The sequence below is a fragment of the Diadema setosum genome, chromosome 9 (genome assembly GCF_964275005.1).
Source record: "Diadema setosum chromosome 9, eeDiaSeto1, whole genome shotgun sequence".
Lineage (NCBI taxonomy): Eukaryota > Metazoa > Echinodermata > Echinoidea > Diadematoida > Diadematidae > Diadema > Diadema setosum.
The window spans coordinates 9,503,326-9,566,855 of NC_092693.1; the positions used below are offsets into that span (position 1 = coordinate 9,503,326).

The 63,530-nt window shown below is 37.2% G+C and overlaps 2 protein-coding genes across 3 annotated transcripts; both read left to right on the forward strand.

Annotated features, from left to right (window-relative positions):
• Positions 1-37,665: 37,665 nt before the first annotated feature.
• LOC140233149 (uncharacterized) lies at positions 37,666-58,848 on the forward strand. 2 transcript variants are annotated; one of them, XM_072313266.1, is made up of 12 exons: positions 37,666-37,880; positions 49,742-49,780; positions 50,367-50,853; positions 51,076-51,274; positions 51,700-51,893; positions 52,039-52,208; positions 52,465-52,661; positions 52,945-53,083; positions 57,072-57,122; positions 57,372-57,650; positions 57,853-58,086; positions 58,692-58,828. In XM_072313266.1, exons 1-12 carry the CDS (start codon positions 37,775-37,777, stop codon positions 58,715-58,717), a joined length of 2,121 nt encoding a protein of 706 aa, XP_072169367.1. In that variant the 5' UTR covers positions 37,666-37,774; the 3' UTR covers positions 58,718-58,828. The 2 variants fall into 2 exon arrangements, with proteins under 2 accessions (XP_072169367.1, XP_072169366.1); XM_072313265.1 differs by lacking the exon at positions 57,853-58,086 and having other exon boundaries at positions 58,692-58,848.
• LOC140232708 (uncharacterized) lies at positions 40,743-44,375 on the forward strand. The gene is made up of 6 exons (XM_072312826.1): positions 40,743-40,906; positions 41,827-42,036; positions 42,481-42,726; positions 43,097-43,173; positions 43,484-43,677; positions 44,025-44,375. The coding sequence occupies exons 1-6, from the start codon at positions 40,743-40,745 to the stop codon at positions 44,373-44,375; spliced, it is 1,242 nt and encodes a 413-aa protein (XP_072168927.1).
• Positions 58,849-63,530: the final 4,682 nt, after the last annotated feature.

A 63,530-nucleotide genomic window follows, 5' to 3' on the forward strand; every position in this document is an offset into this window, starting at 1 on the left:
CTGTACCACTGTAAAGCCCCTGTACACCATGACAGGGAGTCATGGTCAGGCACACAGTTGAAATCACTTCAGATTACATAATTTTTAGTCTCTTCATGATGCTGACAGGAACCTTTAAATCTTTCAGCATAAACTTGCTTGTTGTGCATGAAGATTCCGCACGATCTATATTTCGGAAGTTAATGGTCTGATTTGTGTGTTTACTCTGTAAGAGATATGGTTTTATCATCCACATCTACACGACTCTTCACGTCGTTAGAAAAAAAAAAAAATCGCGTGACTTTACGACACGAGAGGCTATAGAAAGTTGTGCCCGATTTATGAGTTGTTGGTATTTGAATACAACATCGACAAGAAAATTTTCAATTTAACATTCTTTGTGAAAGCAAAGTATGCATTCCTTCAAAGAAATCTTTCGGGCGTGTCCTACATATTAATTGTTGGTATGTAGAAATAAACAGTGAAAGGTAACTGTAAGGCTTAAACTCAGGTCACCTGCCAGCAGTGTATATTCAACTAGGCCGATATGAACCTAGAAAAGGACATTCAAACACTATAACGATGATCTATAGATATATATGGCAGACCCGCATTTCTAGCACTTGTAGGGCACTTGGTATTTGCAGCCATCTGATTCTTAAAAAAAAAAGAAGGAAGGGCAAACAAAAATTCCTTTGCAAATCTCTCCAGCTATCCATTAATCTTATATGACACTTTGTCCAGGTTAACCATAACAACAATATCAATATCAGCAAAGTATCAAGTCAGCAAAGTATTTGCAATTCTGTAAAAGTGAAACTTTTCACACGTTTCGCGCCACCAGAAACCAGCGCGAAAACAAAACAGGCCGTTTTTGTTTGGTTTTTTTTTTTTTGTTTTTTGCACGTCATAATAATGTTTCACTGATAAATGCCTTAAATGTCCTGTTTACCTTTGGGAGCAGTGATTTTAAATGTGCTCAAGATATCACTTTTGATGCATATGCTTAACATCCTATAGTACCCTATAAAGTTTTTGCAATAAAGCCTAAAATATATGGAGATATCACTATTCTTCTCATTAAACCGTAACTGTAGACGGTTTAGTCCGGAAACATTTTTATCAAAACTATTGTTCACATATTTTTGTTTATTTATCTATACTTAGCATCGACTTTACTGGTTCAAATTTTCACATTGGTTGTTTCCATCCCTAATTCACATTCTAGAACTATTTTGAAGCACTAAAGCTGGGTTTTTGTTACATCTGCAAATGGTAAATTATGCCTTTAATTGAATTAAAAGCACGCGAAATTCATCTCATCCAGCCGAGCGCGAAAAATATACTCTCGCGAAAATGTACATCATTACGGAATTTATGAAGGAGACGATGTCTTAGGTTAGGCTCCTGTGGAGGTTCTTCATGACAGGATGGAAGCCTGACTATAAAGATAAAGCTGACTATACACAGAAGAATAGAAGAGACTGCCTCTGGAAATGGCTTCTTGGTTTGTTGTTGCTGATGTTGTTATTATTATTATTATTATTATTATTATTATTATTATTATTATTATTATTATTATTATTATTATTGTTATTGTTGTTGTTGTTGTTGTTGTTGTTGTTGTTTCGAGATTCTTAATAAGAATAATTATGTCGTTTTCTTCAGACGAATGCCCTATCCGGTAAGACCTATGATAAGCTCTGTATAGATACACTTATCAGAGACAGACACTTGACACCCGTTATAGCAAGCAGATGCCTTTATTCTTCTTCATAGACGTATATATACGTTTTCGATCTCCTATTATATAAAATAGCACCGTGCTTATCAAATCTGTTATTATCTCTTAGCTGTGATATAAAGGGGTCATGCATTCAGATTGCATAGACGTGATTGCACGTTGTAATTCCAGAGTTAAATGTGCTATGCCGTTGAAGAAGAAACAGGCAAACAAATATCGGATGACTGCAATTCTATACACACTGTGTAAGATGCGGGCATGCACACTAAACAAGAGTTCAGTACACGAAACTAATGTCGACGTCACACACAACTAATATACAGATACGGTTCTTTCTGTCATATTATATAGTTTGTCAAGTTAACCTCGACTACTAACATTATAAGGCCCAGTCAGCAAAGGGGAGGCAAAGTTTGAGAAAAGGAGGAGGCGGTGGAGGAGATGCCAAATGCAATCTGAGTCATTACAAATGCAATCTGAGTCATTATCAATCTGTCATTTTGAACAGAATATTGCAGAAAAAGAAAATCCACTGACATGATTATGAAAGGTCACTTTAAATTTGTGGCTGTTCCCATTTTGATAAGTGTCGTCCTCATTAGAGCAGCACAGCGATTCCGAGTCACATCGGGCCACTTTAATCTTGTATGTGTACACGTTCTAAGAAAAAAGAAACGGTTCAACTTTGCACCTTTACCAGTGTGTCACACTGGGAGCGTGCACCTTTACGGGTGCAACTTTGTACCTTTCAGACCAGTGTCACAATGGGATAAGAAGTTTCACTGTTAGGAAAAGCTATGATGCTGTAGAATAACTTTGTTGTCAATAATGTTGTTGAAGACTATATTAGATAGTTGTTAGATATTTTTGACTCTTGATTAGCTTTTAACCAAGTTCGGGACCAGTTTCGTGAAAATTTGAAAATTCCATATTCTTACGGCCATCTCGAGTTAATTCCAGGACAGTGTGATGCCACTTTGAAATAACACCGTGCGATATGTATCCCCCATTCAGTGCTTCGTTTCACTATACGCGGGATGTTTGTCCGACACAAAAGGCCCACAGCAATCACATGCCCGGATGCTTTTTCTTATTGTATTGATAAAGGGTTTCCCTTAAACAATATGTTTTGTTAGGCAACGCAATACACTATTAGCATTTAGAGGCTTTGTAAAAATCAAATCAATAACAGAACCGTTAAACTCTGTAGATCAGATTGGAGCGTTGTCCCAAACTAATAAACTGTGTCAGTGGTTTCCTGACACCAGGTCAGTCTCTGATGTGAATAACAGGGTTTTTTTTTTTTTTTCCTCCAAGGCTACTGTTATTTCTGTCCTAGTTTTGTTCTGATTAAAAATTCATGATAATGCATGGGGCATAACATGTGTGTGAAGTTGTAACTTCTCTCTGTATTAGTGCCTTTCTCTTTATGGCATGCGCCTCTGCATCACCAACTCGGAGAACATGGGTTCGTTGAACTCGGAAAAAATGTTTATTACTATTAATTGTCATTCAATACGATCATTGATGAGGTGATGCATTCGAATACACGGAGTCTCGCGGCATTCTTCTTTGAGTACGCAACGCCTTCGCGACAATGTAGATTTGAATGGCCTCAAGTTTCTCAATGTTCAGCGCTGAATAGTTAACAAAAGAGCCATCAACTTTATCCAGGGCAGTGGTAGTTTGGTGGAATTAAGCAGCTCGCGTGTAACTGTGACAATGATCCCTGATAGGTCGATCAACCTGGTTCGCTGCATCTTTAAGTAAAAAACAAAAAACAAAACAGGTATATAGAGAAAAGCCCACAACGCACATCAGTAAATAGTCCACAAAATTCTGAAAAGGATTTTTACGATAAAGGTGGGTTACAAAAGTTCGTTAGGAATTGTCGTCGTATAACTTGGATAAAAAAAAAGAAATAGAGACGAGTAGATAAGCTCCACTCCAAATCGAAGAGACATGAGACCCTTTATTAGTATGCTTATTTTTCCCCCTTAAAAAGTACTGGTAACGGAATTCGTCCACTTTGCTGTTGTGCGTATAGGTTTGAAGTGTGCAGAAATTAAAGAAAATCGTTAGAATTACCAAAAACCGACAAGTGAGAATGTTGTTGCATGCTTCCGTTAAGCAGTGATAACGGTCGCAACCACAACTATTATGCAAATCGGATGAGGTAAGATTATAGGACTGTTTTGATGCTGTTACCTCATTATCAATATGTTCCCATTTCCCGACGACATAATTATTTGACATTTTGTATACAAACCATAGTCATAACAGGCATCATTGCGTCATCATGTGCATTATGTCCTCGAAATGAAAATATATAAGATTATTTCTGTCTGCTTCGATATGACCATAATACGCGTGTATGCGATTGTTACATTGTATTCATCCGCTCAGTTTTCCAATCATGACATAGAGCTATAGCTGACTATCAAAATGATAGTTATATACAAAATGTGGCGCTTGATTCATATTTCATTCTCTAGTATGGATGTTGTTTTTTCTTCAAAATATATTTTCCTTTTTTTTTTCTTTTTTAGTTCAATGGGATGTTTATAGGACAAGGGTGCAGTCAATGAAAGTGACTCATCAACAAAATTTGAAAATAATTAATACTGTACATGGGAGAATACGTAATGACGGTGCGTTTTGATGTATAGAGGAGAAAGGTAGTCATGTGAACGCAGTTGACGGGGGGGGGGGGGAGCTGATTGTCTGCCGTACAAAAGTGTCATGTGATTACACTGTACATCAGGTGACCATGATATTGTGATAATGATGACATCGTTAGGGTTTCGTTTTGATGATAATATCGTGAGTCATGTGGCAATGACCCAGATTCATGTGCTTGTTTTTTCACGTGTGGTCGGAACAACTGATGCGTCCCCCCTTCCCTCTCTCTCTCTTTCTTTCTCTCTATCCCCCCCCCCCCCCCCATTGCATGAATATAAGAGATTACGTATGAACATGGAAGTAATTGCATGCACTGTGTGTAGATGACCAGGGCCCCATTTTATCAAAAGATAAAATCGATTTTAAATGTCCTTACCACACAGGCTCAGGGCCCTGTTTTATGAAGAGTTAAAATTGATTATATAGTTGATTTCAACTGTAAGTCTATGGCAGCCTGTGTGGTAAGGGAATTTAACATTGATTTTATCTTTTGATAAAACGGGGCCCTGGTATATATTTTGTTGTGCATGCACTTCGCGTTAAGTCATAATGATAATAGTATTGTATTTACCTAATCTACTGTATATTTCTAGCCCCCTGAAACCTGCAATTGAGAGTTACAGCTCTTATCGACAACGTACACCAGAACCCGTCAGAAAGTTCAACAAGGTCACACAGGTACAAACCTAGGTTTTATTTTGTCAGAGATGTCACGTAGTATAGCCTATTTCTATACACTCGTCATGCTGTTATAATAATTGGTGTGAACAGAATACACACAATATACACGTATGACTCAGAAAGTCTTAATCTCAGCACGAATTGGTGGTAGCCCAACCTTGAATAAAGCTGATGGAAGTTTCCTCACAAATAAGAATTATATGCAGTGAACATTACATCTCTCTCTCTCTCTTTCTCTCTTCAATCTCCATGCTGTAACCCTATCTGTCTGTCTGTCTGTCTGTCTGTCCGTCTATCTGTCTGTCTATCTGCTCCTCTTCCCCCTTCTCCCTCTCCACCGTTTGTTTTTCTTAATTTGAGAGAATTCATTAAAGTAGTTACGTGTGTGGTTTATTTACGCTATAGTCTGAGCCCTTGCCTTCCTACGATGTGTAAGAGCATTAATGGTCGAATGGTAAATATCTCATCCCATGAATCCTGAAGCTTCAATATGTTTGTTTTTTTTTTGGTAATAATTCCCCCTATACCAATAGAGCATGTAAAAAAAAAAACCTTGGGGAAGGAAGGAATCACATGCATTATTTTGTGTACTTGCATCTATTCCGACCAGGAAAACAACAACGACAATGAAAGGGAGAGATATGGAAATTATTTCGACCATCTAAACAGCCGTACTAATGCGGAAAACATCAGGAAGGTGAATCATTTATAATAGCTGACAAATAGATAAACAAATCTATAAGTAAATTTATGTAATTAAGACAAATGTGTTTTGGGTGCATTTCCTTTGCTCTGTTATTTAGTGGAATATACATCACTGTATCGTAGTGATTATATTGTTAATTTGACTCGATCACTGATGTACATAGTTTATCCATCATATTAATACAATGACAATCGTGGTCAAAACGTGTAGGCCTCTTCGAGGCTGTTTTGAACAGAAAATATTGGTAGGCCCTGCAATAGCAGAAATCAGTATTTGATTAGAAATTGGTATGAGACCTTTACATAATACTCTTTTATCTATATAATGCTCGTTAAACTCCGCTGACAAAAGTCAAACATTTTCCTCATTCTAAATACATTGCAAACTGCTCTTGTGAAATGCTTAACCATGTGTTTATACTCTACAACGGATCAGTGGAAAGACACAAAAGAAAGAACGATTAAGGAGGATGGGGGCATCTCATGAAGCGTCTTGTCAATTTCAATTCAAATTTATTTCTGTTTTCGGACAATAGAAAATAACATAGCATACAGTCATCACATCACACTTTCTTCAGTGATAGAAATCGTATCAACAAAAACAATGTGAATTTAACAGAGTACACAATACTTGCATACTTAAACAGTAAAGATACATTACAATGCCTGAAGTAAAATGAAATATCAAAGTGAAATATCAATGTAAACTATAGGCGAAAAACGGAGGGATCCACTGAGAAGACAAAGCTTGTAAAGTGGTGGGCCCCTCGTGAAGGAAAGAATCAGTGAAAACATTGGTGAAAATCGGCATCAGAACAGGAACAAAAAGGTTTGGAACAACAACAAAAAAAAATAGCTAAAACATAAAAAAAATATGTTTAAAAGAATTGGCAAATTAAAAAATTTCGACTAATTTGTCGGACAATTTGCTCTTAGCCAATCAGATGCAAGGATTTCAGTATCTTATAACAGTTTGTCAGAAGAAAAAATAAAATCTCACAAAACGCTTCATGAAATGCTCCCCGATATCAAGGATTGTGTGTGCGCTGTGTGTATGTATGTGTGTTTGTTTTTCAGTCACTATGGTTACATAGATTTTATACGAAACACATTACCTGTTACAATAAATCTGTGAAATATGAAATATGAATATAAATGCATATATTTTACGATATACAAACAGCGATAAAGACCATCGTGTTTCATGTCTCCATTTTGTTTTCTCCGTGTTGTTAAATCATGCAACATATCGTCCGTTCAACTTCGTATATACCGCAGGGATAACATCACCTCTTCAGGCGTGCATGTAAGCATTTTTTTTTCTTTTACAAGTCTATCTACCATCTGGGCACAACGTTGCTGCATTGTCATAAATCATATAAGCCATCAGAATACTTTTCCCCATTGATATGTTCTCTAATCCAATATTCCTTGCGTTACGTGGGTAATTTTGTGAATTGATAGAATAATGAATAGATTGAATGATAGAGGAAGGAAAGTCATTGACGGAAATATTTTTGTTGAAAGCTTATGTCGGTGCAGGAACGCGAAAGGGAGAAAATGCACATCCCGTCTGTCCTTCCCCCCCCCCCCCCCCCGCCCCCAACTCCCCCACCTCCTCTCTCTTTCTGTCCCTCATTCCTTTTCTATTGCAGCATGATATGTATCAAGCATCTCTCGACAGAGTGCGGTTTATTATCTTTTATCTGATATAGTTTGATGGGAGGCAGTTTTGCTGGAGTGTGTTTACAGCGCAGCAGCAGCAGCAGCAGCAGCGATCGGAAAAGCTTTGACGTGAACTACCTATGACGTATGCACATTCACCACATAAATGGAATTCTTGCCAATGGACTTTTTTTAAATCGTCGCTGACTGACCCGACAGATTTTAACCAGCGTCATCGCTCCCCTCCGTGCCTGAATCGCACCTGTACCAGGTTAACTTATATTGAGTCAAGGGGGTGTTCCCTATAAACTCCTTATACTCTTAATTACATACAAACCATAATTCTGAGTAAATGGCACTTGCAGGCGCACATCCCATGATCATGGGACGTCTTGAACCCGTTTCGCGCAGAGGGTTACGGCCATTTTTATTGGTAAGCATGATGACAGTTACCATTGTATGGAAACAAGTCTAAAGGTCACGGCTGATTGATTCTTGACAAACTATTATAGGTGCTGCCATTCTGAAAGGTTAAGTTGTGGCCCGATTTGTACTTGCTGAACGGCGATGTTTTTAGAAACGCGGCCCATTACGATTAGTTCTTGCGATTGCTTTACTTCAGCAGTAGACGTGAGACAATTACGTCTCCACGTGCATGACAAGAAACTGTCTTTTGTGCTGTTCCTCACATTTCGTTTTTATCCTGCACGTATGCCGACCTAGATGTCATCAGCTATACCCTCCAGCGCGCAGTAATACTTCTCAGACCCTGGTTGATGTCGATATAATTACACAGAAGGGAGCTTGTCACGAACTGGTATTCGTGCCACACGAAAGCCGTCCCATTTAATTTGGCATTCGCACGGTAGGGCCCAACTATAAAAAGAATTAATATACATGTACACTGTACCTACATGTACACTGTACCGGTAAATATTGTACTAGTAGGCGCGGGTATACCCGAACAAAAAGTAGTTATTAGAAGTGACATTTTGACGTGTTGTGAAACAAGAGAATATGCGCACGCACAAAACCAATTCGATATGACATTTCGTCGAAGAGTGCAAGATGAGAGAGGCGCACGCAGGCGACCTATTTTGCCAGGTGCCAGGTATAAGATGACCACTACAATCAAAACGTGTACTTAGTGTGTTAGGACGGAGATGTCTCTTGTTCGCCTTGTTCACTCGTCATACTGTCCTGCAGCGAGAATAGGTCTCAGTTCTGTTTTACAGCAGCTCTATGCCAGATACACCTATTAAATGGTGATGATGCCAGTGATGACAAAGCATTAGATTACTCACAGTAAATGATAACGATGATGATAACAATACAAATAATAATAATAATAATAATAATAATAATAATAATAATAATAATAATAATAATAATAATAATAACAGTAATAATAATAAAAATAATAAAAATAAAAAACAATAATGATAATAATAATAATAATAATAATAATGACATCAGTAATACAAGAATATGACTTCGAAGCCCATGACCGTGAACAGAAAGTGAGAGATTGAAATGAGCAAGCAAACATGAAAATAATACGTGTCATAATACCCGGATACAATGTTAGTCTGAAATGCAGATTAACAATGCCACTCACGAAGGAGAGCCCTCCTGTACACAACGCTGATAAAATTTCGAGATACTGCATGGCTCGGACAAAGTTAAATCAGTGTCTGTCAAACAAAATTAAAGTTAAGATCACACCTTTACAAACTGATGTTTTCACAATGTATGGTCATTTTCCCTCGGGAAACAAGAAACGAGCCGTCCTCTCTCCTAAAATCATTGAGAATAATGGAAATCCAGTTTGGATGGATGAACGCTCACTGGAAATAAAGATTATCATACGATGAGCTAGGGCGTGGACACTTAATGTAGTGAAGCGATACTTTCCTGGACTAAACGTATTATGTAACCCGTCAAATGGTAACCTTTTTTTTCACACCTTTCGTGTTACTTTCAGTGGCAGAAAGCATTTCGTAATTTTCGTCCATTCCGACGAAGGACGCAGACAACGATGAACGTAGTGGATACATTTTGGCCGAGACAAATCTTCGCACACCTGCATTTTCGTAGAGACTATACAGTGTATAATTCAAAACGTCCCATGCTATTCTCTCCCTACTGGAATCTGGCACACATTGTGTATGTTAGAACATGGGGGTGTCGAGACGTCACAAGAAATAGCGTTGATTCCTGTTTCTTTTTTCTTTTTTTGTTTGTTTTCTTGCAAATATATTACCCTGAATAGCAGTAGCCACCGAGTTTGCCGAAATCACATTGCTGCAGATTAACCTAAGTAAATGTGTAACAAAATATCAGCTATAGTTACGGTATAGCTTTCTTCTTTGTTTTTACTTCGTGTATCGCAGCGTTGAAATAGATATTTGTGTGTGTGTGTGTGTGTGTGTGTGTGTGTGTGTGTGATGTTTGCTCTATGAACACACCCAAAGTCTATATTTATTTCTAAATATGTTCACAACAAACCCATTTTCAAGTCGCCGTACAAAATAACAAAACATGGAACGTCAAACATTGTTAACCTTTTTATCCCTCTCTAGTCACGTGACAATCCATTGTTTAATATTCATGATGGATTTGACATTCCGTAGTTAATGGAAGTTCAGCCGGTATAGACAAAAATAGAGCAGATGTTACCTTTTCGTTTATAGGCATCAGAATTCTAAAACTGAGTGATTCTTTTCAGACACAAAATCAGACAGTGCGAAGAGCTTTTGAAAGTGCAGATGTGCATCACCGAAGCACGTTTTATGGCTTCCTTTGTCTGCCCACCAATTCTATTACACATTCAGTAATATGTTTTATAACCAAGCAACTCCTGAACTATGCTGCCCTACTTTGGCAAAAGGAAGCAAGTGTCATACCATCCGAATTTGAGTTATTGATGGTTTCATAATTCACATAATGAGCTCTTCTTCCAGGCCAAATTTCACGCAGAAACACTCATCCTACTAAGAGATATGTTAGATAAGACATCATGATAGTCGATTGACCATGTTGACGTCAGTGTAAATGACAGACACATTTAGCTCTTTTACGAGAAATGTCACTTTTGTCACTTGCTTCCTTTTGCCAAAGTAGGGCAGTATGGTTTGTGCAGGGAGATGGAAATCCTTCCTGGTCTGAGCTTTCGTGAAAGATTATTTTTGTTTGGTTGATTGATTTGCTTGTCTCATGTGGCTATTTATACATGCTCGTACGAATGTAGATGATTTCATGATGTGAGCATGCACGCATAATTATTATACATGTGTGTTTGTGTGTGTGTGTGTGTGTGTGTGTGTGTGAGTGTGTGTGCGTGTGTGCGTGTCTGTGTTTTATTTCTTACGTGAGTGCTTTGTGTATGCATCTGCGCTGATGTCTATTGAGACTCATATTACGATTTTATATTGCTTAATTCCATCATGAAGTGTAAATACACATACCATTGTGCAAACAAACAAAGCAGAATTTACCTAACCTATAGTGTCATCTGGACTCTGAGATTTTTTTTGTTTTTTTTTTGTTTGTTTGTTGTTGTTTTTTTTTTTGGGGGGGGGGTTTCACAGCGGATGTGACTTTAAGGGGAAAATCCAGTCCAAACATAAGTTAGTATGATAAGTAAGAGTAAAATATTACGAGTTCAACAGTAAAATTTTGATCGAAATCGGGTGAAAAATAAGGAAGTTATGACATTTTGAAGTTTGGCTAATTTTTCAGGAAATAGTTCTTGAACGGTCAATATGAATATGCAAATGGAAAGCCGAACATGTCATTCCCTCACAATTTGCCATATAGTTTGTACATAAAATTGTGAAATTTTCATTTTTTCAATCAAACACAATTATGTCCGAGGCTCAAATCCTGGTAAGTGAACACTATTCTGAAGCTATTCAACTCGGCATAACATCGTGTTTCAGACTTCAAAGACAAAAACATCGAATTTTTGTCATTTTTTGTACACGATAAATGGAAAATTGTGAGGTTATGACATGGTTAGCTCACTCATTTTCATACGCATATCCATTGTACAAGAACTGTTTTGCAGAAATTAGCAAAACTTCAAAATGTCATAACTTCCTTATTTTTCATCCTATTTCAGTCAAATTTTTACTGTTGAAATCGTAAGATTTTACTTTTTTTTTTTAATCAGACTAACTTATACTTGAACTGGATTTCCCTTTTAATGTCATTCTTCGCTTGTCTGTGGCGGTAAAAACGTCAGTGCGAGAGACTATAATGCAGTCCAACACCTGTGCGTGATTGGTTTGATGTTTTCCCCGTCCACTGCGTGTTGGGTCGACCCCATTTCATCACATTCACTTCGTTAAATTTAGCAAACGAGATCTTGGTGACGATGCGTTCAAGAGATGGGTGTATAATGCCAGACTTCTGAGGAAGTATATTCATAGGTTAACAGCTAGAGAGCGTGCAAGAACGACGGGAATGTCCGCGCAGCTGAGCCAATAATAGTCTTGCGTCAAGGCGACTATTTCCTTTATTTAAAAGAAGGCTGATGAAAGACTATACCTAAAGAAAAATACATGTAGTTGTTGTTGTTGTTGTTGTTGTGTTTTAGGCGCGAATGACGCGCCTAAAACACAACGACAACAACAACAACATCTGTATAGTTTGATTATCTTTTCCAAGAGGTTAATGGCATGGTCGCATGGAAATCTATATCAATATCATTTTGTAAGGCATCTAACTATATTGGTTTGTCATCATTGTACGTTACATTCAGTTATGTATCCAACGTAATAACTATGTCCAATTATTTTAGTATACTGGTATAATTTGTTTGTGTTTGAAAAACGCACAAACAATAAACCCTATATACCAAACCAATCATGGAGCGGCAGTCAGACGTTTTATACGAATAGATAATCCCTTTGTTCAGTGCTTTCTGAAATCAGAGGCTGAGCTATTTACTCCTTTCAGCTTGTTCCTTAGGTTTATACCAATATACTTAACGGGTTTATACCGATATACTTAACGTGCTGGGCAGAGAATTTTATACATTATCATGCACATTATACATTACGAATATGGTAATTATCACTTAATGAACAACTTAAAACGTTATACCTGCACGCCTTTTTACACACATTCCATCTTCTGCATTCCAGAGGTCGCCGAGAGATACACTGTCTACTACAATGCCGTACATTTATGGTGACATTAATGTGTGGTGCTTCGCTGGTCTGCTTAGATTACTCAAACGCTGGAGAACAGAGAAACTAATTAATTTTGTCACAGGTTGTCACTTCCATATACTGCTCGATCAACATGATCAAATAAGACTTTAAAGGTTGTGGTCCCCTCTCGGAAAGCATCGAAAAATTAATGGGACTATCACGGCTTAAGATATAGTAACCGGTAAATATCTGACAAACACTGAGTTTTGATGGACTTCATCATCAACATGACTATAGAATATTGAACTCAATACTGTGAGGTGACTTGATTACGCGTCCGAATCTAAAAGCGAGGGCAGGGAAGTTCTGGGCACGAATAATGTACCTGGAAAAAAAATACATGTATTTACCTTTGATAACGAGGAAGAAATTGAGCCAAGCTTTAGTTCATGACAAAATGAGCCAAGCAATTGACATAATATGATTTACTTTGGTAAGTAGCCTACAAAGTGATCTGAAACGAATTCAAACATTAATCATCAAGTATAGGGGTGGCGGTTTCTGCCAAGAGAGATGAAGTTTAAATAAATCAAGCTGACTTTGAGCTGGGCTGGTGTATTCCTCTTTCAACTTTCAAGACTCACCCACTGCAAAACTACAAAACGTAACATTGTTTCCTAAGTACTTTCCTATTGAGAAGCCTGCCACTTTTTGTTGAACAAAAAATAATGTTAGAAACCAGTAAGTAAGTCCAGGCGAACTAAAATGATATTTATATTGAGTCTTCTATTATCAAAGTCGAATAAATTTAAAGCGGCATTGTGGCTCGAAATAAAATTAGTCTGTGAAAACTGCACGGATTATGCACTTGCATGTTATTCTATATTGACAAAAAAAAAAATAATTATTCTCTGCATAGGCATGCAAAGTGTCTCTGTGTAATCACACAATAAAGAAAATTCCATGGTCGATGATGCGTGATCTTCTTGTTGTAAACAACGTTTTGTGTGTGTGAGTGTGTGTGTGTGTGTGTGTGTGTGTGTGTGTGTGTGTGTGTTTGTGTTGTGTGTGTACGTTTTTTTCTGTGACATAACTGTTATACGACTACGATTTCTTTGTTCTCTTTACAGTGAAGTTGATGGCGAAATATAATAACTATTTTTCATAACGATTTCTATACTCACAATAATTTTGAGGGGAAGTTTCTCACGTTAATCACAATCATGTCATGGCGCCTTGCCAAACTTAAGTTCAGTTTTTCGTTCGTGGAATTCTTCAAAACAATGCTGGGCAGGTGCAATTTCAAAACTTACAAAGGGAATTTCCCTCTATATCAGCAAGTGCCAGATATTGGTGTCACATGCAGATAAAGTTAAGTTGTATTTTCCCACCCATCCCGCTCAAGTTTATATTCAACTTTGATTCTGCGTTATTTTTAATTACGGTATCATATCTAGGGAAAACACTTACTCATTGTATCTTGATTGACTGTTACATCTCCAGAAAAAAGAAAAAAAAAAACAAAAATGAACGAATCTCTTTAAATCTGCAAAGTATCTTGGAGATAATATAAACACTGACGTTTTATTTTTCGAAAGTAAGATTCCAAAGGTAGCCGATGTTTATTATTATCATCTTGGTCAATTCATGCACAAATTCAGTCATAATTTAATACCTCCCACTTCCACTGGCTTGTTTATGAAAAACAACTCCTTCCGCTGATACCCAACTCGTCACTTATAATGAATTTCATTTTTCTTTGACCAGGACTATTTTTACTTAATCCATACCCATTTCCTTATGTTGGACCAAATGTTGGAATAGATGGTGATAGCTTAAAAGCGGGCCTAGGTATGAATTCTTTCAGAATTTATTTAAAGAATTTCTATTTCGATATTACAAAAATTCATCTGAATCTTATCGAATATGATGTTTTATATAAGCAAATAAAAAAAAATGCTGTTTTTATTTCTCAATGGTTGCAAAAGTGCCGGGACATCTAACTTTAATTTTCCTTTAACAATTATGCGTACATGTATATGTAGCTCTGCGGCTCCATTCATCCATTACGTTTTGTCTTCACCTTCGACATTTTGTTTTTCAAACGATGTTTTCAGCTACTCTTCTCTCTCTCTCTCTCTCTCTCTCTCTTTCCTATTTTTTTCTGCATGATAGCGACGTAGTGTTGGGATTTGTCTGTTTAGGACTTACTTGGTTTGTATCAATCTGTGACTATGGTAAATTGGCACCTCGTCTACAACCACCCTGTCCACTGTCCACCTAGTCTAATGCCATCTCGTCTAAACTCACTTCGTCTACTACCAACTCGTCTACCAACCATTTTGTCTATATGCCAATTAGTCTAATTGTCATTTCGTCTACTAGCCATTTTATCTAATGTCCAATTTGTCTAAGTCACATTTCGTCTAACACCCATTATGTCTATTGACCATTTCGTCTATTAATCATAAGGTCTATGAATAAAATAGTCTACAGCTCACTTTGTCTAATAGCCAATTGGTCTACAACTCATTGCCTAATAGTCAATTAGTCTAATGACCAGTCAGTCTACTGCCAACTGGTCTACTGCCAACTGGTCTACTCCCAATTGATCTAATCCCAACTGGTCTACACCCAATTGGTCTACTCCCAACTCGTCTACTCCCAACTAGTCTACACCCAACCGGTCTACACCCAACTCGTCTACTGCCAACTCATCTACTGCCAACTCGTCTACTGCCAACTCGTCTACTGCCAACTAGTCTACTGCCAATTGGTCTACTACTAGTTATAGTTTGTTTGTTTGGTTTTTTTTTTTTTGTTATTTAAGTCTACTTCATCCAGTTTCTTTTTTCCCAGTGAAATAGGTTGAACACTCTTGGTGCCCCATTTGGTTTAAATTTTTATGTTCTAATTATGACAATTTTTTAGGAAAAAAAGATAATGTCACAGTGTGAAAAACTTGCTGTGTTATTTTTGTAGTGGATGTGTAATTTATATCAGAAGCAATCATGCAGCATTTATATGTCCAAACTTCAACACTCCATCCATTCAACTTTGATACACAATCATAAGTATGGTAAAAATGAAAAGGAACACATTAGAAGTACATTATCAGTATTCTTTATTCTGTCTGCCACGTACTGATGTATGTAAACGGTTAAATGCACAAAAAAAGGTTGAAACATATACACAAAAATATGATTTGCGATGATGGAAAGAAATTAAATCTTGATCTAAAATATGGTAACGTATAAGTTTCACTATATACAATTGGTGACACATTTCATTTCATCCCTTTTTGAAAACAAAACATTTATATAAAAAACTTTGACTATTATATAATGAAGGGATCATGTATGTTTACATTAATTAAGTTTTGGGGCAGTGGCTCTTCTCTAAATTTTGGCAAGATACTGAAATTTAGAAAATATTTGACCGGCGACACGTGGTATTTCATTACTACATCGGATGCCTTTCCTGATTTCTCATTTTTTGGCAGAAGAAGGTCATTGATATGGATTTTATCTTCAAGAGTGAACCTTGTATAATAAATAAAACATCCTAGTGTGATCATTCAATGTCCATAAAGCAAAAACACGGGCGACACATATTTCACGCAATTGCGCCGAGATAGTGGGTTTGACCCAAGTGTGACTGAGGTATAAGGGATCACTTTGGGGTCGTTCTGTCCGAGACTCTGTCCGTCTGTCCGTCTGTCTGTTACGCTTTAAAATCTCGAATTTCTAGGTGCCATTAAGTGCTCCAATTTCAATCAAACTTGGATGGAAGATTGGTAATAGAGACTTAAAATTTTTGAGGTATGCAATGGTCAACACAAGGTCCAAGGTCACCGGCAGGGGTCCATATCCTTTTTGAGGTCAACGTTAAGTTTTTTGAGCAAGTTTCTATTATGGCCCATAACTTTGCATCCATTTACCCAATAATTGGGACTTTTCATGTTTACGTTTAAAGTCGTTATTTATTAAAAAATGAATCAAATGTTACATCACACAACAGTTCAGTTTCTCTCCATTTTGTGTCAATCCTCTTCCTTACAAAGCAGATTTCCAAAACTCCATTCAAACCATACACACTTCATACTTCATGTATAACTCAGCACAAACACACACACACACAAAAAAAAGACCTGTTATTTCAAATTTATAGTCAACATTCACGAGAACAACAACTAAAAACAATACGAAATTCCCATGACATTAATTTATTCATGTCAAATTCTAAAAGTACATTTAATATCGGTTATTATATGCACAACTATACCACCATACGTCTACGAGTATGTCTGCTAGTAATTACAATCAAGCAATTACAACTCAGCATTCAAATACCGCACCTTGCCATCGTGTGATAACAGTCTTTCGCTGAAGGATATTAGTACATTGCTAATTTTGTGAATCAGTAGAATGATCTGAACATTGCGTCTTTTGGGCCACACTCTCTCGAAGGTTACCGAAACGAAGAGGTCACCCCGGCCACTGGACAACAACCTACTGCATCTCTCTTACAGTTACTGTAACAAGTTGGGAGTAGACCAATTGGGAGTAGACCAATTGGGAGTAGACCAACTGGGAGTAGACCAATTGGGAGTAGACCAGTTGGGAGTAGACCAATTGGGAGTAGACCAGTTGGGAGTAGACCAGTTGGTAGTAGACCAGTTGGGAGTAGACCAATTGGGAGTAGACGAGTTGGGAGTAGACCAGATGGGTATAGACCACATTGGGTATGTACAAACTAAGGGTTGGACGATATGATAACTAGACAAAGTGAATGTAGACTAAATGACTTGTAGACGAGGTGGGAGTAGACTAACTAGTAGTAGACAAAATAGATATTAGACGACATGGCAAATAGACATTGTGAGTGTAGACGATTTGGCTATTAGATCAATTGTTTTGTAGACGAAATGCTCCTTAGACGAGTTGGGTATTAGACAGTACGGGTAGTGGGCAAAGTGACTATTAGACAATATGGGTACTGGACAAAACGAGTTGTAGACCAAATGGGTATTAGACGAATCGGTAATAGACGATATGCCAGTAGACCAATTGGAAAATAGACATAGTGGCTGTAGACGATAAACCGTGACTATTGGGGTCTACTCCATACCTAGTTCGTGTAATTCGGTTTTATAATTCCACTTTTCATGTACAAAATAGAAGGGAAATGATAACATATATAATCATTTTACCTCGCTTGGGGGAAAAGCACCCTGTGCAATGTTTTTTAGAATCCCCCATCTCCAGCATTTTCAATATTTCTGAAGGTTTTAGTGGTTTTTCCTTCTACCTTATCAATAGTGTATCCATAAATTCCACTTATTATTTTTCTCATGTCGATGTAAAAATACGCACTTCTTCTGTAAACAAACAAAAAGAAAATCGCATTTACATATTTTTTTTGGCGATAGAAAATGAATGAATGAATGAATGAATGAATAAATGAATGAATGAACTCAAGAGTGCTATGAGATTATCATGAAATACAACTTCATTTGCATGTGTGCGTGTGTACGACATGACTGTTACTTTGTTTGAATGCTTGCATGTAATCACGCTGTTCCTCTAGTTACCTTTGATTCAAGATATTTGCCTTTCTCACTTTGAACAATATTAAGTAATTCAACGAAAGGTGGGTAAGATGGTAATGTTCATGATGGGACATATTGACATTCACCGCTACATTATGGACTCCAAGCTTCAGTTAATGACTTAATCATATGCTCTGTTATTGATTTCATGATTTAGGATTTAACTTGTTTCTGTAATACAAACAGAATGGTTCCAAATCCAATAGCATTCTGTTTGTAATAATTCGTTGTATTCTTATATCAAACCGACGAAAAACTAGGCCGACTACAATTTTTCTCACCTCATCTCTAGACTGTTATCTTACAGAGTTCATTTGCTAGAATCCACCGGCGGCTATAGATAGGGCCAATTATCCTACATTTACTATATTTGGGGGTTTTCTCTCCCTGGGATCATGCGAATGATATCTTCGACGGTCGACGTCATTAATTGCTCGTGTTTTATCGTTTCGGGCGGAAACAGGCGACCAGAGAATGTTTCCACACGTCGTTTCGACTCAAGTCAGTCATGGCAGGTCATATTATTTGCCTGTCATTATCCGTTCGTGTGGACGTGAGACGGGAAGTACTTGGCCCCGGGGATCCGGGGAAGCAGACCCGATATCACCGCTGTGAGCTGCTTACTTGACCCTTTTTCGAACCTATCTATAAAACCAGTCTCATGCAGCTTGATCTTCTTCACAGACTGTCATGACTTCTCCAGTTGTCAGACTGCTTCGAGTATTATAAAAAAGACAAAAAAAAATCTGGAATGTTCCGATTTTATACCCTGTGTAGAGTGTCATGCTATATTCTGACAGCCGTGGATACACTGGTGCTACACGAAATAGACCAATTTACGAATATACATTCAAATTCTCATTATAAGATCGTAACACATAGGCCTATATTGAAAGGGGCTGCTCCTTTACCCCCAACCCCACCCCCCCCCCCCCCAAAAAAAAATAGCTTGATTTCAGGTCGTCCGACTCTGTTATATCGGTGCACTCAAATTGGATTCTTAAAAGTACTAAAGTTCTTTTGATAAGAACTTGGAATAAGCAAGTTTCGAATCGCATTGCAGATGTTCTACTCTGAAAAACTCGTCTTCAAGACAATATTTTTTCACGTGTCATATCCTATGAAATAGACCGGTATTACAGCAGATTCCAAATGAATTTTTTTGCAAATCCTTACATTAACAGTGATCCCGACAACCTGAAAGCTTGTTCGTGACTTACCCAACATAGCAGCAATTCATGCAAACAAGATTCCTATTATTCAATTACATTGAGTGTATGTACAGATGGACAAGATATTGCGCGTTTTCGCGTCTTCAGAGGGGAAAGAATATTTAATCATTCAGAAAATTGGCCTTTATGGACTTTCTGTTTGTCTTAACAATTTGAACGCACGTTAAATATTCTGATCATGTCGCGTAACATCCTACAAGCAAGGCTTTGGCTTCAGGCGGGATACTTTGTTTGTATGCTATCTAATGAAAAGGAAGAACAAAGAAAGAGGAATTACATTATTTGCATGAAATCATTCAAGCTTTGTGATAACTTGGCAATGATTATTTCACTGGAAAAAGAATAATTATCTTATTCAGATTATGATGTCATCGATTTTCATGACTGTACCTTGATTGAGATTTTCGACATTATGAATTCTTTATTTACGGACAAATATAAACTGTATTATGCATCATCATTTATGGCTCTTCAGACATGCCAATAATTGTAGCAGTTAGTGGCTTTATCAAGTGAGATTGTCATGATGATAAGCCAAAATGACAGAAAAAGACTATAAAAAAAAGGATCAGACAAGTTTAATACGAAAAAAAAAAAGGTCAGACTTGTATAGAATGTGTAAATGGCCAGCGGAAAAAAAAAGAAAAAAGAAAAACTGAACGGTCAAATGGATCGAATGTCATCATGGACATATTGTGACCGTAAAGCAAATACAATATAACTATGATAAAGTACATGCGAACTTCTAAACATTTTCCTTTCAAAACTCGGTTCAGAAAATGAGTAATTCACATCTTTGATTCCGAAAAACGTCAACAAGCGACTAAAAATGTAAGTTGCGTGAGAATGCTATACTCACCACTGAGAGATGACCTCTTTTTTTTTTCTCAGAACGATACCTATTTTGAAATACACTCCAACAGTGTTTGTTTTCATAAGGAAAGGGAACTAGGATATCAGTGGTTGATGCAATAAGGAACTTTACTTTGCATGCTTGATGGGTACATCCAAATTTGCAGAGATACATATCTATTTTGAGACTGAAAGCCAGAAAATGAGTGTTTTATAACGTGGCTATATCCAGTAGGTTGTTGCCTTATTCACTGAATGTGAAGTGGCAAAAGTGGCAAAATATCATTTTCAGTCATTTCAGATATTTATATCGGAAGTTTTGTTATCATACTCCACAGAGACCTCAGACAAGTATAGAGACTTTGCATGCGAGTTTCCCTGTTATAATTATCAGGCTTTCCAACTATTGTTAAATAACTGGAAGTTTAAAAAAAATGAATAAAAAAATCACCTCGATCATATGGGCACTTTCCCCTGTTATAATATAATGATCTTAATTTTATACGTGTTAGTAAACCAGTATATATGTCAACCCCTCAAAAAAATTTCATAAGACGAAATCTATTATTTCTTTATTGTTACATTTCCATTCTCTTCGTAATGCGCCATCGAAATGAAATAAAAAAATTTTCAATTTAAAAAGCGTAAAATGCTTTTCCATGATGCGCACAAAATGTGCATTTCATAGTTTCCTATCATTCAATCTGACAAATTTGATCTTTCAAATAAAGTATACTCTAACGGAGAGTGTTTCAGAATGTTTTCTCAACGTTTTGCAGTTAAAAGTGTAGTTTATGAACTGCACTTAATTCGCTGCTCCGAGTCAAACCACACAGATAACAAGACATTTGCATCTGCGACAATATTGCTCTGGTCTTATTTTCTTCAAGGACTTACTATGTCATGTTCGAGCTTGGGTTAAGGGTTGTGTTAGGGTCTTAAGTTTTTGAGGATTAAGATTAGGGTTATGTTTATGCAATTAGGGTTATGTTTGTGCAATATGTTTGGCTTGACATGCATTCTTTAGCCTCCTCTCAGTCAATAGGAATTCTGAAACTGTGTTACAAGTAATAACCAATTTAGATGTTCAAATACAAATGTCTGAAAGAAATCATAATCAGTTTCGAACATCGACATTAAAGAATTAAAAGCAATGGTGTCTACTCCATCTACAACACCTTCCTTGTTATTAAAGAACCTTTAAAAAGAATGAAACCCAAAATACACATGTGGATTGTGTGAATGCAGCAATATCAGTAAAACACATCAGCGAAGTTTGAATAAAATCGGACATTCTGTTGAAAAGTTTAATATGAATTCTATAAGTTTCGGTGCCGCCATCGCTGCTATAACGGATGAGAAGACTATTGCAGTTCGTGACGTCACGTGTGGACAACGAAAAGAAAATATACAAAGAACAATTTCCTAAATTACAGTTTTCGTAAAAAGTATACATCACCTCCACTTGTTACTGCATGACAGTTATAATGTTAAGAGTAATAATTATCATTTTCCCTGCACATGCTTTCTGAAAGATAATGAGTTATCAAGTACTCTTTCAGAAATATACGCATGTTGAATTTCTTCATTCTTTACATCGTTGTCCATATCACCAGAAGTGACTTCGCAAAATGTTGTAGTATAAATCCTCATCCAGCTATAGCTGCACCGAAACTTTAACAAATCCATAACTTTACAACGGATTGTCCGATTTTCCTCAAACTGAAGTGATCGACTAATATTGCTGTATTTCCTCAGTTATACTTTGATTTGATTTGATTTGATTTGATTTGATTTATTGGTTCCTGTATCATCATTATACATGAACAATCATGTACATGTGTTACACATACATTGTTGGTGCCATACATTATGCATAAACCTTAGTTGTTAGTTAACGAAATATTTTTTTTTCTTCATTGCATTTACACAGTCATGCACTACAGCAGAAACCTTTCAGCAATACAATGAATGATACAATAGGGCTTTACAGAAGCGTGGATTGATTTGCGTGCAGCCCTCGTACATACATACACATTATATTAAAAAAGAAATAGGAGGGAGGGATGACTTGCGTATAGAGATATAGGATAAGTATAAGGAGAAAGGGAAAGGAAAGGTCTGTCTGCTTTCACTAAAGGCTTACACAAAGTTACAGTAGTTCACCTGGATCACTGAGGCATGACAAAATATTTTCTCATCCGAGGTACAGGTGAACAGCTACAGTTCATGGTTAGTTACATGATTATTATTACTGTAATAATAGACGAAATGCGGCGATGGATACAACATAGTATACTTCTGTTTCATTGTCCTTTGTAGGATCATCGTGTTGGAGAGAAGACATCGCGCATCGAGCAAACCTTGGCTTCTATTTTTCAGTATAGTAATAATACACGTATACCCTAGAGTATACGGCTGCAGAATGCCTGCAGTGATCACGAAAACATTGATTCGCAGGATATGGAAATTTTCCACAGAGTATAAGAAATTCATCTTTCAATTGATTTGTGTTGTTATTGATACACACTCTGGATTTTTGCCAATAATGCAACGTAATGTCAAAGCAATAATAATAGGGTATAATGCTTGACTATCAAGCGTGCAACCGGGTGTTTGTTCCTCATAACCAGGGAGGTGAGAATTCACCTCCCTGATATAACCCGAAAATTTACAAAGGCATAAAGAAAAACCAATAAAATTTTGTTCTTGCCATACAATTCCCCGTCCAAGGACTCATAACTGTAATTATTTACTTATTTTTGTCTTTTGTGGGTGGGAGGGATGAACTTTGACAGCTTCTCACAGTAGAACATATTATTATTATTATTATTCTGCAATGCTGCTTAATTTTGTAAAACTCATAATTCATAACAATCTATAAATCTCAAACGCCGGCAATTCATTCCCTATGTAAGCAAGGTCCTTATACAAGTGCTATTATAGATTGTATATATATTTTTAACGGTAGCAATTCCAATTCCATATAAATATTGATAGTTTGAGACTTGTGTGGGTGACGATCACTAATTTGGTGAATTTTCTCTATAACTCTTATAGTTATGATTCGGCAATTAGTTTTTAATGCCAAATAAGCCAATGCGAATCTCAAAGGTCTTGATTCTCGATGCCTCCCCCTCTCCCCGTCTCCCCTCTCTCCCTCTCTCTCTCTCTCTCTCTCTTATATACTCTACTCTCAAGTTTAAATTTGACGGAACTCCAGTATTAACAGTTTGTCTTTCAACGATTTTTTTTTCAATTGCGTATCAATAGTATTACGTAAAACAGACATTGAAATCACCACCAATTAAAATCCACTAACACAATCATGTAGGGAATATAGGTTGATAGATGTATTGAAGAGCAGGTATAGGCCTACATGAGTTAAACTTTCGGAACTTATCGTACAGACATCATCGACAATTTTAGATGTATAGGTTCACAGTCATTAAAGACACCGCAATTCACTATCAGGTGTATTAAAGTAATACAATGTCATGTATCCCCTTGAAAGATGTGAAAAGTGATGACACGTATATATTATGCAAATGCTATTGCAACATTTTCTTTTCGACGTTTACTAGCTGATAACATTTTGTTACGTCTATTGACATTAATGTCTAAAAAGATGAACTTTGCCCCTTATCATCTCTCACCCATGCAGACAAAGTAATGTCTCAAAGTAAAGCTAAGAATTTAATATACCGCTATCTGTTAGATTTACCTCATCCATTTCATTTCCCCCCCTTATCGTAGTCACGATTTATACAATCCCTGAGTGTATTTACATGTACTTATAATTGAACTTGTTATTATAGGGCAAATATGCCTTCGGGATATGTGTGTTTGCATTGCTGTGACGTGACGTCTCATGTGTATCAATTTCGAACATGACACTGCTATGTATAAAAGGCATCTTTGTTTACCTAATAAATTTGCTTTCATCTTCGTATAGATCTCTATGATAAACGACGTTTAGAGAACATGCATCTATCTTTACAAACACGTTTCATTTCACGTGAAGTTTTGAACCTTATACACGGCCGGGAAAGCGCCTTCTCTTATTATATTTCATTTGCACAGATACATATTTTTTCTCTCTCTTCTCGCTATAGAGTGCTGTATAGCACAACAGCGTATATTGTTGTGTATTCCTAACCTGTTTGTATACATACCTGGCGCGACTTGCAGAACCAGGGGTGAAATTCTCACCTCCCTGGTATAGAACAAAGGAGGTTCAAGAGATGGAGTTATAACAGTCTTATCCCCTTTGAACCAGGGAGCACACCTCCCTGCATGCTTTGAACCCATATTTTATGCCGCCACATTCAAAGACGTATAAAGTAACCTATTATAATATTATGCCAACCTGGATATGCCTCACAGATCATACACATGGATGGGAAGACAATGATTCATGTCTCATTACAATGACCATCCACTATATAATAAGGAAGATTATGTCTTTATGTCAAGCACGTACTCATAAAAGATGAGCGATGAAATTAAGACACGGGGATGCGCGAATGTAGCGAAAAAAAAATTATGAAACAAAAATTTAAGTTTCTGTACTCGACAGGTCATCAATTAGTTGTTTCGCTCAATATATATTATAATAAATCACCCTCAATTTTTCTGTATTATGATAACTCTGTTTCATTGCTCTATATATAAATCATTCTTGCCTTTTCACCAGAATGCAATCTTTTTTTTTTTTGGCCATCCTGAACAAGCTGATTTTCATTCTAGATATAGGCTTTCTTGGTCAACGCAAAGAGAGAGAGACAAAAAAACCCCGTAAAGATTCGATTTAGTATTTTCTCACTTCAATTTCAAGCTTGTTTTTTTTTTAACATCGTTTCGTAGTTAAGATTTTTGATCTGCTCATTGGTATGGGGAAAATGATGGAGTTGATGGGGGGGGGGGAATTGATTCTCAAAGAAGAGCTCGTTGCTTCTGGTTTCAGAAATATCGTGTGTTTTAGGGCTACAGTTCCGAAAGTAGTAGTTGATGTAGCAATTTTCTGGTTGTTTCAGATGGTCCCAAGCAAGCAAAGCAAACAGTCTATCGTCTTTCTGGTTTGTTCTGCGAATTACTGGTTCACTTCTCCCTTTAGATGACTCGTTTTACCAATGTTCCTTATATTTCCTATCTCTAACACATTAAATGCATCCTAATTTTTGTATCGATGGCGCCCATAAAATATTATAATCATTATATAACAAGGGTAGATGCACATAAACCATGTTAACATCAACTATGTAGCCAGTATTATTTTGAAAAAAGAAAAATCAATATCATTTGATTTGAGTGTTATGCATTTACTTCCTCTTTTGGGAAGTGACTGCGAGAAAGGATGTAGAGCGAATTATATACTTCAATGATTAGAAAATTTTCCACTCACCCTTTGGTTATTCTGTTCACATTTTTAAAGTTTTTTTTTTTCTATTTACATAAGGCGCGGTGGAAATGTTCCCATGACTGCGAGACAAAAGCGTCTCGGCCTACTGGGCACTCGTTATGTGCATGCACGAACTTAACCCCCCCCCCCCCACCCCTCTCTTTCCGAGGGTTTCTCCCGGAAATTTGTACACACCTTCCTTGAATTGGAAGAAGAATGTGTTCAGAAAGACAAAGGGATTAAATAAACCTTATTTTATTTTGAGAGGGAGAAGAGTTGAGATGAATGATCCTACCATTATGCAGCTTGTGAAAAGTGATGAAAATTTTATGTCGATTGTGATGAATATAATTATTATAGACTTACGAGAGAGTATGTTTTTCTCCGAAGAGAAGATATTTTGGAGACTGAGATAATGCACTTTGAATAGTCGATTCCGTGAGTTTCAACGAAGTTGTTACATGGCGTCAAACGAATTATTTTTGCTCATCAGATAACTCCTGTTTCTTTTGTGGGAAAGAGGAGGAAACACAATTTTTTTGATATTCGATTTATACTACAATCATGCGCAAACCGTTATGAAGGCTGAAGGCTGTTATATATGCGGAATTGTTAAACTTAAATAGAAGACATTGTTGTCATGTTTTGTGTGTATAAAGTCTATAGGGAACTTTAATCAGTTTCATGATCTTTATACACATTTGATATAGTGAGAGTAGGACATTAATAACGGGTGATGTTGAAAAACACCCTTACACACTAAAAAATAGGAGAGCAAATATGTACCCCTAGAGGTACAGATGCTTGTCCCTATACAAGGAACCCTAGCGGCACTTATATGTACCCCATATAGGGATACATATAAGTACCCCTACCTGGGGTACAGATATGTACCCTATGGAGTACCTATTTGTACGTTTAAGGGTACTGATTTGTATCATCATAGGTACTTATATGTTCCCTTAGGTGGTACTTATATGTTCCTCTGTATGGGGTACATATAAGTACCCCTGTATGGGGTACAGATGAGTACTTCTAGGGTTCCTTGTATAGGGACAAGCATATGTACCACTAGGGGTACATATTTGTACTCGTATTTTTGGTATGTGACTGCCTAAGTAAACAATATGACACACACACAAACACGCACACAAACACATGCATGCAATCTATGAGAGTAAGTTCACAGCATACAACTGTATGTATAAGACATGCTAAGGTGTTTTTCCTTGATATACAATGTACAAATTATATGCTTTATTTACTGGAAACTTATAACAAAGCAAAAGCATCCACGTGTTGAAATTGCACTACAAACACAGAGGGCTATACATACGAATAAGGTTGTTGCATTTAAAAATATACATGTACACGATGTAGTAGTGCATTGTACCAAATAAGTTGCCATTTTTGTGAATTTGTGAATCATTTTTGGTTGGCAAATTTACCAAGCAAAATTCTCACCAAGCGCTACTGGGGTATAATAGTTAGTGCATTTAAGATGGTCTCAGTGTCAATTCACGAAAATAAGATCTTGTGACAATTCCTGTGACCTTCTCATTCACAAAAATATTTATGTAAGCAAAGACGAACAGCTTATGCAGTACATGTAGTTGAGACTGCTTATCTTTGGCACAATGTACAACAGTGTACATGTAGGTACCTACAGGAATACATAACAATTGCACAACAAAGAAATATGTCATAATATACACTCAAATATTGAGATTACACAGCCATGAAATCCATACATGCTCAAAATTCACATTTCCATAATTTCTCATGAATCATAAGTTGGCTTGAAGAACATCTTTCACTTGTCCACACGTTGAACATCCTACACAATCATATCAAATGAAATATCACTTGATTTAATTTGTTTGTAAATCACTTCAGTTAAAATTATAGAAACAGCTGTTCATAATCTTTAAATCAAAGGTAAAATCTTTGACAGAAAAACACTGTGGCACTTATAGGTAAATATGGAACGAAATTTGGCATCAAAAGGGCAAAATGAAACAAGTATATCAGAATTGCTCTGAATTAAGAAGGGTTTTGTTTTTGAAATGGCCTTTTTAAACCTTTACGCCTTTTTAAACCTTTACCTTTGAATTTCAAGAGAAATGGAATACATGTAAAACTAGAAATATTGCTATGGTAAGTGGTATACATCCACCATAATGCACGCTTCTCCCAATAGGTCTATGTTATGTCTTGATGTGTGACGACAGTTTCACATAAGTGGCAAAATAGTAAAATGAAAAATGTTACAAGTGTCACAAATGTGTTGAGTGTTTACTTTCCTTGAACTAATTTTAATTGGATAATAGCTAAGAGAGAGTCTTATAGTCTAAGAAAGCAGGTATTTGGGGATCGAGGAAAGTTCTTTGCTTTCATAATGCACATGAACAGATTTTATGTCCCATGTGTATATCCACTTCTTCGCAGTAATAGATATTTACTGTCAATACACTGTAAATGTCTGTCTACCTGTGCTTATCAAAATTCCTCTTACTCTGTCACGAAGAAAACTACATTCAACTTGACGCATTATAAGACAATGTACAGTGAGTTTTGATTAAACCAAAGTGATACCCCTTGCTCTTCACACAAGAAACACATTTGTATCTCAGAAAAAAAGTAAACAGATTATGCACCATTAAGAAATGGGTAGGCCACAGATATGAATTGGATGGCGGTAGTAGACATACTGCATGTACATGTATTATTATCGCACTGTTTGTCACCATCAATTATATTTTAAAGTACAATATTTCTTCCTATAGAACACAATTTTATATACTTGCGCATTTAGAGGAAGAGATTTGTATCTTCATTATGTAACAGCACACTGGTCATATCATAATGTAGTATCAAATCCATGTAGTGAGTGCTTGTTTTGCACGCTGCGTAAATACAGCTTTATATCCGACTGGAGAGAAGTCATGACCCCCCCCCCCCCCCCAAAAAAAAAAAAAAAAAAAAAAAAGGAAGATGTGTGAACCCGCTGAAAAGTCATGAGTATACTGAGGCAAATGTCTATGGGAAATGTGTGTTGTAGCAAAATCAAACCGTCCTCAATGGGTTAACTTGGTCTTCTCTATCAGTTCACCACTGAAGAGTAACTTTTGGATTTGGATGAGGATCACATTTCTATAAGTAAGTTTTGACCATCAGGCTAAATCTAATGGCAATCTCCTTACAGTTCTCCCATCTGTTGAGGTAATCTCACTTTGCACAACACTGCCCACTGGCACTGGTAAAACAGTCCAGGACCAGTGAAAATCACCGTTGGACCAGTAACTGTTCAGGAATGGACCATTAAAGATGGACAAACTGGGTACCTACTGGTCAAACAGATGGGTATGGCCAGTAAAAAAAAAAAAAAAAAAAAAAAAAAAAAAAAAAGATGGGTTAGTGTGCAGCCATGTCATGCAAACCATTCAATTGTCTGCTCATGTCTCGTACACCGCAGGTACTACTGTATGTACAATGTATATCAATCTGTTCGAACATACTACAACACACTGCTCAAATGTAGTGAATGCTCTCAAGGAAATAAATAACTTAACTGAATATCGCTAGATCTACGCAAGGTCAACTTAAGCAAGGTTGATTGCACTTCATATTCATTCTAAATAAGAAAATATAGATTTAGAAACGGCAGTGGCAATGACAGGAATCTTCATGAAAGTAAAGCTCATGCTCATGTATTTTTTCAGATTACTGGGAAACACGTAAGATCCTATTGTACATAGAAGCTATGTTGAAGTTTGTGTTTTGCTTTTGTGTGAGCTTGGAGATTTAACTTCAATATAAGTAAAGAGAGGGCAGGTATATGATTCAAAGTGACCAAATCCTCACCCTGTTACTCGCAATGTAAAAACCTCAAGAGTGATTTAGTTTTCCACTACCATCTGAACCTTTAGAAATTCTTGACTCTCCTTTGGCTGTAAAATTATACACTGCAGTCAACCTATATTTGTATGGTCAGCACTTGGGATTAGTATCATTTTGGTGAACTGCTTCAGTTGCCAATATTCCTGTATCAAATTAGTAGGCTCCGCCTGCAAAGAATATGTACACTACAAACACATTTTATAACAGATTTTTCAATTGATACTGCATCTGGTGCATGTGTACATAGAGTACCTCAAACGGGGAAGGCAACCTTTACTATGATTTGCAATGAATTCAAGCAACATGAAAAGATTTCCTTGCTCATAACTATGATGGAAATCACACTTTAAACTCAGTGTTAAGAGGCCAGAGACATACAATCATTGTAAGCAGCAAAACAAGAATTGTATTTAAGGATATTCTTTTAAATTCAAGTTAACATACTTGAGAAATTAAAGCTCCAAATGAGAATTTGTTGCCAAAATTCAGCGGAGGTAAAAGGTTTCTGTCCTATCAATGGGCCAGAAGAAGTAAAACCACCATGAATTTATTGGGATATAACGTTAATCAACTTTCCTATCTTAAAGAACGAATTGCTGGAAATATTCAAAGCAATTTCCAGAATCGACCTGAATCTACTGGGATATTTAAGTTGATCAATCTCTGTACCTGGAATGGTAATTACTTGTAATATATCCTAATCTTGTGAGACAGGGTTGGATGAAATATTGGTGCGCTTTTCGTGTTGGGATATTCCAGCCCAAATGTGCACTACACAGCCAAAGTTGAAGCTACCCCTGCAGAAATGTTGGTGCAGGTGCAGACGCGAGAACTGTTCCTTCCACCTCCATGAGAAGGCCATCTGGTGCAAAAGGAATCCCACATATTACTAATAGGGACTTTCTGATTGTGTGGACATGGCCATCTTTCTTGTACAAGAGTGGTTCCAGATTGCTACAGTTCGTTTGTCACATCTGGGATGATATTGCCCATTTTGATTTCCAGTGCACGTCGTTCACTACGTACTGCTACGACGTCATGGCTCCCTTCCCTCCAACAAGCTGGCGAGTGGTTGCACTAAGTGATGACATCACTCGTGTTCTGAATATAGGTGGCCATGAGATCCTTGGCAGACGCGTTTGCGATTCAGGCGTTGGGATGTACTGGAGAACATGGAGTATGCACAGTTCCTTAAAACGACGTCATTACTTCGACGTCGACATTCAGGAGGGGAAATCGAAAAGTCCCTATCGTTGGATGTGGTCCCGCAGGTTTCTGGACAAATAGTGAGGAATGAATTCACAACAAATTTGTAAATAACAACAAACAAACTTTTATTCACATTTTATTAACTGCAATCAAAAGTGCAACATTCAAAAACATTAAATTATCAGTTAGTTTCAAACCCTGGTTTACATTGAAAATGTTACTACATGTATTATCTATGCTCAAAGTAACCATCACCTTTTATATTATTTGAGGTTGACGTGAAAAAAGAAGAAGCAGCATAATTGCAAAACTTATCACATTTGCTTCAATAATAACTATCAACCCCTTTTTTTTTTGGGGGGGGGGGGCAAATAGTTAACTTGCAACTCTATAAACATTTACTTTCCACAAAACATTTGGAATGTACAAAGGCTCTTCTTATTTTGTGACAAAATATCCAATCAAATGGACTAATTCCCTTTCAAATCATATTTCACTTTACACAAACCTGTGGTATTACAGCCAGGGTCTTCCAAGATGGGGGCCCTTTTGATGAGAGTCCTTGCAGCTTCAGAGTATTGTAAGGGTGAAGAGAACCCAAGTGTGAATCTATGGACAGAGAAAAAGAAAACAGGAAAAAAAGGGGACAGTTTACCTCATTTGAGATAAAGGAATTGGTCACTTTATCTGATTGATTATTCATAGGAATTACAATCATGTCATATACGTCCTACATATAATCTAATAGGAAAATCATAATTTACAATACTTGCAAAGTCATTCTTTCTGCAAAGGTATTACATGTATAAGAATTTATAGTAATTCACAGCCTATCATGGACCACACATACATGTATCTTGCCACTTGTAACTGATGCTACATCCAGCAGTCATGGGGCCATCATGCCACTGCCACACAATCAGTAGTGCTGATAAGTATAGGCCCTACCCAAAAGTGGACATGCATCTTCTGGTGTTACAAGTCAAAATTTATCAAATGATAGTAAGACCCAGGGCTGAACTCATGTAACTATGTGTACATCATGTAGTATTGTGCTCTGCATGGTTCTTTCTCGTTTTAACTACAGTACTTATGTGTCATTAAAAGACTTACCATTACCAAGTATGCTTGATAACGTCCTTGAAGAATTCTTGAATAATTTTTGCTCTCCACTGACTTCCAGATGGTTAGAACAGATGTATTCCTCACCTCTGTCACATCCATTCACATGTGACATGAAGTTATCCACAGCTTGGTAGTGGAACAGCTGCATTTAGCTGCTTGTCTAAATAACAACAACAACAACAAAAAGAAGTGTGTAACTGGCAGCGTTATAATGTGAGGTTTAGGTCTTACATCAGTTTCTTGTAAGTGTTTATTGCCTTGTAAATTCAGAAAGGGAAAGTGTTCAGGTCACAACTGCTTCCAATAAGAATAAAAGTTTGCGAAGGTAGGAATGCACTGATGAATATTGCAAGTGACATCAACAATAGGTTCATACATTTTACTGGAACTACCCTGTCATGATCCTGAATGCCACAGTCCGCAGCCCCATTACGCTATGCGTATGAGGCTGCCGGTCGCAGTTAGCACAACCCTAACCCAACCAGACGCCAGGCAAGGCATTGCGTTGTGTAGACTACAGCGACAGGACTGTACTCTACCTCACCGATACATTTACTAGTATTATAGCAGTCCAGCCAAGTCTAGCTGTGTGCAGCTGCTACATAGGATTAGACATGTTTCAAGAAAGATCAAGGATTGATGCTGTGAATTGAGATCAACATAATTAATACTATAGGTTAGTCATGTTTGTTAGTTGTCTTTGTTCTGACATCAGATTCTATACTAATCTAACAAAACAAAACAAAAAACTGTCAGATGTCAACTGGCATAATTTTCAAGCTGTGGTAGTGGTACCATTATCATAGTACCGGTAACTCACTAACCTAACTTAGTAACTGCTTTGTGGCATGCACAATTGTCTCGATAATGGTGTACTGTCACATAGACACGGACACTATACAATACAGTACAGTGCAGTGCACTCCCTCTGACATGACCTGTATAGTTTGGCTGTAGTAGTGTTATTGTTGGGACTTAGTATAAACAACATTTCGACAAACAGGCCTTAGAACTGTTAGTGGTCTGCACACTATATACTAAGAACATTCTAGCTAACAATGTTTTTAGATCCTCAGACAGACTCTAAGTCAGTTGTGATCCGTCAAGGCGTCATGATCATCATACACTCACTCACCGTGACATTACGAGAAGTGGTCAACACGTCTGGTCTAGTGCCGAAGTTGTGCATCAGTTAATGGCCTTCTGTCGACTGCGTGCTTGAATTGAAGATCCTTACAGTTGCACGTTTTTTACCAGCTGAAGCGCGATAATAAATGTTTAATCTTGCTAGTCAGTTTGATACACTTGATGATCGACACATTTTGGATAATACAAAAGTTGCTCGGTTACATTCGGTTACGTGTAAGCTGTATGCAGCGCGATCATCCTGCGTGAAAATCTACCGCTCGGCGACACGTACGTCGTCGCCGCTCCAGACATTTGAATGAGTGGCCAATTTGGCTAGTTGTACAGATGAGGAAAAAAAAGAATAACTAAAATAATCATACGTAAATTTTTAAGTGAATAAATCATTATAAATATTTTTTTAACATTTTTATTAATTTTTTATGTGATTTCGTCTATTAATTGGGTATATCATTCAGAAAATTACACTGGTGTTTGATAATCGCAGGAATTGATTTCTTTCTTTTCGCTTATTGGTCAACCAGTTTGGCGGTAGGTATTCTCGTTATCAGAACGTGAATTTAATAATCGTAAAGCCTCCGAAAAACAGTTCCAAGATTACAGGTGTATTGACACTTTGTCTTAAAACACGTACTTGCAAGTTTTATGTATACCAAGATATGTAAAATGTGTTCTTTGAAATAACCTTTGTATCCACTACCAAGTCTTCCAAGATGTAATGTAACATGTACATGCATAATTGGTCTTTGTTACAAGACTATTCAGGGTAACGACAAGTAGGAAGACCTACGCTCAAGGATGCCTACCCGTTCCCGCACCAACGAGTACTCCTAGACGAACTTACTTGCTCACAAGCCCGATACTGGCACACAGGCAGAAACGCCTACCCCAAATGTACCGCTAGTTTTTAGTGTGTACAGACACAGAAATTATAACTGCAAAGTGCGATTGAAAAATAACGTTTTGAAGAGAGAAAATTAACCTTGATGATTAACTTAATATAATGGCCTCTGTTGTGTGCGGTGTTTTTTCGGGGGGGGGGGGCAGAACAACATATTATAAACAATAAGCATTGTCTGTTAGATCACTTTTCTTTGTGGTATACTATTTCATCCCACTCGATATTCATACATGAGCTATAGATGATTTGATTTGATTTCATTTGATTTATTTGATGAATTGAGGATAAGCAAAGACCATCACATGATAATGAACCACCTCGTCCACCTGCCTCGTACAACATTTTTTTTTTTTGGGGGGGGGGGAGGAGGGGGAAGAGAATAGAGGGCTTGAGAGGGGAAGTTCATACAAAAAGGATGTGTTTTTTTTTTTTCAAAGGGACAGACTAGGAGGGATGAAGACCATCTTTGACAAAAATCTCAATTCTGTAATGATTCTGCTTACACTTTTACATTATTATACTTGACCGTCGATTCTCTGGAATGTACACATTTATAGTGAGACACAGTCTTGTGTAATCAAGCGATGTCCAAATTCATTAAAATCATATATTTTTGTCGTCTACCTATATATTAGACCTATGTACATATTATTTGACGGAAGTTTCCGGGATTAAGAATTGGGGGGAAAAATATTCACGTACAGCCTAGGTAATCGTATTGAAGATGCTAGGATAATTTGCACCTGTGCTATTCGATCTATCAGAACATAGATCCTGCCCTAGCTTTCATTCGCGGCATAGACCTTTTAAGTTTTCTCAGTGGCATTTATTTCCCGGAATGACTGAGAATATTCGATACCGCCGAAGAGACGTTGCTGACGTGTGAATACAGAATAAATAACATAGAAAGAGAACGGAGAGAGAAAAGGAATTGAGAAGTGGAAGGAGACGAAGTCTATATAGTATAGGCCTATATAATCGTAGTGATAACACCATTAGGGCCTGCAAGATTTAACAATCTAGCAAATCGTAGCCTCATTGCACTAGAGTTCATTAGTGTAATACATGTCTCTTATTTTCCGTTTGAGAATGGCTTGAATTGAGGATAATGTCTTGGATCTAAGTTTATATAGGCTCCTTCCAAAGGAGAAAGGTATAAATAATCGAAATTGAAGAACTTTTTTTTCCCTTCCACAGGGTGTTTTATTCATACACATATTCAGAAAGTCACATTTACAAATATTTTTTTAAATACAAAACAGAATAATAATTTGGTTATCGACAAACAGTGGCCTACTGCACTTGTACATGTAATAACACAATTTCTTTAACTTTTTTTACAACATATAATTTATATCATTCTTTTATTTTATTGGCAGAAATAACCCTGAAAACACTATGAATATCATGTAATTTTAATATTCAAAAGCACTTAATAAATAAAGCCCATTTTTTCACAAAATTTTTTTCTCTACTATTCATTTGACTTATACATTTTTCCATCTCAAAATAACATTTTATCTCAGATATTATATGTTCGAATGACGGAACGGTTTTTTTAATTTCGCTGAAAAAATTTCTCTTCTTATAACAATCATCATACAGTTTAATGCACTGTTGTTGAGACCATAAAATCGGAATAACTTGTGTTGGATTGTAAATACAATTTGTTTATCTATCTTCAAAAGTAACCATCGCTCAAACTTATTCCATATATTATTTGAATAAGGACATGAACAGAATATATGCATTATGGTTTCCTCACTGTCATTACAAAACGTACACTTTTTATCTGTTACAAAATCAAATTTTAAAAGAGCGTCTTTCATATCATTCTATTGAGAATCTTAAATTGAAACCACCTCATATTAATATAAATAGTTGATTCAAAAGGAATTAAACAGTATAAAGACCATGTTTCATCATCAAGATCCAACATACTACTCCACTTAACAAAACTGTTACAATGTTTTGACGTGTGTCTTAACAACGTTTGATAAATATCAGAACAACCTTTCTTATGTTTCAGTATTACATTTAAACCATGAGGAATAAAAGGGTCTGCTATTTTCGACATGCAGTTTTTTGCAAATGATTGGATAGAATTACACAGTCCACCGTGCTGAAGAAAGTTAGTTTGTATGCCAAACTTCCTCTGAAATTCAAAATATGAAAGAAATTTTCCATCATTATCTAACAAGTCATTTATAAAACGTACACCTTTTTCACACCAAGACTTAAAACATACAGTGTTATTATTCATTTTAATCAAAGGATTATTCCAAAGAGGCTAGCTTGCCCAATTATCATTTGTATTGATTTGTAGAAATTCTGAAAAAGCCAGAAGTACCTCTTTCCAAAAATCATTAGACATTACATTGGCAAGTTTTTTGTAGTACAGTGACCCCATAAATAAATGAAACGATACTGGTTGGGGCAAGAAAGAACGGAACATGGTGGAACGTGTAATTTTCAGTCTGCGGATCACAAATAAACCTTCTGATCCAGGATATTTTAAGAGATTTAGCATGCATGAAAGTATCAATCATTTTAGTACCACCATGACAATATAGCTGGCACATTTGATTTCTATTTATTTCATCGGGTTTATTTTCCCATATAAACGAATAAAAACAACGATTTATATCTGTCAATGTTTTAAAATTTGGTTCAGGAAGTGATAACAACAAATAATTTAATTTTGACATCAATAATGATTTAACTACAGTAATTCTTCCTAAAACAGTAAGTTTTGGAATTGAAGAACTTGTTCAGAAGGTGATGGTACACAAATTGTACAATAGGCCCTATTAGTATATTATATCATTACATTATATCTTATTATGTTATATTATATTATATCATATTATATTACATTATATCATATTGTGACATTGTACTAGATAAAGGCAGACAAACTTATTAGGAGCTACGTTATTGAGTTGCCATAGTTGATCATGATCAAGTTTTATTTTCCTTGTGAAAGTGCATTTACTTTTTTATGCAGAATTTATGTCATTTACAGAGGATAATCATGTATACGAATGAAATACCTGATCTTATCGATTCAATCATTAAAATTCAAAGGGAAAACAAAATCACTCGAAACATGCAATAACATTTTTCGACGGAATGCAAGAAGACCACGTCAATTTTACAACCAAGGATCGAGGTCCTCGCTGGCGCGCCTAGCAAATGCAACGCGGAATAATATACTGGAGATAAAAGGCTGTTCGGTTCACGCCACGCCTGCGCTGCGAATGCAGCTGCAGCATGCTCGACGAGATACACACACACATGTGTATGCTATGCATCCAGGCATTCTGTGGCGTTGCTGAATACGAAGAGAATCAGCGGTGCCACGCGAGAAGACCCCGACAGTACGACCGCGCATTCCATTATCTGACCATGGAGCTACTAATAGTAGCTCCATGATCTGACGTAGGGGACATACCCCTTCGTTACCCCTTCACACAAGTATCGTGATTGGTCGAAGCATAACTACAACGAGACCAATCACATTCCGTGGCTATGGCTCCCTTTCTGTCTCTGATTGGTTATTTTCTCATTACATCACCATTGACCAATCATGGATGAGATGTATGATGTCATCCAGGAATATTGGTGCTTTTTATTATGAGCGCACTCTTATTCCTAATCAGTTGTGCTCTGTCTCTCATTGCTGTCGGAACTACGCCACCTTAGTGAAAGACACATCCAAGCCTGTATTTCACGTTTTTCAGAACTTTTCAATATTTCCATCGACTGGATCTGAAAGGAAAATGTCCCTGGAATGTCATCAAATCGAGCCGTCTAGCTTTTTGACTCTTCAAAAGCACTCGCTGCCGGTAGGCAGTCTATTCTCGCCGCCCAGCGATTTAATGAAAGGTTGGTGAAAATTTACGTTATTTTGTGAGAATTAGGATATTTCTGTGTGTGTAAATAATTTTCGAGTTGTTCTCACGAGTCAGGATTGATAAAAGCTTACAAATACTTGCATGGAAATACCAGTCACTTCGACATGATGAAATAAACGGGAGAAACAAGTGTATTTTAGGGTGCGGCAGACGGTTGCTAAACATGGCGACCGCGGGAACGGAGGAGCGTGTTGACGTAGTCACGTGACTGTCATATGCAAATTACTACCCGTGCTTTGTATGTAACAGTGCGCACAACGCTAGGCCACGTATCCAGGTTTGATAGCTCGCCGTTCAATATGCGCGTGGGAGCACTGTCTCCTGAACTGCCGCATGGGGGCGCCCTGTACGCGACTGATGAATTTGCGCGAGCGTTTGAACCAGAGGTGGATACGGTAACTACCGACGCCAACTCTTCAGAGACATGCCAAGATTACGTCATTCATCAAATCCCAGAGTGGTATCCAAACTTATCTCATGATGCAATATCAATTTAGAGTACATACACAATCACCACGAGAAATAATAACATTCAATTCACTCACACTACGCAGCACCCGGCGTTTTCAAAATGTACACAAGCGATGTACACTTCTGCTGCCGGCCAAACGGACATCCACACTTCACCACACACGATTATTTCTGCAATTTTCCTTCTTTTTCGTGCCTTTCTAATCTGAATAAATTCGTTTTTACTGCAATTTTTTAGTTTCTCCTGCATACTTCTACTGAATCCTGAGAACTTTTCTGACAAGTGTGAAATATTTTTCTCTATCCTACAGTTTTTTGTCAGTGACGGCGAGTTGTCCTTTGTGTGACCTTCTTCTCGACTTCTGCATTAGATCTGATTAAGTTTTGTGCTACATATGTACCAGCCTAGCCATGGATGAACATAACCGTCGGTTATTTGCATTATGTCGCTTTTGTGGGGAAAGAGTAATCAGCTTGAGGAGGAAAAGGAATCATGCATATCAAGTGTCTAAGTATGCAGAAATAATCAAAAACAAATTTAATCTTGACGTATCAAATGATGAGCCAAATATCCACCCGCCCACATTTTGCACGGCATGCTACTGTAAAGTAATCATCGATGACAAAGGAACATCATGGCAGCCAAAAAATGACTGGCAAGGACACAAGCGCAGGCCCACATCTAATTGCACAACTTGTGACTTGTACACCCTGACACAACAAAGTGGTAGACCAAAAAAAAGAAAGACAGGTGGTCGCCCACCAAACCCACAGGCAACACCCACTTCGCACATTATGCAGTTGGCATCTGGATCTGATCCTTACTCGCAGGGTCAGGGAGAGTCATTCAATGAAGAACACTTCCATGTTGAAGAGTGTAACGCGTTTCTGATCTGTCGTGTCTGTCATCATGTTGTGTCCCGTCCTATTGAGACACCGTGTCGTCACCTTTTCTGTGCTGACTGTTTGTGTTCTTTGTTTTCAAAAGTGTCAATTCAGTGTCCAGTGTGTAGTCAACATATTCATTTTTCTCAAACTCACAAGCCAGGTGAATACATATATTCCCTCAGACAGAGCTTGCACGTTCGTTGCAAACACTGCAACCGATTACTCCCTGTCAACCAGTCACCATTTCACACCTGTAGTAATCACACATCGCACGACCACACTTATGCTAACAGAATGCCCCAACTAGGACAACAACAGGTGGAGCACATCGCAACCACGTTCATACGACATCAATTTGCTAAGTCTCATGATGGCAGCTCCGCAACATTTGGTGTCCCCGGACGTGGACAGGTATGAGCGCAGACCCTTTATACATTTGCTAATGATATTAGAAACATAAATTTATACACTCATCACATAGATCTACATGAACATGTTTGGTACCTCTGTATGTACAAAATTGTATTTATAGATTTCCACTAAAAAGGTAAATAGATGAATGACTACAGTATACCAATGTAACAAATGCAGCCTCATAAATGACACATTTTATTGTGGTCAAACTCAAAACTTTCACTTTGTTAAATGCTACATTGTATAAATACAAACATTTCAAAACATGGAAAAAGTAAGGAAAAAATCAATGGGCACATGAACATGTCTTCTAAAATTAGGCAAAAATGGGCTAAAACACTAGGCACCTAGTACCGGTAATCAAGATTATTCTAAGGATAGTACCGTAGGCATCCTGTTGGTGGAAGCAAGAATTCGGCTTTTAACTTTTGTGAGATATCAAGAAACCACTTATGAAAAAGTATAGAGCACGCCATTTTAAGATGAATTGGTAATTTTTTTTTTATGAAAATTGGTTTTTGAATATCTAGACATCCAAAAAGAAAGAAAAATAAAGCGATGATAATAAATGATGGGCCCCACCTCCTTTTATTAGGATTGCCCTATTTTGTGTGTCTTGGCCATTTCAAAACCAATTTTCATCAAATAAATGTTGAATTCCTTTTGGAATTATATGCTCTTTAATATTTCATAAGTGCATGCTTTCTCATATCTCACCCAATAATATTTGGAACCTGTTAGGTCTCAACCAGAACTATAAGATCCCTTGAAGCAAAGTTTGTATTTTTCTGGCATAAACAATTTTTTGATGAGCTGCAAATAAAATGAAATACATTTTGATACTTAGGTCCTACAGTCTGAAAAAATTCCTGACATTAAACATCTGCTTTCTTGAATGCACACAATTGATTTAATACACACATCATTTTTCTTCTAAATAATATTTCTCTCCCAGCCAATCACAACACGGAGGATTCCACATGCTACTGTGTCAAGCAGTGAATGCTCAAAATCCACTGTTCGTCGTCGGACAAATCTGATGAACAGCGTTCGACAGGAAATGTCACTAGGACAGGAAGCCGTCCAATGGAGAGATGAGTTGTCCATGAACAACAGTCTGCAAGACATCCTAGGGCCCTCTGGTATCACCATTTGTCCAGAAGAATTGCTGGAGCTGAAGTCGGTATTTGGCTTCAGTTGGAAAAAGCTTCGAAGGCTGAAGAGGTTTGCTTGAATTTAACATGAATGCAAAGAAATAAACAAATGTGTGCATGTGTGTGTGTGTATATATATATATATATATATATATATATATACAAACACACTCCTGTAAAAAAGAAAATGGTCAAAAAACAGAAATTCTTAATACAAAGAAATAAAAATTCAGGTCTAAAATTAACCACCTATACATAACATAATTATGTATAGTACATCTTAGCATACTGTTCAGCTCAAACAAAATAGCCAAAGAAAAATTCTTGTCCTAAGGACTTCATTCTATATGAACAGAAGTGCATTGTACTGTAATATACATGTATATAATTATAGTATTTATGTATTTATACAATAATAATTTTTGTATAGCAACCCATAACACTCTAACAAACTACTGGTAAGGGTTGTTTTACAGCACTTTACATCACATTATCATCTACAGCACATCTGCCGTATGTACTGATACATAATTACACTGTGTCTGCTAATTTCTTTATAATATACATACCTACACAACCACAAATCCCATGTCAATGTCTGACACATCTTGGTCTTTCCCGGGAATTCACAGACACCTCCTGGGTTCCCATATACAATACAAGGAGATCACCACCTGGTTAGCTTGTAGGGGGAATTGTCAGAGATAGGATAGAATAGATAGGATGAAAAGAAGGTGTAGAACAGGGGGTACAGAATATATATCCAGTACAACGTGTATATTCAAAACATAATATCCCACTGCAAAATCACTTTGTGTAACAACTAATAAAAAGCAATCATAGAAAAAAAAATACTGATCAAATTACTGAACAACAAAAATAAAATTTGGACATGTCCTTGAAAACTTTCAGAAAAAAATAGATGAACATGCATGAATAAATAGCTGACATTTTACATGATGTTCATCAAAAACGCATTTGTTCCGACAGCTGGTTGAGGGAGAGGCAGATACGCACAGCGGATGAGGGAAGAGTGAGAAACCTCCACGAAGAGATCATTAGGGACAACCTGATAGGAGAGTATGTACCCATGCAGGTTACATGTGAATCATCAAGAAATGTGGAGATCCAGCAAGCGCCACTGGTGTATGTGAAAGATGTCAAGTCCCTGGTGTATGAAATGCTCAATGAGTATGAACAGTAAGTACAAAGAAAAAAAAAAATTGCATCACTACACATAGAAATTGACTGCTTCTCATCATCCTGACAGATTGGCAAATCTCATGCACAGTTTAGTAAACAAAATTGATTTCCATTTGTTTTCACATTTATTAGAGAGGAACAAGCAATCTACATAACAATACTGACCAAATATGAATATTAGTCCCCACATTGTATAAACAGCCTATTGCAAAAAAAAAAAAAAAAAAAAGAGTCTTAATAGTCAAAGCAATCATGAAATGAAATAATTATGTGAAAATGAGATGTAACAGTATTATGACTTTGTTTATAAAGCACCTTCAGTTAACCATCAAATAATTCATTGAGTCTAAACCAAAATTTCACATTTGGTTCTAATGTGCAACATGCTGTTGAAATAGCAAGCTTACCATATCATCACTCATTGCTCATGTTTGAAAACAGACTTGATGAACTGACATGGCATAACGGCAGCATTCCTGAGGAGGAGGTTTGGGTGAAAGTGGGAGGCGATAAGGGAGGGGGCACATTTAAGCTAATGGTGCAGCTAGCCAACGTTGGTCGTCCAAACAGTCTCCACAATACCCGTGTGATCCTACTGTTCCCAGGAAATGACTCCCCCTACAATCTCCAGGTGGCATTGAAGTCGGTGCAAGCACAGATTGAAGAGTTATCCCACTCCCACTGGAGGTATGGAGTTTTGACTTGCCTATCATGATTGTTGCATCATTCTTAATGTTCTTATGAAAATGATCTCTTCCCTCATACACATTTTTGAAAGGTTATACATGAAATGTGCAATTTTCAAGAATGGACGATAATTAATAGATGTTAAGAATAAGAAATTAAACTTCCCAAATCAAGCAGACATTTTGCCAAGTACAAGTAATGTATGTCATTTATAAGATTCAATGAAGGTAATCAACCCTTTACTGTTTCATTGTAGGCTAATTTTGTAAAAAACAATGGTTGATGCATACAAGTTACTAAAATATTCAATGTTGTAATGGTACATGTATCATAAATCTACATGAAATTATCCAATGCTTTCACCTTCAAGGGAAAAGAAGATCCGGCTCTTTGTGTTTGGTGATTATGAATACCTGACACGCATGTACGGGCTATCTGGACCTAGTGGTAAGCAACACTTAATTTATTAAAAAAAAAAAAAACAACAACAACCACACCCACACTGCTAATAGTTCACAATATCAATATCATAATCTGCCAAAAGTAAGGGCTGATGCATGGCTTCTTGATATTCAAGTGCATATATTGGTAATAATTATTTATTTTGCAATTGATGTTGTGCACCTCACTATTTTATTGATCATTTCAATTCTTGCAGGGCATCTTTCTAAGTAAATATATTACATGGCAATGATGATTCATTTCGCAATTGATGATGTGCACCTCATTTATTGATCATCACTTTCAATTCTTGCAGGGCGTCATTGCTGTCTGCACTGCTCAGTAACACGGCAAGACATGGCCATTCCACCAGCTGAGAGAAAGGCTCCCCAACAGGCCCGAACACTTGAGAGCTTGGACATATCCCTGAGCAAGTTCAAGCAGCACAGCATTGCTAAGGAGGCCTTCAATGTAATCCGCCCGCCGTTCTTCCAAATCCCAATCGACCAAGTGAGTATTCATTATTTCAGTCACTAATACATTGTATAGTGTAAACCCCTCAAAAAGAGTAAGGTACCAAAGAATCTAATTTCATCGATATGAAGAGACATGTACTTTGAATCTCATATGCAACGCACACTCACCATGCCAAAATGATTCTCATGCTTGCATCCTGTCATCTTTGTTCAGTGATTGAGCATTTGACTCCATGCAGTAGGCATTATCATAAAATCTTGATGAAAATCTAAGGAAAGAAAAGAGAATGAGAAAGTAAGACTTATGGATTTCTACAGCTCAAACTTCAAGCATATAACACAGAAGTAACCTGAAATACTATGTCCTCTCTCTTCTACTAGGTCTGTCCACCCGGTCTCCACATCTCATTAGGCCTCTTCCTCAAACACTTCAATTCCATGAGCGAAAGATGTCACGGAATTGATGTGAAAATCATGGAGAAGCTGGCAGTGAGGGGAGAAGAGCTGTCTCATGCCAGGACAGCATACAAGCAAGCCATGCGAAAGTTCTCCCTGCAAAACAAAGCCAAGGAGCTGGAGGAAGAGATTGATGACTTGATACAGCAGCATACCATGGTTGCCCTGTTGTACGACACTGAGCCTCCTGCAACAATTCTGGAGATGGCTGATGAAAAGAGGAAGGAGAAACGTGAAGTGGTAATATTTCATGACATGATGAGAGCTATGAAATAAATGTATACTGATTTGAATTGATTTTCCCCTTTGTTTGGCTTTACAGCTCTTATGAGAATTAATAGATTTGATCGAAACCATTTTACATTTATCTAGGACAAAGAGATCTCGAAACTACCCGACGTCACTTTTGGAAGTGGGCCCGTTCTGATGCAAGTGGAAAGTGTGCTCCAGACCCTCAAGGTGTGCCGGCAGGCGTACCATGGAAAGTCCTTCGTGGGGAACCATGTGCACAAGTGCCTTCAGGTAAGTTTTTCTTTTTTGCTTTAGGAAATCTAAAACAAAAACAAAAAAAAATTCTTCCTATGAAGCAGTGGTAATTCTCTTTGGTTCATATTTTGTCCTCAATTGATTTCTTTCTATCTCTCTCTCTCAACAACAAAAAAAAAGTACAGAATTAAGCTAAATCTTTAGAAGTTGTAAAATGTTTACACTTTATTAGTTTATAACACCATCCTTTAATCTCTCAGGTTGTCTATTCTCTGCTATATGTACTGTAATTTTTTCAACAGCCCCAAAACGTGGATTTGCTCACCTCTGCAATACCTGACGCTGTAAAGAAGGCCTGTCCTTTCGACCAGTCCCTCCACGAAGAAGCCCTTGACATCAGCTGCAAATATGGCAAGGTGTTCAACATGTACGGCCGATGCCATAGAGCCATCAACAGTGCTGGATTCATGAAAGAGGAAGAAATACATCAGTTAGGTGAGAGAGTGAAATCCGAGTATCTTCTAGTATCAGCATATTTGAATAAGCATGCACTGGAAAAAGGAGAAGAATGAAAGAAAATAAAATCATTATATGCACATTTCTTCTGATAAGCTTGTTATGATAGAAGGGCAACAAACTGATTTGCCAAAACTTTGACAGCATTACTATATATGTTACAGCTTTAGTATAAACTTGTTTGCTTCTATAGGTATTACCTGGAATGAAAACTTTATTCTATATTTTGACAGGAAGACACATAAAAATCACACTTTTGGCATGATGTTACTTGTTTCCTTTACAGATCAGAACATCAAGGAATACATAGCATTCTGCAGGCAAGCCTTCCCGACAGAGTCGGTGACACCAAAACAACATCTCCTTGAGGAGCACGTCATACCATTCCTGCTCAAGTGGAAGGCTACAGCTGGGCATCTCGGAGAGCAGGGAGGGGAGGCGGTTCATTGCCAGCTGAACAACATCCTCGGAGACTTGCGAGGGTATCGCGACACCCTCGCTCAACACATCCAGTGTGTTAAAAACCAATGGGTTGTCAGCAGCCCCAAAACCTACAACAAGTTCAGCAAAGAGAAGTAAATGGTGGGCATATAGTTTATAGCATATGATAGACATTGTCGTCTACATCTATAATCGACATGTTCACACAAGTCATTTAAGTGACATCTCGTATTAAATAGAATCCTTACCAGTATGGATTTATTTTTAGTACCAGTATTACTGCTATACTTCTCATGGTATAACATTCCATGTGTTTGGAAAAAACTTTTTCACAGAACACTGTCACTGCTCAACTGTAGCAGTCAAATTCAGGAGAAAAACAGGCCAAAAAAAAAAAAAAAAATCATTTACCAATTAGACATTTCTAATACTGATGTTGTATGGGAATCATTAGTAGAAATTAAGCACTTGGGGAGTGCAGATTTCTGCCAAGCTGCTGATTTCCACCCATTCACAAAATGCTGAAAATGTTGCCCAATTGTGCGAAATAGAAGCCTTTTATTTACGTCATCAGCTTCCAGCTGTGCGGCACCTCGCCTGAGCAGAGCATTTGCAATATCGTATGCAAACTCCAATATAAATGCTCACAGCTTGAACTCCGAAGTTTGTTGGCCCTATATCTGCCAAAAGCTGAAAAATCCTGATATTCATGAAAATTCCCAGATCCCCTCCAAAATTTAATCATCTGTTCCTTGTATCATTATCAATTTTTCCTGCAAGTTTCATTTAAATTAGGTCACATTTTTGTTTTAGATGAAAATTTTGCAAACAGCAAAGTAACACAGACAAAAACATAAACCCCTTCTTTGGTGGAGGAAATTGCAGGAATACGAATACATTTTTTTTTTTTTTTTTCAACCACAATCAAAGCCACTCCAGGTGACTAGTTCTATATCCATATATGTTTCAACATTGCCACACTCACCTTTGTGAGATTCCATGTAGAGGTCTACGTATCTCTTCAGTGCTGACAGGCCATTGCTGTTTGTTAAATCATGTCTTCAAAGATGCAGAAGAGCAGATCTTCTAAGACTGTCTGAGTCAGTCGTTGTCAATTTTGTATCATGCACGGTACCTGTACAATAAAATTGCATCAATGTAAGTTTGTCACAGTTAAGAATTATTGTCACTCACTAAGGCCGGTAAGGGTGAACTTTGTTACCAGGACTTTGCGAACTTAACTTGCATGCAGTACGGTACTCTCTCCCATCAAATCTATTCTGAAAAAATAAAGAAGCAGGTATTAACTGAACAATAACAGGATTATCAGCAATACTACAGTACTACCATATCCCTGTACTGATTATTGTTGACAGTTTTACTCCTATTGGTATCACATTCTGAATACAATTTTCTTAAAATTATAACTCATGAGAATAAGACCTTTTTTTTTTTCTTTTCTGATGTTTTGTTTGTTTGTTTGTTTGTTTTTCTACACCGTGGCTTTGACTGTTGATGAGTGGTTTGAACAGTCTCGTCGAGTAGATTCAGTCTGTAGCTATGTCGACTCCCAAAGTATCTATGAAACTATGTTCACTTTAGTATTCACCAGGTAGATCGAGAGACACCCTACCGTGCGTTAGACCTAGTTTAGTTACTTCGCCTGGCCAAGTCACGTCACCGGTACTTCTTAAACAATCTCAAGTAAATACAGTAAATCTAAGTAGTATTTTATACAAGTGGTAGTCACTTGTGTCCACTGTGTCCACAGTGTGTGTCCACAGTTTTACTTTAAATAGTTTAACACCCATGAAGAAAGTATATGTTTGCATTCGTCCTTGCTCTAAAGTACGGATGCACGATTACGATATGCACCACTGCGCGCTGCACGCGTCATGGTTACACTACGAAGTGGGACTGAGTTCCACACCCGACGCGTCTGGCTACAAGACGAGCGCCGTGCCGCTAAGAACGGAATTATGCGGCTCCCTTATCCGAACTGTTCCAACGTTTAAACTGTCAAGAAGTATTCGTACCTACCTCAAATTAGCGTTTTCCGAAGGAAAATATTGAAGACACTCAGTACAAGCGAAAATTGTCGTTAGAAGTGAAAACTGCACGCATGTGGGGCCTCCGCCCTGACGGGTGTTGATCTGCATTACACGGACACGGTAAAACCTCCCTCGTGTACTGCTAAGTCGGGCGTCCACCCGCTCGAGAGAAAAACTGTAGGATAACTGAAAAGTATGTGTGGCTGGAAGATATATCCTCATTCCTTTATACCAAAAATTTAGTCATCCAAAAAATCGTAATTCTAAAGTTGTCTTCACTTTTGTAAGTTATGAAAATAAAAAGAAGATTGTAATCATATTTTACATGAAGTGATGGCTTTATGTAAGCCCACTTTACATCGACATGGAAATATAATTAAAAGTGTGATTAGCTTATGTTGATCGATATGTATTGCTTGGCTACACAGGCGGTTACGTTTTATCGATTTTCGTGTTACATCGCGTTTCATTGTTATTTCAACTTTGTTCTCCTTTTGTTTACTTTTATAATTTCCGCACCGTGTCCAAGTCGTCTTTTTCATATGACGTCACACTAAACATGGCGCTGCGCGTACTGTGCACACGCGCCCTATATACGTGAGGCGAGCACATTGTTCCTCTTGGTGGGTTGCATCAGAATACTACTGTAACTGAGTGTAAGTTATTGTAACCGTTGTCGGCGCGCGCGCAATTCTTCGCCCTGCATATATGACTTGTGTCGGAGTGTGAAGTTGTGAACTGAAATGTGAATAATGAGATTGAAATAGAATCTGGGAGCAGGGCAACATTTTTCACATCAGTCAGTCTGTATCTTGTTTAAGTTGTTAACTAACCTTGCTAACTGGTAAAAGCAAAGCAACGTCAGTAAACGCCCCCGGCATATGAAGGATAGGTAGTTTCATTGAACATTTTCACATTATATTACCAATACTAAAACCTGATGTGTAACCAGTTAGATAGAAAGAACAGAATCTTGCAATTGGAGCCTCGTTGCTAGCTCTTGTCATTGCCATTTTTACCTTTACATTAGAGATCTAATTTTATTTAAAATTCACAATTGGTTAATTTAACATGTTTTTTAGATTTAAAACTACTAAAAGGTAAATAAGTAGGTTTTTATTGTCTTTTATTTTTGTATTTCATTCTCTTATTTATTTATTTATTTATTTTTGTATTCTAGCCATGACCATGTAACCGTTACTGGGCGTTAGTTACTAACGTTAGAGTTCTTAAGTTTCAGTTTGATTTCGGTCGAGTTAAAAATTTTTGTTATGTATCCACTAAATCTTGGGTAATGTGTGTGTGGCTCTGAGTTCTTGACTAAAATTACATCCCAATCTTGATACCGTACTGTGATCATTGAGCCTCTGTGACATTGTCAATGTACACATTGTACTTATTTGTTGAGGTTTGTATTTTATGTTTAGTTTAAGACTGTAAGAGCACTTGTAGCTTTTTTTTTTCCACATCCAAGACTTGAGTTTTGATCCCCCCCCCCCCAATAATGTTGTAGCCGTAGGGTAGATATTGACATTTTGAGCTTGCTAATTATAGAAGTTCAAGAAGGATACATATTTACAAACAAAGTCTCGTACGTCAGAAGCCTCTCTTGCTCACAGTCCTACATCTGACAATCTTTCTCATTTCTTGCCTCCCCCACCCCACCAAAAAAAAAAAAAAAAAAAATGACCCCAAAATGTGTTAACTTATTTCCAACCCCCTAAAAAATCATATTTGTGACAATCTCTTTTCATTTTATTTGAAAAAGGCAAAATATTTTAGTTCTATATAGCATGCGCAAGATTGCAGAATTAACAGCTTAAAAATGCTGAAGCAAACATAGGAAGGAGAACATAACCCCCTCCCCCCCCCCCCCCCAACTCAGGTGCTTTACTTCCTCTAGCCACACTTATGCACTATAAAATCTTGAAGAATGTTCCTAGGATATTTTAATCACTACACTTATATTTTGTGTGAAGATTTCAACATCAGGACATTACTTGCTAGAATGTCTGGGTACTATGCCTTTTGTCAAAGTACTTATGTACTGTAAATAGCCACAGTCATGTGGTCTTAATACTCGTGTGTACCGGTATAAGATAAGATGCCATGCTATACATTTCTTTTCTGTTTGTGTTTTCATTTCAGATCCAAATATGATGCAAGGGCTGTCATTTTTTGCTGAAGGTGAGACTTACATTCTCTAGGACTAAACATGTGCATTGCCTTATGCAAAAGGTTGTTTTCATAACTAGAGCTACAACATGTCCGTGAATTGGTATTTACAAGTTGTAAGCCACATGAGTGTACATTGAGAGAATTGAATTGTGTACTACATTGAAAATGAAGTGAGAATGATTGCCCTGCCCACAAATTTAATGCACTTATTATTCTTGACAATTTCTCCTGTGATTACTGATGGGATCTACTGTATTCAGCACATACCTCAAAAGGGGATCGTCCACGAGGAGGAAAGAAATGTATGCAAAAACAGAATCACAAAATCATAGGCCATGGGCAACTATAACTTCAAGTATTTTGTTGCAGGGTAGCCATTCTGATATTCAGTGTAGTCAAACTTTGTTATCGTACATGTAAGGCTGTTGACAGTGATATTCAGATTAAAAAGATTTAGGGCTCTTTAAGAATAATTGGTTGAGTTAGGTTCCTATTTTCAACACCATATTATTAGAAGAGTTTTTTTTTTTCTTCTTTTTTTTTCAAAGAAACACACTCTCATAGGTTATACATTATTACATTTTATAATATCCAGATACTGAAAGTGCAGAACTTGTGTCAGTAGCTGATGAGGTAAGTGGAGTGGCTGAAGATTTGGTGGATCTTGGGTATGACACAAACTCTGAAATTGCATCACCCATATCTGCCAAAAGTCTTTGGGGAGACGCATCTACGCCATCCAGTTCTGTTGGATCATGCACCGAGGAAGATCTCTTCCCGGATTTTGAGGAAGAAACGAGGAACTCCCTGATTTCCATTCTGGACGATGACAAAGAGTGGAACAAGTCACTAAGTGGTCCTCCCATGTCAAACCAGTCTGGGGAAGGATCCACTCGGGACCAATCCCCAAGGAGTCCCATGGTAGGCCAGGTCCCTAACGCTACCACCACTCCACATGTTGACTTTACAAGTGCTCTGCGAGATCGAAATCTGTTGCAGCCAAGCAGTCCAGTAACCGAGGGGACCACTACTCTTTTGCAGACAGCCAAGCCTAGTAGGAAACGAGCTGCAGCTTCTACAAGGTACAGCTAACCCCCTATGTTTGTAATGGTTTTAAATCATACAGTCATGAATGCTCCTTTCATGCTGTGTGAACTAATGACTATGTACTCACTTAACATTACATACTTTTCTTCCCATTTTTTCCTACACAGCTCTAGCACCAGTAAGAGGATACCATACATAAAGCACTACCTTACCTTGAATTTATATATTAACCTTGGTTGTTTGTCCTTTTCATTTAGCACCTGTGGACTAGCCCCCGGTAAAAGACCCAGGAAACAGCAGTACCCGAGTCTTCTCCAGGCACTGCCAGACAAGTTGAATGGTGCAGCATTGCGCATCAACATTCAGCCAGAAAAGCACCACAGAGCCCGCTACAGGACGGAAGGCAGTAGGGGAAGCGTCAAGGATGAGAGTGGTGACTGCTATCCAAAGCTCCAGGTGAGCCAAGCTCGTTTTTGCTCTGTGTGAGAAGGCCCTTTCTGCTTTCTCCACTGCAACTCTCTGAATATCTTCATGAATTTTGGAATAAGTTATCAAGTATTTGAGATTTGTAACAATGAAATGCAAGTATATCCTGACAGCTGTTGGAATTCAACTGTCTCGGTACAAGCATTTGGAAATATTCAATCAAATATAGATCAGTCCCCCTGCCCTCTCAGAAAAATTTATCAGGGAATATGTCACATGATTTTGCTCCAGGTACAACTCATTTTATCAAGACAAGTGTCATTATGCCAGAGCTTGGTGTAATACAAAAAAGCATGTTGATGAGAAATGCATTGCAGTGAAATATAGATGCTAACTTCATTTTAGTTTGAGGAACCTTTGCTCCTAATTCTTCACATTTTCTTACTGATTTGTAGCTGGAAGGGGTCAATCAACCAGTTCTGCTGCAGGTGTTTGTGGGCATCGACCAGGGAAAGATCCGACCACATGGCTACTACCAGGCCTGCAAGGTGACGGGTCGTAACACCACGCCATGCGAAGAGAACGACATCGATGGCACCACTGTCCTGGAGGTACCTTGGGAACCTAGCGATGGGAAAATGGAACTCAGGTGAGAGTGCCATTTTTCTGCAATCTCCTTTGTAATGGCTGTAACAAAAAATTTAAAAGTAATGTGCTTTGTGCAATATTAGTAAGATTCTTCTCGTGTTTTCATTTTAGTTCTCAACTTTTATGAAATACATTTGTCATTTCAGCGTTGACTGCATTGGCATCTTGAAACTTCGCAACGCAGACGTGGAGCAGAGGATAGGGCCAATCCGATCGAAAAGGAAGAGCACATGTGTCCGTCTGGTCTTCAGAGTTTACGTGCCTTCAAATGATGGATTCTTCACCTTACAAGCATTGTCCAGACCAATTACATGCAGTGAGTGTGTTTTAACTTATTTATTGACCCTGCTATTACATCACACTGTTTGTGAGCATATATCCTTGTGTGCAGTGTTTACCCAAAGCTTAGATAAAAGTAAGAGATGGAAATGTTATTGCTCTTTGTCGGATGTAAGTGCTCGAATATGCTCCAGTTAATTGTCAATTTAAGAATTTAATTCTTCTGATTGCTCTTGGCAGTGGCAATGTGTGAGAGACTTAAGATTAACTAAAATTGTTTTTATGTGTTACAGCTCAACCACTCGGTCACCCTGAGATAGTAAAGAAGAGTTTGACGCAGTGCTCGGTAGCTGGTGGAGAGGAGCTCTTCATTATCGGCAAGAACTTCACATCAAAGGCCACCACAGAAGTCAAGCTGAGACAACTGGATGACAATGGCAAAGTTACCTGGGAAGGCGACTGTGAGATTGACAAGGCTCTCTTCCAGAATGTAAGTCAATCAGATCAGTGTGTGTGTATGTGTGTGTGTGTGTGTGTGTATGCATGTCTGTGATACCTTTACAGCCATAGTGAAGATTGGAACAAGAAGCTGACTCGTGTGTGCAAAGATTTTCTTGATGTGGATGAAATCTGGCAGAGTTTCATAGAATTTGCAAGGTGTATTACCAACTTTTGATAGTGCAAGACAATCACTTCACACTATGTTTCCATTGTGCTCATTTCTAAGCTGATGTTAATACAAATCTATATATCTTACCTTTGCTTGTTCTCAGACACACATTGTGTGCAAGATCCCACCGTACGCAAACCAAAAGGTCACCGTTCCTGTCCGTGTGTACTTGGTGGTCGTTGGCAAACCAAATCACTGCAGTGAACTGGAAGCCCACCCAATCGATTACATCCCCAAGCCTGGTAAGGAACACCACTTCAACATTTCATTGACCAGGAGAAATTTTGGTCGTGCAGGTCATTCTTGTCAGCTCACTACAATGTGCATGACTCAAGGCCAATGTGTCTCTTGACTTTAGACTGCTATCAATACCTTACCACTCTTTGAAAGTCGGAAGAAAAATTGCAGAAGCAAAAGCAGCTGAATGGCAACATGCTCTGAAACACAAATCTTTCTCTATTGGACTTTGTAAGGAACTGCTTCAGAAAAACTGAAGGCAGCAAATGCAGAGCTTCTGGGAAGCAAGTATATTTTAGACTCGAATGGTTTTCCGGGCTCTGGAGTAAAACTTGATTGTGTATTTTAGATATCTCATATGGAGGCAGACATCATATGACTGCATCAAAAAAACTACTGCAGCAGCAAAATTTCCAAAACAACTTGATCCTGCAAGAGACACATTGTATCTACTGACAAGAATTTCTTGGATTTGCAGGATGGTGGTGGTTTCAGTAATGTAGAATCATGTCCAGCAATAATATTGGTATGAATGAATCCCGAGGCATCATTTATGCCCTTTTTTTGCTTTTTTCTTTTTTTCTCGTTGTCTGATGGGCATTTTTTTTTTTCCAAAACTTCTTTTTTCCATAACTTATTTTTTTTACTTTTTTTCTTCCAAAACCTCTTTTTTCCAAAACTTTTTTTTTAACTTAATTTTGTTTTTGTTTTTTTGAATTCTTGTATGCAAGACGACTGTTCTTTGAAAAATCGTTAACAGGCAAGCAGTGCCGATGTGAAACGATATTGTTGAAAGAGTCTGTGATACTCGACTAATACAAAGCCCGTCATCACTCTCTGAAAAGCAGAGAATATTTTCAGCCAATGTTATTTCTGGACTTGATTTGTTTATATGTTATGAGGCACCCATATTAAAGTAAGAAGCCATCTAGGAAAGGGAATTATGTAGACTTTTGTTTTGCTCCTAGGCCTCATTTGTATTGTTTCAATGGAATACAAAATTCAAGAATGTCACTTTTCCATTGCAGATACCCTCTGAAATCAATTACATTAGGACCTTTTGTACTGTAGTAAGCAGAATGCTCGAAATGATAGAGCAAATTTTTTTTTATACAAAGAAATTGACCAGAGGGAAGTAAAATGAAAATCCTAAAAATTGCCACTTCCTAGAGCTTTGATATGGGTGCTTCAAGTAACCTGCAAATCCATTATGTGCGACCCATGAAGGGAAAAGCATGTTGCCAATTTTCAAACCTTTACTGAGTAATGCGCTCCTTTTCTCACTTCTTATAAGCCACCACCCTTGAGAGTGTCGAGGAGAATACATTTGCTGAAAAGCCAAGAAGCCCTTTCACAGAAAGCTGCAGGGCTTACACTAATACATTTTATTTCTTCAATAAGAGTATGCGAGAGCAGTAGCCAAGTTGGCCATTTGACAGTTGTTATCCCCTGTTTCTTCGGTTTCATTATAGGGGGGAAAATTTTACGACAACAACATCAAAATCATAATTGGCAGCATTCTTCTCTCTTGAACTTGTCTGTTGTAATCAACAGTGGAAATGTGTTGACAAGGGTATGCATGCAGTAGACCCCTGTAACTTGAGCAAAACTTGGTCAGAAAAAAAAAAACGAGATGCGCTTAGGGAAATTTGATGGAATTAAAGAGGCATCATGGCTAACTGGCGTACATCGAGTATGCCATAGTTAATACAAGCGTCATTTTCCGCCATTTTATATGTCTCGATGCTCAACATGTCACAGGATTACTGGATGCATATTCATTGTTGTATAAAATGTTGCAAATTTAAGTGGGTCAGTAGTTGCAAGACAGGTCTACACTTGCATATCTTTCACCAGTGTTCTTTCTTCTTTTCTTAAGGTTTACTATTATCTCAAGGACTAATTGGGCTACAGCAAGCCTCATGAATGCTCTTTTAATATGCCAATTTCTTGTCCATCTTTCAAAAATACATATAGATTTATTTAAAATGATAAAATTGCAAGAGCATACAACTTTCAACAAAAATTTTCAACCATTTTGGACAAAGTTTCTATGTTCTTTTGTATGTGTCAAAGTGCACCCTTCATTTCTTCAGAAAAGTGTTGATAAAAATTGACTACCAAAACCTATGTGAAGTGATGAAAGACCTGTCCTGCATTATACATGGTAGAATAGTATATGTCCCCATCCCTGTTAAAATTGCCCCCGTGGGTTGGGTCTAGTTAATGTAGTAGCTGTGGGGTGGGTTGCGTATTCATCACATGAACTTTGCTCTTCCCCCTCAGTGCCTTTCGGATAATGCACGCATTGTTCAGTGCTCTTGTAGCACTCCGGCTGAGGCGTTAACAGGCCATCCTGTTAACGTACTTCTGGGCCCTCAGCAGGTCGCAAGGCTCGGCAGACAGTACAGTACAGCAAAAGTTTATTTTTAATCATTCTACAAATCCTTGTCTTTACCTTAGTTGGCGAAGTACCTAAGTAGAGAACACTGATGCTGGTAGTGTTTCTTTTTCTTTTTTTCTTTTTTTTTCCCCTCTGAAATGGATGAGCTAGTTGACTTTCATTTGACAGAAAGAGACAGACAATGTTGTCTCCTACCAGCTGATGTTTCTTGGTACAGTGACAACAAGGAAAAGAACATAATGAAATAAACATGAATAAACAACAAAAAACTTAAATAACAATCACAAGTTCATCACAATCTGCTAAATTATCTTCATAGTAGAAATTAGTCGAGTAAAGAAAAACAACTTGAAAAACAGTAGTGCATGTTTTGGGCAAAATGCTTTGAGAGAAAAAAACAAACAAACAAGACAACAGTATTGTAGGGGTGTGAAGTAAGCGTTTTTCCTGTCTTTTTTGTTTTTCCATTGCTTGCTTTCTTTTTCCATGTAATGTTGAACATATGTTCTTTCAGCAGGTCCTCGGGCTCCAAGCACTCTCTCTCCCCCTCCCCGTCCATTTTTTTTTCCCATATTTTTTTTTTTTTACCCCCACTATCTCCCACATCCCCTTCCCTACTTAACTTAGTTTTTCTGCCATTTTTTTTTTCTGCCTTTTTTTTTCTGCCTTTTTTTTTCTTCAAAACTTGTAAACTTCCATTTCTTTTTTCCCCCCTCAACTCTTCAAACATTCTAAATCAACTCCCCCACACACCCCACCACCCTTCCATTTGTTTGCAGAGTCTGTCCTCTTCAAGGGAATGCCGCTACATCACATCACAGGAATCTGTCAGACTTATCTCGGACTTTCAGGGCCTTGTTAAATGTTTGCATCGTTTTTAATACATTATTTAGTATCTGTGCAGACTCGATGCGCCTGCACCTGGAATTATTGAAATTCTCCAAAGAATTTCAGCAACCAAAGCACTTACCTCTCAAGGCTGATTATGCCCAGCAAGTAGAAGGGGAAAAGCTAGAATAAAAAATTCTTTTACTTGCTCAATCAAAACTCCTTGTAACATCTTATACAAACTGGTATTGAATCCTTGTAATATGTAATGCAGGAATTAGCATCAGTCCTTGTTTCTGCAATATTTGGAGGTGTTGAAGACTTTTTCACATGAGATATGTCTCGGGGGCAAAAAAGAGAAAAAACATTGGAAAATTTTTAAAAAGCCACAATGCTTATGGGCATTGTGCTTATATTTCTCAAGCAATGATATTTTTATCTATTTACCCACTTTAAGAGTATATGGAAAATGTCCACCTACTATTTTAGGAGGCACTCCAGCAATTGCAGAAACAAGGAATTACGTAGTGTAGTATGAGTAGTGTATCCGTAAATTTAGGTTGGAAGCAATACCAGTATGTATTTGGAATTTTAAAAGCATGTTTGAGAAAAGCATTTAAGAAAAGAAAACATCTGTAAGAGCTTTGGGCTCATTTATCAAGGCACCTGAGTGACTAAACTTGACGGACTGTTTTTCTCAATATACCATGTGGTCAGTGGCTCTTTGATTAACGCGACATATACTATTTGTCTCAATACAGATTCTGTGGCAATACAGTCACCACCTGTAGCAACTGGTGCCAAGAATCAAGGTAAGCTTGATCATAATGATCGATTGATTTTTCTTTTCTGTATTTGTGAAAGAAAAAGAAAAAAGTATGCTGAATCTTGATTTAAAAAAAAAAAAGGCTCGGAAATAACTTGATACGGTCAAGTCGTGTTACTCAAAAGGTAAAATGATTGTCAACTGTTATGATGAATGCTTGTTAATAAATGTTACTCAATAAGATTGAAATCAGCAGATCCTCATATTTTGCATGTCTTCCTCTTCACTTGTACAGGTAATGTCAGTGCTGCTGCTGCTCCAAGCGCATCGCCAGCTGTACTGTCGCCAGCCCAGGCCCCCATGGTCCTATCCTTGTCCCCAGTGGTCAAGCCTGAGCAAAGTCCCCCGCTTCCCGCCCAGATTTCATCAAATGCAGCCTCAAGTCAAGACGAGTTCTCCCTCGCCCTTCAGATGCTTGCGTGCGCATATCTCAAGAACAGAGATATGTACAACAACCTCTTGATGCAGACACAAGCACAGGACTCGAGCTCCATGCTGGATGACTCGTTACAAGGTAAATGCACCATGGATGAAAAGAAATCAAATAAAAGGGATTAACGTCATCTTTTGTATTTGCAGCTCCATCAAAGGGAGCAACAGAAGCATTTGTGCTGATTATAGGCATGAGGCTGTAGCATGGGGGAAATCTATTTCATTGCTTTCAAATATCAGAGAATTAACAATTTTCTTTCTGTGCCTGTACACATGTTCATCAGGCCAAGTGCCGGAAAAAGGGAAGGTTGGTGATGGTCAACGTCAGAGACCTGACTGTGCTGTTAAAACTGTGTACCAAGTACAAGCTGAGGGTTTGCCCGGTGATAAGACTGCAGAGAGTGACTGCCCTGATTTATTAAAGACTGAGCCTGGTCTTACCACTATTGATCCAGAATTGGCCAACATCTATGATCTTGTCCTTCCAGACATAACAGATATCCATGCCCTAGATGATGGTACGGTATAAACTTCCATGTCATGAATATGCTGTGATACCTAATGTGCCCTTTCTTTTTGCAGCTTCTGTGAAAATTACAGAAGAGAGAGTACATTGAGCTTGTTTTAGAAATCTGTACGCCTCGTTTGCATGTGCCTGTGTTGTGGCTTCATAAGGGTTAACATTTTTTCATGTCATTATTATGATTTTGTTTTAGTCCCCAACAAGGTCATGAAGATTTGCTGTTAATCAAACATCCTGCTTCTCCCCATCATGGAGTAATGTTACATAAAATTTTATAATTGTGTTTTCAATAACACAATAAACCATGTGCACTGAACTCCCCGAGTTGAAAACGATGTTCTACACTTTTAGTATTAGGATAGAGTTTCGTGGAATGTGTGTTTTGGCTTGTGTGAGGTTGACTTAACAACTTCACCAGTATTCCAGCAAAGATATGAAAAATAGGTGATTTCATGTCACATACGGTGTCTGGAGAGAATAAGAAAGAAATCCTCATGGCCTTGCAATCGATGGAAAATATAGCCCTTCCGTAGGTACTTTTTGTTCTGGTCTCCAGTATGTTGTATTTACTTTATCCTTTCTCTTCTCTATTTCTTTCAGTCTTGGATGTCCTGAATAATAATTGAGGTAAAGTATCCAGTGTGCCGAAACCAGACTGCAGCTGCTGAAGTTGAGAAGAAGAAACAAATTTAGTTTATAATCGCATTATAAGGAGGGATTTTTATTTTAATTACTTTCCCTTTTTTTTGGGGGGGGGGGGGGGCATTAGTAGCTTGTACTTATGAAAGGGATAGGATTGGACAGTTCAGGAGAGGTAAACTACCCACTGTGAATAGTGCCTGTTTAATTATTTTTGTTATTATTATTTGTTGGGTTTTTCTTTTTCTGACTTAAGGCATGAATAGATGGGATGTAACATATTTGTACATACACCTTTTTGATTTATGTGGCTGTAAAGTTTGTGAATATGTAGATACCAAAGCTGTACATACATATTTATTTCTACAAGCTATTCCAAGGGCCAAATGTATTCATACAGAGAATTTGCCCTTACTTTTTTATGTTGCAATTGTGCAGGAAAAAAAGTACATTTCTTTTTTTTCTCATTCGTGAAAATTTGTACAGCATTGTATGTCTTTGCTAAGAACAGTCCAGATTTTTTTGTCTACCCACCACCTTTTGCAAAACCCAGTGATACAGACATCTGTGAGATTTGCCTGAGCTCTATTTCAAAGGGTTCCTACCCCTCACATTTAACCATTTTGTCATATCAGCACATTTTGGCAAATTAAAGGCTTCTGAGGCCAGATAGTGAACACAGAGAAAATGTAACAAAATAAAGAACATTTCCCCCCCCCCCCCCAAAAAAAAGGGGGGGGGGGGGAGGAGGGAGCTGACACCACATTTTGTTTGTATTGATCAGTGGAGTCTCCAAAGGATGCCTTAGCACTGGTGAGCATTATGAACAGTACTCTTTAGCCTAAAAGTTTTTGAGGATATTATTCACAACAAGTTTAGCAGACATACATGCAATTCATCCCAGAACAACTCTTCAAAAAAGTATTTTTTTTTCCCCACAACTTGCCATATGTGGTTATTCATATCTGAAATGACTGAATAGTGATACTTTAATTTAGTTACCAGTAGTTTTCTTTTTTTTTTTTTTTTTTCCAAGTTGGATGTCTGCTAGGCTAGGAGACAAGTAGAAAGCCACTTACATTTCTGTAAGCTTGTTTGGGAAAAGCAAAGACAGTATTCCTAATTCTAAGGTTGATGTTGGATTCGTTATTTTGATTATTCAAGTTGGTTACATTTTTGTATAAAAAGAGGAGTTAAAGAAAAGAAAAAAACAGTATCCCCTTGCAGAGCAGGGCAGGTTCATCAAAAACTTTTTGTACATGTACAGTGTTGATATCATCTGTTGTGCATCCATCCGTCCAGGGATTGCATTGAGGCTGGATCCAAACTAAGTTTTCATGTTTTCATTCACATTGCCAAAAAACAACGCTAGTCCAGTCCTAATGTTCCGCCATTCTGAAACTGGAGAATGCATGTGGCATTGCAACAATACACATTCAGCTTGTATTATAATTCAAATTCTCCGACCATGAGAGCAGCCCTCACTCTACACTTGAAATGAGTGTTGCCTTCTCCAAATCAAACCTGCTGAGTAACTTGCCTTGACAGCTCTTTGTTACAAAGGGCTGGTTCTTTACTTTGTGGGCAGCATCATAAGTACCATGTATATGTTTTGAGGTAGTGACAAGTGATAAAAGTTGCTTTGGCAATTGTGCACCGACAAATTGAAGGCAAATTCTATTCTGACTGGCATGTCTCTTTAGACCGCAAGATTCAACCATGGTAAAACCTTTTTTTTGGGGGGGGGGGGGTGGGTAGTATGGTCTGTTTCTTGTTTTTTTTTTTTGTTGTTCCATTTTTTACCCAATCAGCAAGGCAAATTATCTTAGGACTGTGGGGTATGCCCATGTTACATTTGTCACCTTAAAAGCCGAATTGCATCTTGAGAAATCCAGCACGGCACAGCATTAGTTTGAATGCAAATCGAACTCTTTATTCATGTTGCAAAGTTATAAGAAAAATTTCACTGTTTATTTATTTATCATGCAAGTTGTGCTGAATATACATTTCTGCTGTGTAAACAGGAAAAAAAATGCGAATGCCATGGAAAAAAAAAGACAGCAAAAGTCATGTATGGTGCATTAAAAGAAAATAAAAATAAGTGCCCAGTGTAAAGTTGATTCTTTCACTTCCATCTCTGTTAGTTGAATACATACAGTGTATGTAGTTGTGTGGAAATGAATTTTATCATTTGGTATAGCTGTGTGGCCTGCATGAAATGTATCAAAATTTGTCTTCAATGTTGTGAGTACCCAGTTGTAGGGTGTCGGCAAACCAGCAGTGTCTTTGATCCCGGAAAGCACATCTAGTACATTGTAGAATGAAATTCACAACAAATACAATTACAGTCCTTGTACAATTTGTATAAGGTTTACCATCAATATCTGACAAGTCTGGTGTGTGGATAGATGTGTCTGTGCATGGGTGAACACGATTGAGATGTGTTATGTGGACTGAGAATGAATTTTCTTTTTCTCAAAACAGAAAAGACCACCACAACCACGTACACATTAATTGTATCCTTACGGTAAAAAGTTTCAGAAGAGATATTACATATTTCAATATCTGACAATATATTGCAGTTGCGCAAATGCTATTTACACTACATTTTTAGATCCTGATGAAGACCATAGGACAAAGGCTTGATAGAATATAAGAGCAACGTTCATCTCGCCCTTGATTTATTTCACACTTGTTAGATTATACAATTGTGTGTGCGTGTACTGTATACAGATGTATATACATTGTACATGTATATATGTGTATATATAATGTGTGTGTGTATATATATATACATATATTATATATATATATATATATATATATATATATATTATATATATATATATATTATCTATCTATATATATATATATATATATATATATATATATATAATATGAAGAGTTTGTTTGCAAAAACCGATAAGTCCATATTTACCAAATAGAGATATTTGCGATTAAAGGTTAAGAAAAATAAAGAGAATGATAAGAAAATTTTTGCTTCTTTTGACCATAACTTATATATGTAGTGTAACTTTATATGTAGTGACCAATATATCATTTAAAAGGTATTATTTTGTACTTTATGACAGAGACCGTATTTCAAAATCTTCAAAAATGGACTTGACGTTTTTGCGAACAAACTCTTCAATATATATATGTATATGTGTGTATATATATATATATATATATATATATTATGAACATTTTGAATGCAAAAACAGTTGTACAATTTATCAACTTGGGTATTCGAGATTGAAGCTGTTGAACAACAAGGAAATGAAATAACATGTACACAATTTTGATGATATCTTCACAAATGCAATTACTGGTTATTTGACGAGTGTAAAATAATTGAAAAGATTCATTTCTCTTTAATTGACGTCTGCTTTTGCATTCAAACTCTTCATACACGTGTAAATATACATCGTGTATATGTATTACAGTTTAATATAAAGATACCCGCATGAATATTCCATGAATAGAATGGTCTTGTGTTTGTGCGTGTGTGCGTGTGTACATTTGAAATTACAAAGCAACAACCGGTACAATTTCACACATTGGTGTATTCAAGTGATAATTCTATTCCCAGACGTACGCAAACACTAACTAGAACATGTCATGTGAGTTACATATCCAACCAAAGCAGATCAGGGGCTCCATTTCGTAAAAGATGTTAGGTTTGCAACTACAGATGTATTGCGGGAATGACAACTTCTTATACCAACAGCCAATCCGGAAGCTGGATTCCTGTCGTTACCATGACATTTGCCATACCAGCAAGAACTGCTATTGTATCAACTTTTTATGAAATGGGCCCTGATTGTGATTACCCTGAAATGTTAACATCTCAAAGACCGTGTAAATGAGCGATGAAACGTACAGATGGCAGTATGTAGGCCTATACCGGAACAATATGTTGGAGCATAATAACATACGCAAGAAAGATAGAGAACATGATGAATAGAGATAACGCATTAAGGCGAGGAAAAAATGGAAAGTTTCACTCTTCCAGGATCGAAGACAAAACAGCGCACAGAAATAATGCTATTAACTATATTTGTATACACATTTCTTAACAGTTTGAAGGGAAAATACGCCCCAGGGAACTTTGTTCGTTTACAAAAACAACAGCAACCAACAAACAAAAATACAAACAAGCAAAAAATAACAAAATCACGCAACAGACAATACTTGTTTTTACAGGGCCAATGCTATTCATTAGTCTGTATATGAAAAGAAGGGGGGAATAGTTCTCTGACAATAATAATGATAATAATAGTAATAGTAATAACAACAACAACAAAAATAATAATGATAATAATAATAATAATAATAATAATAATAATAATAATAATAATAATAATAATAATAACAATAATAATAATGATAATAATAATAATAACAATAATAATAATAATGATAATAATAGCTCTCTGTAATTACCATTCAAATTTTATGCACATGCTCATAGTGATAGTTCCTCACAACCAGAAAAACCTACCCTACATGACAACAGACAATGAATGTCACTTTGATTACGAGTAAATTATGTACTTTCATATACAAACTATTGCGTTTGTACAGTTGCATTGATTATATAGCTTGTTGGTCCTAAGAGGGGAAAAATATCCATGAATTCCACTGCATGAAATGATAAATAAACTGAATGACATTACATTTAGTAAACCAGTTTTACCAAATACAGAATGGCGTGACCACATTTTTCTTTTCTTTTTTTTTCTGTTCAGTCTTCGGAAACAATGACAGACAACTTCAAAAAGAGAAGGAAGAGGAAAC

Coding starts and splice junctions, on each gene's coding strand:
- LOC140233149 (XM_072313266.1), top strand. CDS start 37,775: ATGTCCCTGGAATGTCATCAAATCGAGCCGTCTAGCTTTTTGACTCTT. Junction 52,209..52,464: donor GTCCAGACCAATTACATGCA/GTGAGTGTGTTT, acceptor TATGTGTTACAG/CTCAACCACTCGGTCACCCT. Junction 57,123..57,371: donor AACTGGTGCCAAGAATCAAG/GTAAGCTTGATC, acceptor TCACTTGTACAG/GTAATGTCAGTGCTGCTGCT.
- LOC140232708 (XM_072312826.1), top strand. CDS start 40,743: ATGTCACTAGGACAGGAAGCCGTCCAATGGAGAGATGAGTTGTCCATG. Junction 40,907..41,826: donor AAGCTTCGAAGGCTGAAGAG/GTTTGCTTGAAT, acceptor TTGTTCCGACAG/CTGGTTGAGGGAGAGGCAGA. Junction 42,727..43,096: donor TTATCCCACTCCCACTGGAG/GTATGGAGTTTT, acceptor TTCACCTTCAAG/GGAAAAGAAGATCCGGCTCT.